The following is a 72,089-nucleotide window of genomic DNA, read 5'->3' on the forward strand; positions in this document are numbered from 1 at the left end:
ACACAAGATGACTATGATGACCTCAAGTCTAAGGATACTTGTACAACTATCACTAAGCGAACAACTGCTGACACGTGAGTGAACTCCATCAGTTGTTCAGCTGGGCGAGTCATGTTCAGTGAACTTATTCTATAATAAGCACCTACATACTAGCTATAGTGTCACCACACAAATGTCTATGAGAACAGACATCCTTCATAATGAAGCAAGCATAGTATGTACCGATCTTTGCGGATTATTAATTACCAGTTAGTAATCCTACAACCAGGAACTATTTAAGTTTAGAGTTATCATCTTTTTAGGTCTCACTATTATGATCTCATCATAATCCATAAAAAGCTTTACTCTAAACTATGGTATATCTTATTTAAACACTTAAATAGATAGAGCCCGTAATAAAAACAAAACAAGTCTTTTATTAAAATCAATGAAATCAAAACAGATTATATAAAAAGTTATTCCTAAATCCTAATACATGATTGGACTTAGGACATATTCCTTTCAATGAAAACCTTTGCTGTCATCTCCAAAGATTATTGACGGAATAGCTTTTGTTGATCACATTTTATTGTAAGCCTCTTTCTTTGATCATATGTCCTTGAGTATCAATTACCAAGAATACATATGAATCAATTAACATGTTATGTCCTACACTCACAAATGGATTAACAGTTCTTGGTACCCAACTTATCAGTTTGGGTCTAGTTGGATTAGAGATATTATTATAAACAGAGATAACAACAGCTGCAACCTTATCATGCTAATTCTTATCTTTGACTGCTCATTTTCTCCATATTGATACCCTTGAAAAAATTGTCTCTAAGCTAGGAGAAAAATGATTCCAACCTTACATAAGGAGGACTAGCAGTCTTTTCCCTATTGTAATTCTAAATATGCTTTTCTACAATTAATGCAAGTACTAAGAGATGCATTCATGACATAGAAATAAGCAAGTATTGCATTAAGAATACATGGCATTCATTCAGAAATATTACGCATAAGAATTAAGCAAGATAGGCATGATATGGAACAAACAGAATTAACAAGTAACTCACTAATTCTATTTAGTCCAATCCTGTTGAAGAATTTCATCTAGTTGTCTCAATCCAATTATAAACTAACACATCTTAACAAACAATTCAGATCAAATGAATAAATCACATTGTATTAGGATGCTAGAAATAAACATAAACAAAGGTCTTAAGTGCTGGGAAATATATATCTCATTAAAGCAATTAATCATGTTCAACAAATATTCAAACACATATTTAAGATCATCTAAAGTAACATGCACAAGTTAAACATCAATCCCGGTTACAAGAAAAATAATCTAGTGAACTAATTCAACATTATCTATGTGTGATGCTGTCATGCTTGTGTGAGGGTCAAACATTTAAACACTAAGACCTTATTATGCATTGAATATTGAAAACATAATATTGCAGTTGTTCAAGAATTTGAAACCTGAGATATATGAGTTGAATCATCTTCAAAGATTGCTATGAAAGCAAGATATTCATGATTCTCGTCATCTGATCCATCCCAACTCTTTCCCGTACACTATAAGTTTTGACTGGCTGCTTCCCTAAGAAAACATTCCACCTTTGTCTCAATTCTTCAACTCCCTACTCATCCTTGTTTGTCAAGCTTCTTGTTCTGTTGTAGACACATATTTTTTATCAAACCTGTAGCTATCAAATCTTGTTTATGTCCCAATCTTTGTCTTGTAATCACCTCTTGAACTGAATCTGTAAAAGTCTCTGCTTCGGAATAGATAGGCCTGATCCTTGGATATAGCTTAAGTACTCCCAATGAATCTGATGTGACTAGACTTCCCTGACAAGTAAAACACTGCCCTGACGTCCAGACCCTCAAGTACTTCTACCTGAGCTTCCTCTGATTCAACTATCAGTAACTCTTACATTCTGTCCCGAGGTTCCAACTATGTAACTGAGATGTTTGTATGTCCCCACTATTCTCTCTTACCTCTACAATTCCTGCCTATATGATCTCTGTGATTCCCGGATATATGTAATATTGGTACAAACCACTGTGTGATTGTATAATCTGGAATCATTAGAGTTGTCTTAAAATCTTCGAGAAAAAATTGTACCCGTAAAAATTTCATTCCTTTTCTGCGTCTGAAAACCCAATGGTATCCTATGGAGTAAGCCTTTGAGGAAGTTCCACAATTTTCGTCTATAGGTCTTGAAATCAATTTCGTTGGAATAAAAAAACCATTATCTTCAATATCCGTATTCCAGGAATTTTTCGTCTGAATAGCACATGGTCTTCGTTTTCTTTGAAAGATTAAAATCATCTTTAAAAGCCCGGAGAAATCTCGAGTCTACCAATATCTTCATTACCCTTAAATTAATATTTAAGAAAAATTTAAATTTTTCAAAATTTTTAAATTTCTTAGAAAATAAATTAATCAAAAATAAATATTTACGAAAAAATTATTTTTCAAGAATTTTCAATTTTCTTAAAATTAAAATAAAACGTAAATTATTATTTAAGAAAAATTTAAATTTAAAATTTTAAAATTTCTGAAAAAAGAAATAAATTAAAAAATAAAAAATAGGAGTAGCAGAAATTGAACAAGGGCTAACTTGCGACCTCATTTTATTAACTTGCGACCTTCTGTGTGATAGAAACGTCGTAACTCAGCAGTTAGCGAGTACCAGTATCCAGATGTCACAAGGTTAAAAAGTATATTGCGCACACAGTATAGCCATTCAATCCTTGACGTCGCCAGTTGCTTGCGCATGTACAGGCGCGTGCGTCGCGAAAAAAATTCGCGCGTGACTCTGTGGGTGGCTTGTCAGGCTCATGTACAAGTCCACATATGTACTCCTTTATTTTTGTTTCCTTTTCGCAAGCATGAAGTACACATTTGCTGCCAAACAAATGGAGCTTCCAAAACTAACCAAGTCAAACCAAGTCATTTCCTGAATCACCCAAGTAAAAAAATGGCAGCTATTTATTCAAAACATATATGGAAGCCATTCAACAAAATAAAAAGATAACCGAAAAATAAATTTAAGTTAAAAAATTTATTTTACTAAATTTTTTTAAAAAAATATTTAATTCAAATCTATATAATAAATTTATTTAAAATAAATTCATAAAATAAACTTATTCAAGTTTAAATGATGAACTCATTTAAATTAAATTTATAAAATAAATTTGCTAAATCAAATTTATAAAATAAATTTATGTAAATTTAAGTCTCTCGATAATTGGAGTTCCAACAGCTTCTACACACCGAGCTGTACCGGGCCAAGGATCCTGATTTTTGTATCAATAAGTCAGCTCTGATACCAATTGTTAGGTCCCGAATTATCGTAGAAGGGGGGTTGAATATGATAATCCCTAAATTAAAAATTATTTCGAATCTTTTGCGGATATAAAATTTAGTGTTCGGTCAGTGGTTTCGTGTTCTTGAGAGGAATAGTGTTTGGGAATATAAAACGAGGAACACAAGATATTCGGGGAAATATATATTCATATATAAATCCGTGAGGGGTGTTGCTACACTCCGGTAAATAAATCAACCAGCTACAATCTAAGAATAACAAAGTTCCTAACTTCTACAAAGATTTACAAATCAAATCTTATACAATGATCTAGTTTTTGTTTGTACTAGGATTTAATTACCGGGTACGTTTATAATGCCCCTATGAATATACAAGAGTTAAATTGGGCATTATAACGTTACTCTGGTGAGAAGTTAAACGGATAAACCAAAAGTTTGAGCTACTCTGTAAATTCTTTGCTGCAATCTTCAGCTATTTGTGAGAGAAGAAGATGAACATAACTACTCAAAAATTGTTGAATGCTTCTGTTGCTGTGTAGACTTGTATATCAATAATGTGTAACTGAGGAGAGAGCTGACCAGGGAATATTCTTTTGTAACCTGCGACCTTTTATTTGCAACCTTCGGCTAGTGAATTAACACTAACTGGTGAATAGAGGAGGCTAACCTGCGACTATAAACAAAACAAAAAAACAATCAACCTGCGACCATCAATTGGTAGTCGGGTTAATTATTTATATATATATGCTCAACCTGCGACCATGTAAATGGTTGCATGGTTGTTTGTTTTATTTTTCTTTTTTTCTTTCTTTTTTTTTTGTTTTTTCTTTTTTATTTTCTTTTTCTTTTAATTTTTCTATTCTTTTGTTTTCTATTTTTTTATTTTCTTTTTCTCTTTTCTTTCCTCTTTTCTTCTCTTTTTCCTATTTTTTTCTTTTTTTTTTTATTTTTCTTTTCTTTTTATTTAAGTTTAAATTGTAACTATATTAACTTATAAATATAAACTTAAATATAACTTATATAAATAAACTAATTTAGATTTATAAAATAAACCTATTTAAAGTTTATAAAATAAATTATTTTAAGTTTATTAAATAAATTATATTAATGTCCACTAAATAAATTTATTTAATTCAACAATTAAACTTTGAGTTTCGCAAATCCCTTGAGCCGCTTAGTTGTATACATACCATGCGCACCTCTTCTCGTACTTTAACAGATAAACGTTCAATCCAAGTACGTTCCTCAACTTAACAATTCTTTTAAAAATAATACTCAGATTCCTTTCACGAGCTGTTGACGCCTAGTGCAACTGGTCTGGTTCACAAATGACTAACCCCTGATTCAGGTCTTCGTATTATAGACTTGATTAAATTGTTAAGCCTGCAACAACTTTATTGTTTCGAACGCTGACTGTCAATAAATAAATGTACTTTCACTGGAATCCTTTCTGGTACTTTAGACAACATCTTCATTGCTACTACAATCTTGAATTCTTGAATCACTGCTCTTCACCGACGCTTGAACATATAAATGAACTCCTTTCAGTGAGTATAACTTCAAGATTGCAGTTGTCTTCTTTAACCTCTGTATATACCCTGTCTTCAATTCTTCAGATTCCTATGCTTCATACAATGTCTATCTTCAACCAATGCCAATACACTGAAATCTTCTGGTAGCAGTAACACTTATACACTGAATCTTCAACATTTCTGAAACCTTGAAAGTCTTTAACCTTTATTCTTCACTGAGGCATGAACATATTAATGAGCTTTTTTCAGTGACCTGTAAACAGACTTCAAGATTTCTTCTAATCTTTTGATTCTTTGTATTTTCCTTGTCTTCATTTCTTCCTGATTTCTTGTGTAGACGTAATATTATTAACCTGTCCTGTTCTAGTGTTGTTCTCATGTTGAGTTATCACGTAACTATTCATACAAGCTACATAGTCTCACCAACATAAGTGTATGATTGTTATTAGCAAATCTTGCGATATATTGAAGCATGTTGATATATATATATATAGATAGATATATAGATATATAGATATATATGCATGCCTATTTCAGAATCTTGATATCTCATTGTCGATTCAATTATTTATAAACTACATAATACATATGCTAGAGATAGTTATACTTTGCGTATACCCTTAGTCTAGGGCTTATGAGCTGAACTTTTATTTTCAAACTAGGAGACGATGTTCCCAAGTATGTTATATAGTTTTCAAAATTATTGATCAGATGATAATTATTCAATAGTTTCAAAATTATAAATGAATATTATTTTTGAATATTCATTTAAGATCTTATTTATGATCAAATATTATTAATAGATATTACTTTGATTATTGGATTAAAGTACTGACTTATAGATATTTTATTATTTATTAAATAAATATTATTTTTGAATATTCATTTAAGGATTTGTATTAAATATTTATTTTATTATATCTTTAATCAATGATTATTTGAGGAATATTATTTGAATATTCTTTTTATATTTTCAAATGAGTTTGATAAACGATTTAATTTATATAAATCATTCATTTCCTAAAACGGTTTTTGAAAAATGTTTTCAAACTGTGCCAAATGATTTCGAAAGTGTAGAGTGAATCTCAAACCCGTTTTCAAATTTAAATCCTTCATTTTGTGGGGGACCTAAATACTCGCTCAAAATATAAGGGATCCAGCTCAGTGTCGTATTTTATTTTCGCAACACGGGTGCAGAATTGATAAAAAAAGTTTTGATACTTGCCCATATTCGAGAAGTAGTTGATTATATAATATGGTACAACGAGTTATTATACGCTCGGGGAATGTCGATTAATTTTGAATTCCAATTATAAGAATAGGATTCTTCAGGGAACTGGAATGGTCTGGCAGCTTGTGTGCCAGAGTGAGTGTAAGAGGCTGTGGAGCAGTCCATCAAAGCATAGGAGGCTGTGGGACAGTCCAGCATATCGCCATCATGTGGCCAGGGTGATGACCCACCGAAATCTGTCCTTCTACTAGTAGAATATTATAGAGAGTGGTACATTGTCTGATCAACAAAGGTGTCACATTATTCCATTGGTTTCCTTCTAAATGTATTTGAACAAAACCTTGTGTCTACTTTCACAAAGGGATTCGAAAGAGTTTATTTTTAAACAAATGAGTTTTTATACAACTCTTTCCTTATATCTTCATTGATATATAATGAACTGTTGAAACTGATTTTTCTTGAACAATAGTGGTTTTTAAGTGATTTTTATGAGATAATATATATGAGTATTTTGGAATATCTTGTAACTTCATCTATTAAACTTATATATAATATATGATCAGCTTATGCATGATAGATCTTCAGAAAGTTATCTATTAATATACTTTGTTGTATCAAACACTAGCTATAATGATAACTCTTGCTTCATTTCTTCATCACACAATAACAGTTAAGAAGGATGACTAGACTAAAGCAGACCCAACGCAAGAGCGTGGGAAGCGTCCCGCATCTTCCCGTTGATATCAAAGCTGCTATTGCTGTAGAGGTAGATCTATATGTAGATCAGGCATTCTACTTTTGGGAATCAAATTATGTATAATTATAACTTGTGCTTGATAATGACAACTGTTACGGATATGTTGTGAACTTGATGATTTCATTAACAAAACACCTTAGTAGATTTTACTTAGTGAAAAATGTAGCACTCAACGGATAAGGAATATAGTCCCGACGGATGATAATTTATTATCCATCGAGTGAGTAGCTTGTGTAATAATGAGTCTGTAGCACATTTCTGCATACTGCTTGTTTAGATTCTGTAGTAGCACTCAAGTCATGTTGACTTTAATTAGATATGCAGAATAGGTTGATTAATTGTACATAGATGATGTCTTGTAATTCTGCATAAATGAAATGAAGTCAAGTGCCAGATAGCTACCCGACGGATAAACAACAATGCCACTCGACGGATGATCAATAAGGCAACCCGACGGATGATCATGTACCCAACAAATAATCAATTCAAACATCTGTTGACAGTGACAACACAGTCACATGCATCGAGTGTATACAAAAGGAATGTGAAAGCCTATTCAACTGGGTTTTAGAGAACAAAGAAGCATTGCCATTTCCATGCTATTATGAAGATATTCAAAGATGCTGGAATAGAGTAATGAAGCAGCATATTATTAGACTTGATAGGTTTTGTTTTATTATCTTGTCTTATTACTTTGTAATCTTGGTGATATATAAACCAAGAAGTAGCAAATAGAGAAAAAAAGAACAAGACTAAGAACATTATCTCAGCGAAAAAATTGTAAGCTGCATCCTTAGCATTTCTCTGTAAACTTAGTTGTTCATATTTGTAAGCAGCTGTGAGCTAATCTTGCTACACAGAGTTCTCTTGATATAATATATATCTCTGGTGGATACATTCAAATCCACCAGAAAGTTTTTAAAGACTTGTGTTTTAATTACTTGTGTTTTGATTTTACTAACTTCTTATTCCGCACTTTGCAAATCAAACACTTATATATTATTAAGATAGAACATTTTATATTTTTTGAAAAAGGTTCAAGAATTCCATTCAACCCCCCTTCTGTAATTCTTGTTGCATTGTTAGGGACTAACAATTGGTATCAGAGCAAGTGCTTGAAGAACAAAGAGTTTAAAGATCACAACAAACAGCAAGATGAACAAGAAGGATGTAGGAGTCGAGATTCCTTTTCTGGACAAAGATAATTACCATCACTGGAAGGTAAAAATGCATCTTCACTTACTTTCTCAAGATGAGGCTTATGTAGATTGCATAGAGAGAGGCCCTCATGTACTAATGAGAGCTGCAAATGGAAATGAGCCATCAGTTCCCAAGCCAAGGCATGAATGGTCAGATCCTGATATTGAACAAGTCAGGAAGGATAAGAAGGCCATGAATATTCTGTTCAATGGAGTTGATGGTGACATGTTTGACAACATCATCAATTGCAAAACTGCCAAGGAAGTTTGGGATACAATACAAATTATCTGTGATGGCACTGAACAAGTCAGGGAAAATAAGATGCAGCTGCTAATTCAACAATATGAGCACTTTCATAGTGAAGATAGTGAGTCTCTCACTGACATTTTTAGTAGATTTCAAAAACTACTAAATGCTCTGAAGTTGCATGGAAGGGTCTATCAGACAAAAGACTCCAATCTTAAGTTCCTTAGATCTCTTCCAAAGGAATGGAAACCTATGTCAGTCTCATTGAGAAACTCTCAAGATTACAAGGAGTTTATTTTGGAGAGACTGTATGGCATCCTGAAAACTTATGAGCTTGAAATAGAGCAAGATGAGAGGATGGAGAGAGGAAAGAAGAAAGGATGATCCATTGCACTAGTTGCTGAGTTAGAGAAAGAGAAGGAGATGAAGATGGAAGCTGTTGAATCAACTTCAAAGGTCTGTGAAAACAAGGGCAAGGGGCTGGTAGCATAAAATGAAGATTCTTTGAGCCAAGATGATATGGAGGATATTGATGAATATCTTGTATTTCTTTCCAGAAGATTTTCCAAGCTCAAGTTCAAGAAGAACTTTGGAGCAGCTAAGCCAAATAGAAACATGGTGGATAAATCAAAATTCAAATGTTTCAAATGTGGCTTAGAAGGGCACTTTGCCAGTGAGTGTAGAAAGTCAGATTCCAGCAAAAAAAAGTTTGAGCTTATGGATTATAAATAGAAATACTTTGAGTTGCTCAAATAAAAGGAAAGGGCTTTCATTACACAAGAAAATGACTGGGCAGCAGATGGTCTGGATGAGGATGAGGATGTCAGCTATGTTAATCAAGCCCTAATGGCCAAGTATGATGAAACAGAGACAAGTTCTTCAAGTAATCAGGGAAACAGAAAGAATATATGGTACTTGGATAGTGGTTGTTCATGACACATGACTGGTGATTCTACCCTTCTCACAGAGTTCAAGGAGAGAGCTGTCCCAAGTATTACTTTTAGAGATGACAGCAAGGGTTATACTGTGGGATATGGCTTGATTTCAAAAGACAATGTCATCATTGAGGAGGTTGCCTTAGTGGATGGTCTCAAGCATAATTTGTTGAGTATCATCCAACTATGTGATAAAGGCAATTCAGTAAACTTCAACTCTGAAGCCTGTGTTGTGACAAACAAAAGGAGAAACAAAGTGGTTCTCACCGGAGTAAGAAAAGGAAATGTGTACCTAGCTGACTTCAACTCATCAAATGCAGAATTTGTTACTTGTCTTCTCAATAAAGCAAGTCAGGATGAAAGTTGGTTATGGTACAAGAAGCTATCCCATTTAAACTTCAAGACCATGAATGAACTTGTAAAGAAAGAACTGGTTAGAGGTATTCCTCAAGTGGAGTTTTCTAAGGATGGATTGTGTGATGCCTGCCAAAAAGGAAAGCAGATCAAAGCATCATTCAGAAAGAAGCTTGATTTAATAACTGAAGAACCTTTACAACTGCTATACATGGATTTGTTTGGACCCGTCAATGTGTTGTCCATCTCAAGGAAAAGATTTTTCCTAGTAATTGTAGATGATTTCTCAAAGTTTTCTTGGACATATTTCCTAAAGTCTAAAGATGATGCTAGTGAAATCGTCATCAATCACATAAGGTAAGTCAATAATCATCCTGATTTCAAAGTTAGAAGAATCAGGAGTGACAATGGAACTGAGTTCAAGAATTCTGTCATGAGAGCATTTTAGGAAGAAAATGGGATTTTGCATGAGTTTTCAGCAACAAGAACTCCACAACAAAATGGAGTAGTAGAAAGGAAGAACAGATCACTTATTGAAGCTGCAAGGACAATGCTTGAAGAGTCTAAGTTACCAACATATTTCTGGGCTGAAGCTGTAAATACTGCATGCTACACTCAGAATATTTCTCTGATTAATCAAGCAAAATGCATGACTCCCTATCAATTATTTAAGAACAAGAAGCCAACTCTAAATTTTATTCATGTCTTTGGCTGCAAATGTTATATCTTGAGAAATCAAACTGATCAGAATGGGAAGTTTGATGTTAAAGCAGATGAAGGAATTTTTGTTTGATATGCTGTTGGTAAAGCATATAGAGTCTACAATCTAAGGACCAACTATTGTTGTGAAACCAATACATGTTGTGTTTGATGATAAAAAGATTGAAGGACTACAAGATGGAGATTACCATGAGAGCCTCAAATTTGACAATGTGGAGATGGTTAGTGATGACAGTGATGGTGAAAGTGATCAAGAAACAGTATCAAAGGATAATGTAGAAAAATCCACTACCAATAAAGCACAAAATTCAACATCTGTCGAGTTGCATAATGCTTCATCCGTCGGGAGACAATCTGCTTTATCCATCGGGAGACAACCAACTTCATCCGTCGATACCCAAAATTCACCATCCGTCGGGTCATCAAAAGAAGCTGGAGGTCAGAATAGATCACTTACAGAAAGTTCCCCATTTCTCAAATCAAAGATCCATTAACTAAGGGGGAGTTTCTAATAATCTAAACTCAATCACACATCAAGACAACAATGATGCCTCTTCAACTAGAGCTAATCTACCTCAACAAAGGAAATGGACAAAGGATCATCCCTTTGAGCTTATCATTGGTGATGTATCTTCTAAAGTTCAAACAAGGAGAGCAACTCAAGAAGAATGTCTATACAACAGCTTTCTTTCTAAGGAAAAACCAAAGAAGGTAGAAGAAGCTTTGTTGGATTCTGATTGGATTTTAGCTATGCAGGAGGAGCTAAACCAATTTGAGAGGAATAAGGTATGGAAGCTGGTGCCCAAACCTAAAGGAAAGAATCCAATAGACACCAAATAGGTATTCAGAAACAAGATGGATGAAAATGGCATAGTAGTCAGGAACAAAGCTATATTAGTTTCTAAGGGCTATTATCAATAAGAAGGAATAGATTTTGATGAAATATTTTCTCCTGTTGCAAGACTTGAAGCCATCAGAATCTTCTTAGCCTATGCAGCCCATGCCAATTTCAAAGTCTATCAAATGGATGTCAAAAGTGCCTTTCTGAATGGAGATTTGGAGGAGGAAGTCTATGTCAGTCAGCCTCCTGGTTTTGAAGATCCAAATTTTCCAGAATATGTTTACTATCTTTTGAAAGCACTTTATGGACTGAAGCAAGCACCTAGAGCCTGGTATGACACTTTGTCAAAGTTTTTTTTAGAGAATCACTTCACTAGAGGTACTATAGCCAAGACTCTTTTCTTTAGAAATGTTAATGGCTCTAGTATACTTGTTCCAAATTTATGTAGATGACATTATTTTCGGCTCTACAGATGAAAAACTTTGTAAAAAGTTTACCAAATTGATGCAAAGTAAGTATGAAATGAGTATGATGGGAGAACTAACTTACTTTCTTAGTTTGCAAGTTAAGCAAGTTAGGGATGGAATATTCATTAGTCAAACTAAATATATTTATGATCTTATAAAGAAGTTTGATCTAATGGATTGCACATCTACAAAAACTCCCATGGCCACTGCAACTAAGCTTGAATTAAACACTACTGAAAAGTCTGTGGATATTTCAAGTTATAGGGGCATGGTTGGCTCACTTTTGTACTTAATAGCTAGTAGGCCAGATATAATAGTTTGCTACATATTTGTGTGCTAGATTTCAGGCTGATTCTAGAGAATCTTACTTAGTAGCTATTAAGAGAATTTTCAGATATCTCGAGGGAACACCAAAACTTGGCATTTGGTACCCTAGAGATTCTGGTTTTGATCTAACTGGTTATTTAGATGCAGATCATGCAGGTTGTAGAATTGATAGAAAAAGTACAACAGGAACCTGTCAATTTCTATGATACAAGCTTGTGTCTTGGTTCAGTAAAAAGCAAAATTCAGTTTCTACTTCTACAGCTGAAGATGAATATATTGCTGCTGGCAGTTGCTGGGCACAAATTTTGTGGATGAAAAACCAATTGCTAGACTATGGTTTGCAAGTTGAAAGGATTCCCATTTTCTGTGATAACACAAGTGCAATTGCCATCACTGAAAATCCAGTATAGCATTCAAGGACAAAGCACATAGACATCAAGTACCACTTCATAAGGGAACATGTAATGAATGGTTCCGTGGAACTACATTTTGTTCCAAGTGAAAAGCAGCTTATAGATATATTTACCAAGCCACTGGATGAATCCACCTTTTCAAGGTTGGTAAATGAGTTAGCTATGCTAAATTAATTTGAATCTTTATAGATTGTTTACAAGTTGTAATGCAGCAAGAAATTTAATTAATTTTTTAGTCATGGATAAACTTTTGGTTAAGTCAAAATTTACATCTCGACGGATGATCACTATCCATCGAGTTTGATCATCCGTCGGTATACTATTTGTTAATTAAATCAATTACTTTTCAGGAATATTTTATGACTCGACGGATAACTGATTTATCCTCATCCGTCGAATTGTCTTATTCTTAGCCGTTGATTCTCTGAACATTATCCATCGAGTATACTTACAGTTTGTAAGCATAACACGACGGATAATTGATGGAATTTTTACAGTTTATTTTTTTTAAACGGCTACTTTATTATTTTTGACAGTTATTTTTGAAATAGTATAAAAGCTTAATTCATTTTCATTACTTTTCTTTTATCATTCTCAAATCATCTGCTCTAATTTCTTTCTTTCTCAAAAGCACTTACTCTCTCTCTCTGCAAGTTTTTACTCTCTAACAATGGCACCTGTTGTCAAGATAATGTCTCAAACTGGATTTATTTATGAGAAGAACAACTTCACTGCTCTTGTGAACAAGGGGATTCAACAGTCTGGTGACTACCACAAGATGATGGATTTTGTGAAGAACTGCAAACTTAACTATGTCATGTTGGAATCACCCACCATCTACTGTGAGGTTGTTGAAGAGATGTGGACAACTGCTACATACAACTCAGCTGATAAGACTATCACTTTTATTATTAAAGGTAAGGAATTTTGTGTTAATAGTGATATTGTTAAAGCATATTTCAAGATTCCTGATAATACTTTAACTTCACCACACACAGACACTGACATTATTAACATATTTAACTCCATGAACTATGCACTCTCTACTTCTAAATTAAGTGAAATTAGGAGGTTGGGTCTTAGAAAAGAATGGAGTTATATGTGTGATGTAGTTATCAAGGTCTTTTCTGGTAAAATCAGTAATTTTGATTCTGTCAATATCTCTATGCTTAACATGTTTTACATGCTTGTTACTGATAAAATTTTCAACTTTAATGATTTTATTATAATTGAGTAGGGGTTTAAGTTAGGGGAGTTAAATAAGAGGGGTAAAAATGTTTATTATGCTAGATTTTTAATGATGATTGCTAACCACCTCTCTGAGGGAGGATATTGTGCTTGAGAACCCAACCAACAAATTAGATTGTTGGGTTCAAGAGAGAAGGATTATTACAGATTTGAAAAGGGAAAACCATCACAAAGAGGTGCCACTCTTCTATTTTCCCGAGGTACCTCGAATAAGTGAAGTAAGTTCAGCTGTCCCTACTCTTCCAGCCTCGCAAATTTCTTTGCCTTATAGTGTAGCTCTGGAAACTGTGTCAATGACCCAACAGTTGCCTACCCAAGCTACCAAACCATCAAAAATTTCTAAATCCAAGTCAAAGAAAGCACCCTCTGGTATCTCTCAAAAGATGTCAGTTGCAAAATCCACCAAACCAAAAGAGGTGAGTGTGAAGGTGGGTAAGAAAGGTGAGGGACATGGTGAATATCAAAGAAACCCTAAGGATAAAGTTAGAGAGGTGAGTGTTTCCCAGCCTAGCCACACTGCAGTTTCCCAACAAACTGCAGTGCTTAATAAGGACATAAGCTCATTCTAGTTGCATCCTCCCAAAAGGATGTGACTATTGAACAAAGCTCTCAACCAAGAGCACATGCCAAAAGGGTAAGGGACACAAGCTCACACAAACCTATACTAGAAAGAAGAAACCAAAAACCCTTGGGGATGCACAGGGTTCACACACTGTGCAAACTGGTGCTGAAGACACAGTCATTGCACATTTTCAAAGTCAGTTTGATGTGGCTCCAATAATGTGGAGTCACAGCCAAAATCTTTAGTTATAGAAGCAGCCTCAAACACCAAATTCTCCCATAAACTCTATAGATGTGGATATGATCAACACATCAATTCTCGATTCCCCTTCTTTAACTCTGTTGGAGAAGCCAATTCTAGTGCAAGTGAGCATCATCTTTTGGATGATTTGTTGGCTCACTTGCCAATTCTTTCAGGAACTGTTGAGACATCTGTGCCAAAATTCTCATCAATCTGCACAGAGTCCACAATAGTTTCCACTCCAAACACATTTATTTCTACTCACTCAATGGATACTGCTCATCCGTCGAGTAGTGATTGTATCCCGACGGATAAGCTTAACAGCAGTTATCCGTCGGATAGTCAAACTGCTAACCCGATGGATATCCCTTATCTGTCGAGTGTCTTTGCACAGCTTCAAATTTCATCAATTATCTCAAGTGCAGAAGACTTAGTGGTAGTACAATCACTCCTAGTATTGAGGGAAGGGAGTGAACTGAGTGAGAGTCTGGGTTGCTCCCAGGAAAAAGGAGAGGAAAAGAGTAAAAATATGCAATCCAGTTCTTCAAGATTGGCAAAAGAGAGTGTGAGGAGTCCCACCTTAGATGGTGAAGGTGAGGGTGTGAGGGTGGTGAGTCAAGGTGAGACCTTGATGCAAGAAAAGAGAGAAAATGAGAGAAAAGCAGGTACTGAAGATATAAGGGTGGATGTTATTGTAAGTGAGTTAATGAATGTCCAGGATGCAGACAGGGAGGGACTATCTCAGCAAACTCAAGTTATTACAGATTCCACCTTCTTAGATGCTGAGACATTTACTCACCCTGTTCCAGCCTACCAACTTCTAGCTGGACAGGGCAATGACAATGCAGAAATGATGCTAAACTTGGTGCACACCACACACTCCATGCAAAGAGCTAAGGATGCCATCACAGCTTTGCCTTCTACAGCTTGTGATGTTGATTATGAGACTGGTGGTTCAGAAGAATTCTTTGGAGTTGAAGGTGGAGATAGTGAAGAATAGCCATTGGACATAGGGGAGAAGTAGGCTCTAGTTCAAGATCAGGCATGCCATCTTGGGCATTTTCAAAGCAATATGATGAACACTACTTCAAGACAACCCTGATTCAACTCATAAATCAGACAAATTCTGCTCTTCAAACCACCACAAATGCCATCACCAAAAAGCTCCTTCAAGCACATCTTGCTTCTCTGCAACTACAAAAAATCCAAGGTTTTCAACATGCTCAAGATGTCAACATTATCAAAGGTGATATTGCTGAGATGAAAGAGGCCATTTCTGACAAGATGGACTCTAAACTTCCAGAAGCTACAATGCTTGATATTAAGAGACAACTCAGGAAAAATTATGATCTTGCCATAAAGATAGATGCCTTGGATACAAGAATGACAGCAATGGAAGCATCTCTTACAACAATTCATCTACACCAAGCTCAACAAATAGACTTGCTTCAGAAACTGGTGGCTGCACAAACCTCCTCCTCTACTCAGCTTGATGATAACAAAAAGGGGGAGAAAGAGAGTTCTAGGAGTGAGGGGGAGCAAAAAGTGCTCAACATTCAAGTTAGCAAAGTAATTGTGCCTACAATTACTATCTCAAAGCCACCAGCTAAGGACAGTATTGATCTTATAAAGGAAGCAACAACTACTTTGAAAGCAGCTGAAAAGGAGCAGTTGAATCCAATCAACTGGGAGAAAATTGATGAGGATATTTAAAAGAAGTTTGGGCTAGCAAAGAAGCCAGAAAAGTCAGCCATTTATCACTCTCAAGCCAGGCAAATTTCTATGAATGAAATAAGCATGAACTATCTGGAAAGAGGACAGCCATCCTGCATCAAATCTCCAAAGGCTGAAGTACTTTTGAAGCCAAGGGTGAACTATCCAAAATCATCACTAAAGAACCCTTTGGATACAGTGTATGAGACACCAAAGCCTGATGAGAAGAAACTGTTGTCAAGATCCATTGCCTTCTACAAGGATCCAGCTGATTCAGCTTTGAAAAGGAGAATTGCTAAAGTTTTCAGGAATGGTAAAGAAATTTGTGTGGTAGATGGACATCCTCAATTTGCTGAAGCAAAGAGAGAAGAAAAGGCAAGATTGAAGTAAGAAAAGAAGCAAGCTGCTCTAGATGCTAAAAAGGTTAAACAAAAGAAGAGCAAGCTGCTATCTTGGCCAAGCTACAAGCTGTGAAACTAACATAACAAATTCCTGCTCAACCATGTGAAATCACTGAATCTCAAGATCCAAAGAAGCAAGTTGAACCACAACAGAAGAAATCTCACAGATACAAGGAATTGGCCAAAAGAACCAAAAGGAAATTGAACTTTGTTGGTAAGGAATTGGAGGATCAGTTTCCCAAGGAATCCATTCTAACTACAACTCAAGCATCAAAACCCTCAATGGTATTTGAAGACATTAAGGTGGTGGATCCTTACAAGAATATTCATAGGTGAACCTATTGTGCCTAAGGATGAACCAATAGACTGGGAAAGTCTACCAATTCCAGGACTTCAATTTGCCAATCCTTAACAAGCCAAATAGAACAAAGTCAAGGGCAGTCAAGAAAATGAAGTTGTCACCTCTCAAATCCAAATCTCTAACCAAAGCTCAATCCAAAGTCAACAAGGGAGATTACATGTACTTATGTGACATCAAGGAATTCTCTGATCTAAACTGTAATAACACCAATTTTTGGAAATTTTTGAAACCCTTATGAATAGTGATTTTGCAGATTATGCTGAATAAGAAAACTTTTCATGCCACGCTATGTAGGGGTTCTGTTATTGATATTCTGAGAATTTATTAGTACTCTATATGGTATATAAGTGTATGTAAAGATCGTCAGAATCCAATTCCGAACACTTTGATTTTTCCCGAAAATCCACCAGATACCGAAAGAATTGAGTATAAGGTAACATGATTAAAAGGATTTAAATTCAAGGATTATGAGAGAGGATCATAAAAGGAATATAATGTATTGAGAAAGGTTAAGGGAACCCAAGTAATAAGATCCCTGGTATGATCCCTCAAACGATAAACGAAAACTGAAAGTTAAGCGAACCGTATAACAGATCAGCTGGTCATTAGCCAAATAATTAAAAGCTAATCAAAGAGATTAGTGGGGATGATGTCATCAAACCAATGAGAAGAGGACAAAGGAGGGAGGGTGACATCACATGGTGACATAAGCATGACCAAGCAAGTGTGTTGTTGGATGATTGTGAGCCTCACAATATTTACCATGGTAACAACCTAATTAACAAGCAAAACAAACACAAAAATCAAAAGCAACCAAAACAAAAACATTTTCTTCTTCCCCTACTCTATGCTATCGGCTTTTCCATGAAAAGTAAAGGAGAAAATTTCAAAAATCAAGCTACACACCTTCATAATTCAAGAGGTTTGTTTCTTTAGCTTCCATAATTCATAACTAAGATGAGCCATAAGTTTAAGCTCAATATTCCATGTTTAACATAGCTAATCAATTCATCTAAGTTCTTGGTGAATAGTGTTTTCAAGAAACTAACTTTGTGTTTTCTTATGTTTTCTTCAAGATCCAAGCTTAGGAAAGATAGTTAGTGGTTATTTAAGGCTTCCTAAGTGATTCTCCACTCTCCAAGGAAGGTATAACCCCTCCAAACCGTAACTTTACTTTGAGTATTAGGTTTGGTTTTGTTTGTTATAGTTCATGAGAGCATGATTCTTGTATCTTTAGAGTTTGGATGGAATTATAATGATTTTGGGTTATAAATCTTGGTTGTTGGTTGATGAACCTTAAGTATAATTAGTAGCTCTTGTTTGAGATTGAATAAGTTGGAAAAAATCATGAGGTTATGGACTGAGTTAGTAAGGTTTTGATGAAGTTTGGTGGTATTGGTGGTTATGGGTTGATTTGTGGTTGATTGTGGTTGATTGGAGTAGTTTAAAATTTGGTAATCGCGTAAACATAGATGTCGTAATGTCCGATTTACTTTAGACTGTTTTTGCTCTTAACATTAGGACCCGTGACTCACTTCTAGGTTTTGACCATTTCCATGATTAGATAGTTCATGTTACGAGCTTCGTTTTGATATGTGGTTCGTTTGATTCCGATGTACGGATTAGGAGAAACGACCGTTTTAAGTAACGGCGTTTCGCGAACGAACCATTACCCCTCGCCTTACTTTGAAACATAGGTTAAAGACCTTAAAGGACTAATTGGAGTATGAAACATTTATGTAAAGTGTATTAGGCAGTTGGTAAAGCACTCGCGAAAGAATTGCCTTAAAACCCTTAATGGTTAATTTATTAAAAATGGTGGAGCCGAGGGTACTCGAGCGACTTAAGTGAATCGTTAAGCGCAAAAGCGAACGTTAGGGTCTAATTGGTTAAAGTATAGATTCATAAGCGACTTTGGTTTAATTCCAACTTATATGTTGTTTATAGGTTACCAGACTCGTCCCAAGCCATATGTAGCCTCCAGTCACTCAGGCAAGTTTTCTAACCCGTTATACTGTTGTTGTGATAGTAAATATATGTATATGCATTATCTTGTGATAAGTGCATGATTGTTATTAGCAAATTTTGCGATATATTGGAGCATGCTGATATGGTATATATGCATGTCTGTTTCGTAATCTGGTTATCTATCTGTTGATTTCAATGCTTATTAGTTGCATAATACTTATGCTAGAGATAAGCAGTAGTTGCGTATACCCTTAGTATAGGGGACCCAAAGGCGAACATATTTCTAAACCGGGAGTCGATATTCCCGAGTATATTATATATATATATATTTATATATATATAGAGATATAGTTTTCAAAACTATTGATCGAATAAGGTTTATTCGATAACTTTATTTTATTTAATGAATATTATTTGAATATTCATTCGAGGACTTATGACTCTGTTTATTCTATTTAATGATTATTATTTGAATATTCATTTGAGGATGTATGACTCCGTTTATTTTATTTAATGAATATTATTTATAATATTCATTCGAGGTATTATGACTCCGCTTATTATTTAATAATATTCTTTATTTTATTAAAGAATAATGTTTCGATAATCAAACTTATTTTCGATTATTCAAATAAAGATCGTACTTTCGTATAAGTATATCTTTGGTTAATTATTATTCATTTCAAGTATAAGTTTTAAAACTTCTACTTCGATTATTTTTATAAGGATTATCTTTATGAGAATATTATTTAAATAATAATATTCAGATATTTCTAATATATCAGGACTGCTTTATTTTAATAAATCAGCAGTACTCCAAACATTCTTAAAAATATTTTCGAGTCTTCAAAATGATTTCTAAAAGTTAGGGCGGATCCCAAAACTCATTCTTTTATATTTAAGATCCTCCTTTCGAAGGGGATTTAAATACTCGCTCAAAACCTGGGGGATCGGGCTCTGTGGTGTATTTTACATTCGCAACGTGGTTGCTATTTTGAGAAAACAATTTGATTACTTGTCCAACGTTCGGGAAGTAAGTCTCTCTAATTGAGTCGGCATAAGCGACAGGCCGGGGTACGGTCTATCAAAGTGTAAGTGGCTGGGTGGCAGTCCATCAACGCGTAAGAGGCTGGGTGGCGGTCCAGCACAAGGTCCTTATGTGGCTAGGGTGATGACCGGTGGGGGATTCATCCATCTACTAGTAGAAAAGGTTACTTATTGGTATCTTTGCCTGATCAGCAAGATATCGGGTTTATGCCAAAATTCTTTTCCTTTTCAAATTCATTGGATATTGCAACTCTGTTTATAATTTTCATAACAGAGGTTTTCAAGGAGTGTATGAAATGTATATATATATAGGTGTATATATATATCGGAACTTAATGAAGTATCTCGTAACTTCATTATTTATAACGATATTCAAAGATTGAATCTATTCAAATCTTGTCTTGTAGTCTAATATATGTGATGAACTTTTGAAACTAATTATAACTTGAACGGTGGTAGTTCAAGTAGTATTCGAAAAAGATATAAGCATATTGAAGTATCTTGTAGCTTCATCTTTTCAACTTATATCTGGTTAATGATTATCTTATGCATGACAAAGATTTTCACAAAAATGTTGAGACAAGGTTAGATATATGAGATCACCTTGCAACGATAGTTTTATACAGTTATAAACTGGAACTCTGTGTATATTATACATGGCAGAGGATTTCAAAGATTTTGAAAAGTATATATGTATATATACTGAATATTTTGCGACTTCGTCGCGTTAATCATTATATCAGCTTGGTTCATTTCTTCTTGACCAAGACTTTCATGAGTACTATGAGAATGCTCATATATAGTTAATCATTATACATATTATTTTGGTGGGCTTATTGCTCACCCTTGCTTTCTTCTTTCATCACACAACATCAGATAGACAAGATGAACAGGACCAAGCTCTCAATTCGCGAGCGGATAGGAAACGTTCCGCAATTTCCTATAGGCGTTGATGTCGCTGTAGCTGAGGTAGGAACTACCAATAGGCTAGACTTTCAACTTTTGATGTACCAGACTTATGTATCTTTATCAATTGTAATAATGGCAAAGAAATTTAAATTTATTCAGAAACCCTTTTTAGGTGTATTGGCATATAATTTTGGAATAAAATGACTCGTGTTATTTTTGGATATTCATCTCTGAGACTATAACTTGTGGTGTGTGTGTTTATTGTGGGGTCACAGTACAGAGTAGTTGATTGTTTATTAAGATTGGGTGTTATTAAGGGAAATGGAACTCGTGACAACCCGGATCCCCGACCTCGGATTTGGGGGTGTTACATAAACCTCTATCTAGATGAACTGGAAGAAGTTAGAGGGATTGATGCCTACAGGAATGTACCTGAAAGGTTAGTTTTCAAGTACAAGGGAGGAAAGGAGATTTAATGGCCACTTCACAGGATCCTTCAAGAAAGCCAATTTGTGCTGATAAAGGTTTATTCATCATTCAAGAAGAACTTTGGATTCAATGTAACTGCAAGAAGACTTGTTCTAAAGAAGATTGAAGAACTGAGGAGTATTAGAGCTAAAGATACACTCCCAAAGACTCTAACTATTCCTTACACAGGGAGTAGAGTGCATCTAAGGCCCTACTGGCTGATGGAGTTCATGGATGACAAAGGAGTTAGAAAATTTTTCAGATTAGAAGACCAATTGAGCATCTCTAGCAATGAGACTCTTTTGGAAATGCAAGAAAAGCTAAATCTCTCAGAATCTGATGAACTGGAATTCCACAGACAGCTCCAAAATCAGATAGAAGAAAACAACAGAAAGCTTGGAAAGAGATCTAGATCTTCAAGGAATTAGATTAATCTGCTCAGGCTAGAGGAGCACCTTGAAAATGACTGTGAGCTCATCTTTGTGCATTTTGTTATTTGAAGCACTTTACAGTTTTATCTACTTACTTTTAAAGTTATATGTAGCCATAAATTGGGGGAGATTATTGTGGATATGTTGTGAACTTGATGATTTTATTAACAAAACACCTTAGTATATTTTACTTAGTGAAAAATGTAGCACTCGACGGATAAGGAATATAGTCCCGACGGATGACTCAATATAGTCCCGACGGATGATGATTTATTATCCATCGAGTGAGTAGCTTATGTAATAATGAGTCTGTAGCACAATTCTGCATACACCTTGGTTAGATTCTGTAGTAGCACTCAAGTCATGTTGACTTTAATTAGATATGCATAATATGTTGATTAATTGTACATAGATGATGTCTTGTAATTCTGAATAAATGAAATGAAGTCAAGTGCCAGATAGCTACCTGACGGATATACAACAATGCCACTCGACGGATGATCAACAAGGCAACCCGACAGATGATCATGTACTCGACGGATAATCAATTCAAACATCTGTTGACAGTGACAACACAGTCACATACGTCGAGTGTATGCAAAAGGAATATAGAAGCCTATTCAACTGGGTTTTAGAGAACAAAGAAGCATTGCCATTTACATGCTATTATGAAGATATTCAAAGATGCTGGAATAGAGTAATGAAGCAACATAGTATTAGACTTGATAGGTTTTATTTTATTATCTTGTCTTATTAGTTTGTAATCTTGGTGATATATAAACCAAGAAGTAGCAAAGAGAAAAAAAAAGAACAAGACTAAGAACATTATCTTAGAGAAATAATTGTAAGCTACATCCTTAGCATTTCTTTGTAAACTTAGTTGTTCATATTTATAAGCAATTATGAGCTCATCTTGCTATACAGAGTTCTCTTGATATTATATATATCTCTGGTGGATACATTCAAATCCACCAGAAAGTTTTTAAAGACTTGTGTTTTTAATTACTTGTGTTTTGATTTTACTAACTTCTTATTCCGCACTTTGCAAATCAAACACTTATATATTATTAAGATAGAACATTTTATATTTTTTTGAAAAAGATTCAAGAATTCCATTCAACCCCCCTTCTGTAATTCTTGTTGCATTATTATGGACTAATAATAACAAACCGTAAACTTATTAAGTAATCATCTTGGGTTTGTAATACTCTTAACTTATGGATTTCAACGACTTTACTTTCAATTTCATCTCTGAGACTATAACGTGTTGTGGGGTGTGTGTGTGTTATTGTGGGGTCACAACATGCAGTTATTTATTTTAATTTAAGTTAAGTGATATTAATTAAAATAAAGAATGTGACAACCTGGATCCCCGACCCCGGATCTGGGGGTGTTAGAAGGCACTTCACTGAAATTTCGAGAACAAAATTATTGTAAGGAGGGAAGAATATATTATCTCATATTTTATTTGTATATTATTTGGTGCAATAATGTAGTAAATATTTTATTAATAGAATTTACAATTCAAAATTATGAAAAATGTTTTATATAGATAATTGGCTTTTAAAAATTTGAATTTGTAAGCTATCTTTTAGTTGTTCAAAATTTGAATATGAGTCAAACCATTAAGTACGTGATAAGAGAAAAACAGATATGGGATTTTAAAAAAACTAAAGAAGAATGTAGAGAAAATTATGGACAATAGTTTCATAGTTTGTTGAGGCTACTTATTATATACACAAAGTCACCCTGTTAGTGCTTTCACACAAAACTCATCTCACAGGGGCAACTAAATAATGGAAAAATAGTAGTATTATTTAACTTATGAGTGAGATAGAAGAGTTGGTGGATAAGAAAGGAAGCTTTGGACCTACATGTGCAAGAAGGTCAGAGAAGAGCTAACTGGAGTGAAGTTGTTAAATATTGGGTTATTAAAGATTAAGAAGAGGAGAAAGAGATTTTTGGGTTATTAAAGATTAAGAGGAGGAGAAAGAGAATTACACACATAATTGTACATTTAGTTAAAATTTAATCACTACCTAATTTAAGATGATTATTATTTATATTGTATACTAATATTAGTCATTTTATTTTCAGATTTATACCTATTTGTACACATTTTTACATACTTATATCAGGCTCTAAATTCAGGTAAGTGTTATCAAATTATTATACTATTTGTTTATGTATTGTGTTAGGTACTGTTTAATACCTGTTTAATTGATTAATTAATTGTTATTTATACTGACTAGAAGGTATGGCTAACTAGTCATGTTCACTGTTGTTTTCTTTTTAATTTTTATGCCATTAAGTTGGTTTAAGAAATTTTATGATTCTGGAGTTTTTATATTTTACTAATTGGATGATATGGTACATTTCAATATTTTTAGTGTCTGACTAGTTTTTTTAATTATTACTTACTAGTTATGTGTGTAAGTTGTTCACAATAATTATCATGTTATATCATGCTAGTTTATTAATATGTAAAACAATTTGTAAAATAAAATCTATTTTCACAAGATTTAGTTTATTGATGTTTATTGAAATTGACAAAATATGTATTTGTGGGACTAATGATATTTATAGTATTTTATTTTACAGGACTTATGTAGTCAAAGTATTTTGTCATTTAAGTTAAGTAATTAACAATTGGTTGTTTGTTTATCTAAAATTATAAATTATTTACATTTGTTAATCATATTATGTTTTCCTCATGCATAACATATTTGTTACTTTAGTCTCATTATTTTTTTATAATCAATATGTTATTAGTTATAGTATCTAATGCTTGGCCATAATAATTTAATTTTGTAAGTACTGTTGTAGTATTAATGTGCGAGAGGTGGATTTGATAAATCTATAAAAGGGCATACATGCTATATTTATTTTTATCATTTTATTAAATTTTTATTATAATTTAATATGTTAAATGAATGTCTAATTTAGGTTTGTCTACTTTTATAAAGCTATATACTTAAAGATTTCTACAATACTTTTATAAATTAATAAAATATCTTTTATATTTTCTAAACCAGCTTGTATATTATTCATAGTTATATATTTATATTACTCTAATATGAGATAGTGATCATCCGTGTTAGTTGTGGTAGCTATATAAAATATTATAATTTTGTTAGCTTACTTTTTAGTGGTTTTAGGGTTTTAGAGTTTGGCGTTTATAAGTTATATTTATGTTGATATTATTGAATATTTTAGACTCTGGAATTCCATGTACGAGTATCTTTCATTCTCTGTTCATTTAAAATATATTTTTCTTTCTTTTTACTTATTTTTTTATCATATTTTGTGCTTTGTACCTGTTATCTTATCCTATTTTATTTTGTTAAGTTGTACATCTTCTATATGTACACTCTTAATTTTTACTTAGCCATCTTTGATCCCTATTGTTGCTTAACCACTTTTGATCCATGTTGCCTATCAGTATACTTGATTTGTCCCATACAGATTTTATTTTCAGTACTATTGACAACACTTTGTAACCATTTATTATGGGCTCTTAAACTTATCTGTGTGGGTAAATCACACGAGACATATGGAGTTTTTTCAATCTTTGGTGCTATCGGCACTAACTCGTATCAGTGCTGTGAGTATACAAGCATGTCTCTGGGGTATGATGCATGTTTAAGATCATGATCATTTTGTTTGTTTGTGAAAATGTTTTATACATTTCATTTTATCCTCCTTGTGGATAACCGAAGAAGGAACTGTTTGTACTATGCTTTGCTTGGTGTTTACTAGCGAGCAGAGGTTTTATAAGATGTCCTTACTACCCACCTTACTTGTTCTCAGCCATTTCTTTGATTTTTTTGGAGTAGTTTGTTTTCTTGACTCTAAATATTTACTGTCATATTACTCATCTTCTTGGCTAATTATTAATATCAAATGTATTCATTTATTTTACAATTTAATGATATATTCGTACTGGGCATTTGCCTCACTCATATTTATTTATTTCCACATGTAATCAGGGGTAAAGCGGGGGTGTGATGATTGCCACCCAAATTTTACCTTGTTTATCTAGTTTAAAATAAAGTCAATGACATGTTTTATTCCATATTATTTTGGAGGTTGTTAGAGAACTCTATTTTGAAGATTTTGAACTTTTGTTAGTTAAATAAATTATGTTTAGCTTATTTTTGCTTCCATTAATAAACAAGGCTTAACTTGTATAACATCTACTTGTTTAAGTGAGGTGTATACAAGGAAGAAGGAAAATCAGTACTCAAAGGGAAGAAAGTTTGACAAGAAAAAAGTGACATGTTAAAACTGTAATAAAAGAGGAGACCTTGCTACTGAATGTCCCAAGCAACTGGAAATGCACTTATCACTTCAAATAAAGACTGGATGGGCTCATCAGGACCTGACAGTGATGGTGAATCCTATGCTCTAATGGAAAATTCATGGAGATGATGTATTTTCTGCTAACAAGGTATCAATGACTGTTTTCGCATAAATACTGACAACATATCTGAGTTAAAAACTTTCTTGAAATCTTTGCATGTTAATTTCAAAAATAAATCTCTTAAAAATGAAGGTCTAGTCCTTGAGAACAGAGAACTTAAAAGGAAAAAAGATCATCTAGAAGCTGAACTAATTTGTATGCATGAAACTGAAGCTGCATGTAATAGAGCTAAGCATAATGAAACTTTGATGAATATTAAATATGCCATGCAAGAAGAGGTTCTTGAAAAGGAGAGACAAGTTTTTAAAATTTGGATGAGTTCAGGAAGAAAGGTCTACAGTATGATCATAGATAAAAATCAGAAATAATGTCTAGGTTATAATGAAGAAAGTTACAAAAATATTGATAAGAACATCACTAATACAACACCAGTTAAATTTGTCAGTATTATAGAAGATGAACTTAAGTCAGTCTATAAAAAAAGATCTACCCCAAGAAATCCAAATCAGAGGAAAATTAAGATGAAAGTTGTTAAAAAGAAAGGTAAAAACGTAGGTTTTCTCTCTAAAGGACATTGCAAAAGAAAATAAGTGAGAGAAACAGGGTTCCAAAAGAGGTAGAAATGGAAAAATAGGAAATTAATAAAGCAAACAATTATAAATATATCCCTGATGCTCGTAGAAAAGTTTGTTTTAAGTGTGATAATTCTAATCATATTGTTATTGATTGCGTGAAGATTAAAAAGAAAGCTATTGTTATTTTTGATTCTGATGTTAGGGGTAGATTAATATTTTATAAACTACTGAATCCTTGTTTTCACTGTGATAGTGTTTGGCATTCAATTTATAGTTATAATGAGTATCATAGTCTGTAATCACAATTGTTATGATCCTTTTCCCAAGTTGAATAAAATTGCAAATTCTGCTAGCAATACTAACTTGAATAGACATGCATCTTATAGAGTTAAAACTGATAGGACAAATCCTAATGGTGCAAATCCTAATGGTCCAAATCCTATCAGGAAGTCTTCTGCTGCACAAATACATAAGATGTAAAAAAGAACCCAACAAGTGTGGGTTCTCAAAAATGCTAATTAATCTTTTCATTTATGATTGCAGGGAAAAAAATGTGCTAGTGGTGGATAGTGGTTGTTCTATACATATGACTGGAAATAAATTCTTGTTATCAGAATATGAGAGGAAAGTTGGACCAATGGTTTCTATGGCAATGGCATTTAGGAAAAAACTGTGATATGGCAATATTATTATTGGAAATGTCATCATTCAAGATGTAGCTCTAGTAGATGGACTGAAGCACAATCTCCTGAGCATCAGTCAAATTCCTGACAGAGGATACCATGTTATATTTTATGATACTTAATGTGAAGTGATTCATAAAATAACAAAGAAATTTGTTTTAATTGGATACAGACATGGGAACATATATGAAGCCAACTTCATGCAAATATAGATGGACCTGAGACTTTCCTGATAAACAAAGCATCAATAGATGAAAGTTGGAACTGGCACAAAAAGCTTTCTCATCTAAATTTCAATAATCTCAATGAACTGGTGAAGAAAGGTTTGGTAAGAGGATTACCAAACATGTACTATTCTCCTGATGGTCTATGTGATTCATGTCAACAAGCCAAGTAGAATAGGACCTCCTTTAAAAGCAAGTCAGAATCATCCATTAAAAAGCCATATGAAATGCTAAATGTGGATCTCTTTGGTCCCGTGAACATCATGTCTATCAACAAAAAAAGGTACACCCTAGTTGTTATTGATGAATTTACCAGATTTATACGGGTATTTTTCTTGCACAGGAAAGATGAGACTTCAGATATTCTTATGGATCATATGAGGTTAATTGAAAATGGCTCAAACTACAAAGTGCAAATATTCAAATGTGATAATGGCACAAAATTGAAAAATTCCAAGATGGATGAACTATGCAGATACAAAAGGATCTCTCAACAATTCTCAACTTCAGGTACTCATCAACAAAATGGAGTAGTGGAAGGGAAAAAACAGAACATTGATTGAAGCAGGAAGAACAATGCTTGTGGAAGCAAATCTCCCAACTTATTTTTGGGCTGAAGCTGTCAATACTTCTTGTTATACTCATAATCTAACTCTCATAAACATGCATGTATTAAATTCTTATCAAATGATCAAATAAAAGAAACCAAGCTTGAATAATCTTTACATCTTTGGATTTGGACGCTTTATACTAAGAACACATCCTGAAATGCTTGGAAAATTTGACAAAAAAACAGATGAGGGCATTTTCGTTGGATATCTATCTCTAAAGCTTACAAAGTTTTCAATCTAAGAAAAAGAACTATTGTTGAATCTATTCATATGTTTTTCGATGACAAAAAAATTCCTGGTTTTGAAGAAGAATCACATGAAGAACCGGTGTTTGCAAATGAGAAGGAAAAATCAAGAATTAACTCAAATCCTGATGATCCAGCAAATACTGATGACATGTTAAATCCTGACAATGGTGATGTTGATCTAGAATTAGTTGTTGAGAATGCATATGTTGAGGGGAAGCAACATCAACACTCAACCAGTAACACCTCTAGTGAATCAGATCTTGATGATACAACAGGAGAATAAGACGGGTCAGGAAATACTAAGTCAAATGGGAATTCTTCAGGTTATACAAATTCAATAAATGATAGTTTATCAGGTGGAGATTATTCAACTGAGCATCATGATCAATTTGGTGAACAATCTACAAATGGAAGCTCTACACAGTCAGGAACTGAGAGAAATGACATAGGGCGAGCTTCACATAATAATGACTTCAATGACGCATCAAATTTAAGGGGAGCATCAGGAAGTAGGACTGAACTTCCAAGAACAATTAAATGGACAAAAGATCATACTCCTGATCTCATAATTGGAGATCCTGATATTGGTGTTCAAACTAGGAGTGCAACTGAACATGAATGTTTGTATGCCAATTTTCTTTCTAAGCAGGAGCCAAAGAAAGTAGAAGATGCACCCAAAAATGCTGACTGGATTACAGCTATGCAAGAAAAGTTGAAATAATTTTAAAGAAATAAAGTATGGAAGCTAGTATCTAGACCAAAGAACAAGTCAGTAGTTGGTATAAAATGGGTTTTTAAGAACAAGAAAAATTTAGATGGCACCATAATCAGGAACAAAGCTAGGCTTGTTACAAAAGGATATTCTCAACAAGAGGGCATTTACTATGATGAAACCTTTGCTTATATGGAAAGATAGAAGCTATCAAAATCTTCTTAGCTTATGTCAGCTCATAAGAAATTCAAAGTATTTCAGATGGATGTCAAGGGTGCTTTTCTAAATGGAGAACTGGAAGAAGAAGTATATGTTGAGCAACCACCAGAATTCATTGATCCAAAATTCCCTAATTATGTCTACAGACTTGACAAAGCACTTTATGGACTCAAACAAGCACCAAGAGCCGGTATGAAATACTTGCCGAAATTTCTGATTAAAAGTGGTTTCAAAAGAGGTACAATTGATAAAACCCTATTTTATATTAATGAGGGTAAAGATCTGTGTTAGATATTGAGTGCAGTGAAATATAACACATGGGGTGAATGTGTTTCTTTGGATTTTAATTAACTTTGAAAATATTTGGCTTAAATTGAACAAAGCAGAAATGAATTTATAGGGATAAATTGTTTGACAGTAAGCACACAAAATAAGATATCAAAAACTCACTTGATTGTATTAATCAAATTTATTTTGCTATAAATCTGTGTTCTTAGAAATAAGAACTCATCTACAAATCTTGAGAGAGAATACAAGATATTTTCCAGATCTATTTTCTTACACCTAAACTAAGGACCCGTGCATGCTTTATATACCAACAACACGGGTTCACAAAACTTGCACCAAAATGCACTAACAAACTTTCTAAAGCTATCTTATCTAGTTCCATTTCCGGTGGTAGTAAATCTGTACAGAATCTTGTAGGTCCGTGACCATCCTCTGTCCAGTGAATCTTGGCCCTTCATCTTGTATTCTTCAAGCTGCTTTTGTAGTCTATCCAATTCAGTGAATGAATTGTTTGTTGACTGATAATTTTGAATCTTGAACTTGTCTGTATTCTGAATTCGAGATGGTTTGTCGAGATCTCTTTTGTTCTGTAGAGATGTCACATATCGATAAGTATAATGACTTATCGATATCTCCAGTTCTCTACATGCAGAATAGATTGTCGACTTCTCCAGTTCTCTACATAGGTTTTTGACATATCGACATCGCTAGTTCTCTACATTAAGAATTGACTTGTCGAGATCTCGAGTTCTCTACATGAAGAAATGACTTATTGATATCTAGAGTTCTCTACATAGGCTTTTTGAATTATTGATATCTAAGATCTCTACATGCATTTTGACTTATCGATATCTCTTGAGACTTCTCGAGAAGTCATTTTGGAATTCTCAACAGACTTCTTGATATCCCTTGATCTGTAACTTGTCGATATCTGACCTAGAACATTTTTCCTAGAACAGAATTATTCAAATCCAAGCTACTATACTTCTCCCTGATGCATGATCATGAATTGATCTTCGTCCTGAGTTTATTCCTTAGCTTGAAGGTTGTTCACAGAAAAATCATCCAGTCCAATCTACTTAACTATTTTTACAGACTCAAGGAATACAGTTACAAAATACAGAATTAGATTATTGTTATTCCCTAACAATCTAACAACAGAATTACAAAAGGGGGAGGGTTAAATAGAATTCTGGTTTCTTTTGAAAATTTAGAGAAACTCTTTTAAATATATATAACCGTGAATGAATATGCAGTAGTGCAGATTAAAATAATTCAAGTATTCAAACACAAAGTAAATAAATAGGATTGTTTAAAAACTTTCTGGTGGATTAAACTTTCCACCAGAGATATATATTAAGATAAAAGAACTCTGTGATGCAAGAGCTAAATTTTCAATGATGATATTTTTCAAGTTTGATTTTACCATATCCTAAAGTCTTTTCTAAATTGCCATCTACATAAGAAACACTTGGGCCAGCCTCCTCCTTAAACTCTGATAGCAGGGATTTATTTCAGTCATGTATCCTGAACATCCACTGTCCAAGATAAAAGAATTTTTCTTGTTACTTTGCAATCAAATAAATGATTAATTAGTGTTTCTAAGGACCCGAACTTGCTTGGACCCTTTGGCCTTTTTAAGTTTGATAACATTTGTGACAGAAGACTTTAAATCAGAGTTTATGCTAACATTCTTAATATCAGATTTTACACATGCAGTGCAGGAACAACTTTTTATGTATTTAAAGAGGGTTTCAGTTCATAATAATCATAATACAAAATGTGATACTCTTTATATGTGTAAATTGAATGCTAAACAGTACCACAATGAAAACATGGATTCCATGGTTTGTATCAAACTATTCTATTCCTAAACTCTGACTTAGGAGGAACAGTGTTTATCCCTTTATTCTTCCTGTAATAAACAACAAGATGACTAGTACTATCATAGTTTAAACATGCATTTCTAGGTGCATTAGGATTGGGTTTGTATTTGTTCACCTTATTAACATCTACCTTTCCATTTATGTTCTTTCTAGGCTGTTCCTTCTTTTTTTTATTTTGACTTCCTTCATCTTTTACTTAAGCTGTTTCTGAGTCATTAAACCAACATTTACTGACTTGGTGTGAACTTGTTCACACTTATAATTTTTTAGGTAAAAGAAATGCCTATTATTTTGGTAAAATTAGCTTCCAATAGAACCTTAAATATATAATTTGAACCAAAGTTTGAGTTTTTAACATCTTATTATGGAATATAATATTTAACGATATCACCAACACAATGTATACTATTATATTAAAGATGAGACATTGAAAGTTTGGTTGGTAGTCCTCTGGTCAGTCAATTTAGAGTCATTAGATGTTTAAAATCCAGTTGATAAGAACTGTTAGATGTAATCCTAAAAGAAATTGTATAAATTGATTTAAGGTTCGAATCTCACCAACAACATATTAAATTTATAATATATTACTATAAAATTTTATATAAGGGGGTGCAAGGTTCGAATCTCATCACCAACATATAAAAATTATAATTTACAATATATAATGATAAATACAACCATGCCTCGCACGGGTTATATATAATTTTTTTAATTACAATATACTCACAATATTTTTTAATGTTAACATGCTTTTCACGTAATAATAGTTGTCAATTCCAAGAAAATATATGATTATTTCTATATCATGTTTACCTGTAAGTTGACTAATTTCTATAATTTTTAATCCAACCAACCACGTCTCTTAAATAAATTGTAACATAAAAAAATTGTTAGTAGGTACATGCTCGTAATTAATTTTACATCTCTAGATGAATGTAGACCGGATTTTGATCCATATTATGTAGAGAATGAAATTAATGTATGAACATAATCGATAAACAATTTTGGTTACAGATATAGAAATGAATGTGTTGTAGATATATTTAGAAAATTACATATTAGTACAAATAATAAAGAATAATGAAAGGAAAAAAAAGTATTTTGCTATATAGATAGTAGCTGGTAAGTAATAGACCAGTGTCATTAATATAGGCAAGTCTACTTTTACTAAACCAAACCCCCAATATATACAATAGAAGTCCACAATATTTACAATATATTATAAATTCTCACACCAAAAAAGGACACACAAACACACAGAGACCCTTTAAATTACTCCTTATAAAACATGGCAGGAGAGCAAATAAAGTTTACCCTGGACCTGAACACCCCCAGTGAGCAGGTAAAAAGGAGGAGGCATGGAAGGCCACGAAGGTCTGAAGCGGCTGGAAATATGGTGGTGTCTCGAGGAATGGATGATACTTCACTTTCCATGGCCAGTGTTGTATCTTCACCCCCGATGATGAATGCATTTGCATCAATGCCAATGAGAGGTGATGTTGTTTCACCGCCACTGATTAGTGCTGTTGTTTCACCTTCGGTGCCGAGGATTGTTTCGCAAACACCTCATGCATTCAACTTGTCTCCTTCAGCTGAAAATTCTGTCCCAGGTTCTAAAAATTATAATTGAGTCGATCGGTTACAGTTTTTTATTAGTTAGCATTTAATTTCGATAAATCATCACCTTTTAGAACAAAGGATTTTTGTTAATTTTCTTTTTATAATTTTAAAAAAGGAATTAGAGGTTTTTGGTAACAATTTCTGAGAATATATATACTACTTCATTTTAAATTACTTATTTACTTTTAATTTTATGCGCATATTTTAAAATGATTTAAATACATTTTGGTAGAATAACATATTTTTTAATTATATTTTGCAATTAAATTTTAATAATTAACGGAAGTTTATGCTTACTACACGTATACGTGTGTATGTGTATGTTTGTTTTCTGATATAGGTGATAATGAGTGATGACCAAATGAGATCTAATTTTCACTGTTGGTTATGAGAATGAGAGTTTGTTTTCTCCTGAGTTATTATTACTGTAACTAAAAGCACTTTGCCTTTTCATTTGTCAAGGTGAGATTCTGGCAGACACTACTGTTGCAGGCTTCACAGTGCATGTGGTTCAAATAAATTCTGGAGAGGTATATATACTATTTCTATTTTTTCTTTTCTTATATTAGTTCTCAGTAAATGGTTTTTCTATAGTGTGTAAACGTGTACATTCTAAGAGTTATATCGTATTGTTTTGTTCAGGATCTGATTCGAAGGATTATGTCCCTTGTTGAGAATGGGCCTAGAGGAATATGCATAATTTCCGCCAATGGAACTGTTCGTAATGCCATGATTTCGCATGCCTGTTCTTCTGGTGCCACAATCGTCTACGAGGTTCGAATCATATCTTCATTATTTTGGTACTATAAATTAAACTCCAATTTATTGGTTGTATGCATACTAAGTTTATATATACCATATATTGCAGGGTCAATTTCAAATTTTATCTTTGACTGGCTCTTTTACGGTGGCGGAAACTGGAGTAGGCAGATGCAGGATGGGTGGCTTAAGTGTTTCACTTTCATGCCCAGATGGCCGTGTCATAGGAGGCGAGGTGGCTGGTGCGCTAGTTGCAGCTAGCGCAATGCAAGTAAGATATTTTCTTAATTTTTACATAGTAATTTGTGTGCTAGTTTTTCTTTAAAACAATTTGAACTGTTTACCATTCACTTTATTCTCAGACTGTGGTTGGGAGCTTTATCCTAAATACTTATAGACGAATGCAATGAGATGCGGACCCCGGACATTAACATAAATGTGGCTGATAAAAGGCATGGACTGAGTGGCTGCCATTTAAATTTTTTTATGTTTATCTCAATATTGTGACAATGTGGAAAACTTGTAATGTTGAATTTTATATTTCCTGAAAAGTTTCTTCTTACATAATGTTTCCCCATTCCTAATCTTTCATCGTTATAATAACAATTTTTACCGTATTTATAACTATTTGGTATGAAATAACACCACCCTGATATAAAACTAAAAATACGTTCAAGTAATTTCTGCTCAAGGACTTAAAACTTCTTCATCCTTTTTATATGTTCAAAAATTTGAGTAATAATTGTTAAAATATTTTATGCTATTATATGCATGCAACATAAACTTCCAATAATGGGCTATTTTTCGAATATTAATTACCAACATGAGTTTCATTTTCCGGTAATTTTTCTAGTATTATATATAACTACAACACATCTGCCCTTTTTTGACCAGCAATCTTTTGACTGATTATATATAAGCAAGAGCTTGTGACGGAATTCTAATTTTGGACCTCTAACTTTTGACGAACAGTAAATTCAGTCTAAACATTTTTATTTTATTATTATTATTTGGTGCTCACCTGTTTATTATTATTATTTTTTGGCGCCAAATTTTTTGGAGGACTTACATTTTGACAGATGTAGTAATCAGTCAAAAGTTCATATATTTAATAATTATAATCTAATTTTTAAATTAAAAAATTAATGTTAGTAATAAGATATAAAATTAAAAATTATAATTATAAAATTTTTACTACCATTCATTTTGACGGAATGGTATTATCCGTCTAAAGGACTGAATCACTTTATTTGGGAAAGTAACTTTACTCAGACTTTTACTCACCGACTTCCTATTCTCCTGCTTCTCAAAATTTCTTCCTAACTTCTGTATCTTTTCTTCGCTCCTGCTTTTCTTTTCTTCACTACTACTCTTGAAGATACTGTATCTTTCATCAATGTAAGCATTCTTGTAAGCATTCTTTTGCAATCTAATTTTTTCAGTATTCTGCAATTTTATGCCAATTTAAATATTTATATTTCTTGAATCATGTGTGTTTATATATATGCACAAATCTGAACACATACTCACACATCAATGCTTGTGACTATAACCATTTCAATTTTATATTCTTATTACGAAATGATGTGGTTGATTTATAAGTTTGTTATGTAAGTGTATATTTTTAAAGTAAAAAATCTGATTTTTATAGATACTCTTTCTTTTATGTTATATTGTAGATGTCTAATGATCGTAGTTGGATAAATCGAAGAACTAATCCCACCGGATATGGTTGGACGAAAGAATATTGTGAAGGTGTGAAATATTTTTTAAAATTTGCAGAAAGAAATTGCGAGCAATTGAATGGGGAAATTAGTTGTCCATGTAATACGTGTAAAAATAGATACTTCAAAAGTATTGCAGATGTCGAGTTTGACTTGTTTGCTACTGGATTTCTTGAGAGTTACACTGTGTGGTATTATCATGGTGAAGGTAGACGGTCAAGTAATGAACATATGAATATAGAACATGAAGATGTGTTCGATCAATATGAAATGTTAAGGGCTGCTTTTGGTGAACATTATTATACTAATCCTGAAGATTTTGGTGACCAAGATCATACTCCTGAGGAGCCGAACTTTGAAGCAAGTAGATTTTACACTAATCTGCACAATCTTGATGCCCCTATATATCCGGGAAATACCAAGTTCACCAAGCTCACGTTTGTCATGAGATTAGTGCACTTCAAAAGTCAAAATAATTGCAGTGACACGAGTTTTGATGAGTTGCTTAGTCTGATTGCTGATGTATTGCCTGAAGAGCACACACTTCCATCGAAGTACTGATATATTAAGAAAATGGTCAAGAAAATTAATTTGGGCTATGAAAAAATACACGCGTGTGAGAATGACTGTATGTTATTTTATGGTGATGATAAGGATAATTCTTGTTGCAGATATTGCGGAATAAGTCGATATAAAGATGCCAAAGAAGGTGGGAGCAATACCATCCCGAGAAAGGTTTTGAGATATTTTCCTCTCACAACACGTCTACAACGATTGTATATGTCCGCCCGCACTGCTGAACATATGAAATGGTACAAGAACCGAGTTGTCACTGAAGGGGTTCTTACCCACCCTGCGGACGGAGAGGAATGGAAAGAATTTGATAAAAATTATCCAGATTTTTCACAGGATATTCGCAATGTCAGACTTGGGCTTGCAACAGATGGATTTCCTCCCTATAGCAATGGCACTTCAGGATTCTACTCGGTCTGGCCTGTTGTAATTTTTGTGTATAATCTTCCTCCTTCAATGTGCATGAAGGATCCATACATGTTCATGACTTTACTAGTACCTGGGCCTAATGATCCTGGAAAAAATTTAAATGTTTATCTCTAACCTTTAATTGATGAGTTGATTCAGTTGTGGCAGTGTGGTGTGGAGACGTATGATGCTTCTACAAAGACTAATTTTATATTGAGGGCGGCTTTGTTATGGACTATTAGTGACTACCCGGGTTTAGCAATGGTTAGCGGGTGGTCAACAAAGGGTAAGCTATGTTGTCATGTTTGCATGGGAGAAGTCAAGGCCAAACAGTTGCCGCACAGCAGGAAGAGTAGTTTTTATGGATTGCATAAAGGGTTCTTGAATAAACGTCCACGGCGTCCAACAGGTTTCACAGTGCGCAGGAAGTTTGCGAGAATAGATTTTCCGCTACCTGGGAAGCTGCACAGTAAAGAAAGGGCTGATGGATATGGGGTTTCACATAATTGGACACACGTCACCAGTTTCTTTGATCTGCCATACTGGGATACATTAAAATATTATTATATGTTAAGTTTTTTACTTACTATATTTACTTAAAAAATATTATTATAAGATTTGGAATATTTTAAAAAGTAAAACATTTTATCAATATTGTAATCATTTCAAGAATATATTTTAATATATATGTATATATATATATATAAATATATAAAGTTTACATTAATATATGATCATTGGTATAACACCCTCCAAATCCGGGGTATAAATTTGGGGCATTATTAACAACAACTACAACTAAATCTGCACAAGCGGAATATAAATATAATAATTACCCCGAACTAATACTACTCAGGATCTTTTAAGGTTGAGTTGAAAACAAGAACCACATACTACACTTTATTACAAGCCCAAATAAATAAAACCTGTCTCAAGAACTCTCTTTGTTACAAAACTTTATTCTACCTACCATCTCACCACACAACTTTTATTCAAACTACACAAAACTTTTATTCAACCCAACATTGCTACTTATCCTGTTACACCTGATCTAGCAATTCAAAGCTCTCTTCGGGAATGGGAAGGAACACTCTTGGTATAAGAGGGTCCCGCTGCTTGACTCGCTTCTTGACTATGCGGGTCCTGATGGGTTTCATTCTCTACCTTAACTGTAAAACAATAGGAATAACAATAAAAGGGGATGAGCCAAAATTGCTCAACAAGCCTGCAACAATATATGTATTATAAAGAGAGAGAAATAAGTGAATCAATAAGCTGTTGGTTGGAACAACCATCTGAATCTGTATAGGATAGTAATTTGCCAATGCTAGCGAGTACCAAGTGAACAAGACTGGAAACAAGAACTAACATATGCACTATAACCCGCTGATCAGTCAGGATATAGTATGGATCTATACCCAACTGTATAGACCCAACCAACATAAAGAGTACTCAGGCAACTATGGCCTATTAAATAATGGTCTGGGTAAAACCCAGCCCGTATAGTAACCATCCAGTCCAAGGCTTAGCATCCGGAACAATCGGAATGCTTTCGATTTATCCCAACACCAGGATATACCAGAGTATATGTAACAAGGGTAAAAAGGATTGAAATATGAATAGGGAATTCAATAAATTGGGAGAAATCAAGAATCGAAATGAAATTGAAACAAACATTAATAAATGGGTAACAGTGTATATGAACAATGATTATCAAAGGTAACTGATATGATAAAAGGAAATATAATTCACTATTCTGAATTTAGAATAGGGGAAAAACTTGTCTTGCGCGTACTTAACCTGGTTCAACTCACCGCCTTCTGTCCCTAGCTTGCTCTGCCTTGCTAATACTGAACCAATCATGGAAAGATAGTCGTTTAGATAACTTACTATATACGTGTATCTTGAATTGATATCACACAACCTTATCAGTCTATCCATGCGTTTCTATCTGACTCGCATATATACACATTATATAGCACATAGATTCACATAATCACGTAAAGCACATAGCACATAAAGCATATAATCAATTTTTAGACTTATAATTATTTTTAGAATTGATTCTAGACTCATACCTGCATTAGCTAGTCTTATCTGATTTTATTATAATTTTTGGAATTTATTCGGCTCAATTATACCCCTATTAAGACCTACGAACTATCAATTATCACCAACCCACTCTCTTTCGGAAGAAATTATAACTTACACTATTTTTATCGGATTCGTCTCATTTTTCTGAGTCTAGGGGTCTTCGTTTCGCTCAAATCGGACTAACGGTTGAATTATTATGAATTAAAAAAGATTTAATTAATTAATAATTAATTATAAATAATTAATTATAATTAAACAATCCTTAATTATATTTTTAAATAATTAATTAATAATTATTGTATTTTAAAATAATTAATCCCTAAATATTAGGAATTATTACTATTTATTACAAATTATTATTACTTATTCGATCAGATCGATTATTTACAAATAATCAATCGATTTAATTAACTGATACACTATTTATCGAATAACTACGAATTACTCGAATTATAAACCAACTTAACGATTAATCACTCGTATATCTACGAGCTACTCGCAATTCTCGCATAATTATCGAACTATTGTATTATTATTGAAACTCATACGATTCGCTAATTAATTAGATACTGATATCTAATTATACGATACGAATAATTACTGCAATATTATTCGAATAACTAACGCTCGAATAATAATTCTAATTAGTGAATCACTATTCGCATTATTAACTAATTATTAGATTATTAATCATATCACTTAATTATTTATAATTCTTATTTATTATTAATTACCTAATTATTAATTAATTACCCAATTATTAATTAATTATATAATTAATAAATAATTAGATAAATAATTAATTAAATAATTAAATTCGAATTTATAATTTAATAAAATAATTTAGAAATTAATAATACTAATTTTTAGAATTCAAAACTAATTTTTAATTAATTTTTAGAATTATTAAAAACTGATTTTAATTACTAAAATATAAATAAATAATTAATTAATCAAAAAACACAAAAACAGAAACAGGGGTTGGGTTTTTAGGATCAAACCCGGGTCGTTTCCGGGTTGCAAACCGGGTCGACCTCGGGTTATCGGGTCACGAAGAACAGCCGTCACCGTCCCAGAATCCGGCAACGGCGACGGGTTCCGGCAAGGCAAAAAACGAGCCTCCTGATCATCGTTTCTCCTCCTTTTTGACTCCGTTCGATTCCCTAGAGTTTCAGCCGTCGCCCCACAGCGTCACCACCATCAGAGAATCCCCCCTCCGCCATCTCCGTCCACAAGTCGAAGTTCTCCGATGAACTTCATCGGAAAACCGAGTTCCTCCAAACGTTAACCAAATTTGACGAAACTGGTGTCAATCGACTCCAAAATCAACGATCTAAACGACTCTAACAACCAAAACATCAAACAACACACAGAAAATCAAACCCGAATTCGCGATTAAAACCCGAAAATAACAACTTTCAATTCGATCAATCAAACGTTAAAAACAATCACATAATTGAAAACTACAGATCATAAGCTTCAAAACGAGTACTCACACTGACTAATTTGGACTCCGGGATCACGATGAAATCCGACTTTGATCCTCCTGCTCTGTTCTTCACAAACCCTAACCCTAATTCCCTTTCTAATTTTCTTTTTATTTTTCTGATTTTTAATTATAATTAACTGAAAAATTAATAGTAAATCAGGTTTTTATATTTATGAAAATAATACCCCTAAGTAAAATTAAGGGTCTAATTATACTCCTAATAAAAATATTTGACCCCAATTTTTATAATTTTTGGGTATTAATATTGAATTTTTAAATATCCAATAAATACTAAATAAATGCTAAAAATTCTCAAAAATTGTGAATATTACAAAAATACAAAGAAAAATGATATATGATAATTTCATGATCATATAAAAATAAAAATGTAATTTTTGTGGGGTTTTTGGTACCCGAAGGGGTCCGGAAAAGTCGTTTTTCGCGAAAAAGGTCAATTTGTAAAACGTCTAGGGGTTCAGAATAGCGATATGGTATAGGGCATTTTTAATAAAATAGGGCCAATGATTTTGTTTGAAATACGGGCTTTTAAAACATAGTTTTGAGTTGTACGGGTTTTGCTATAAAATATATAACTGACGATAAAACGCTCAATAAATATCCAAAACACGTTTGGATCAAAACAGCCAACACATAACACATAACAGTTAGGATTTAATGACTTAACACATTTAATCACATAATAATACACATAATTTATCATTATTATAATATAATACAAGCGTAATTTCTCGGTCGTTACATTCTCCCCCCCTCAACAGGATTCTGTCCTCAGAATCATACTATGCAAATAACTGAGGATACTTTTCTAACATTTCACTCTCAAGCTCCCAGGTTGTTTCTTCAACCACTGGGTTTCTCCACAAGACTCTCACTAATGACACAGACTTATTTCTTAATACCCTCTCTTGCCTATCTAGAATTCTTATCGGTTGCTCTACATACGACAAATCTGCCTGAAGTTCTACTGGTTCATACTCTATCACATGCCTTGTATCAGGATTGTACTTCTTAAGCATAGATACATGAAATACGTTGTGAATGTGCTGCATATGGGGTGGTAAAGCTAACTCGTATGCAACCTTCCCAATTTTCTTCCAAATTTCAAATGGTCCAACGTATCATGGCTTCAATTTCCCTTTATTGCCAAATCTGGTCAATCCTTTCCATGGCGATATTTTAAGAAATACGTGTTCTCCTTCCTGATAGTCCATATCCTTCCTTGCTTGGTCTGCATATTTGCTTTTCCTGTTTTGCGCTGCCTCGATTCATTTTCGAATAAGTTCAATCTTTTCTTTCATCTGCCGGATTAATTCTGGACCCAAAATCTTGCGTTCTCCAACTTCATCCCAATGCACTGGTGATCTGCATTTTCTCCCATATAGTGCTTCATACGGTGGCATTCCAACTACTGGCGTGATAGCTGTTATTATAAGAAAATTCCACTAGGGGTAGATGTTCATCCCAACTGCCTTCAAAATCGATCGCACAAACTCGTAGCATGTCTTCAATCATTTGAATTGTCCTTTCAGCTTTGACCATTGATTTGTGGATGATAGGCTTGTACTCATGTTCAACTTCGTTCCTAGACATTCTTGGAATTGTCTCCAAAATCTTGAATTGAAATGAGGATCTCGATCCGATACAATCGATACTGGTACTCCATGACGCATCACAATTTCTTTAAGATATAACTGCACTAACTTGTCCGGTGAAAATCTTTCGTTAATCGGAAGAAAATATGATGATTTCGTCAATCGATCAACAATAACCCAAATTGCATCGTGATTTGCTTTCGTCCTTGGAAGTCCCACTACGAAATCCATCGCCAGATGTTCCCATTTCCATTCTGGAATGTCTAACGGTTGCAATAATCCGCTCGGACGTTGATGTTCTGCTTTAACTCGCTGGCATGAGTAGCATTTACTTACACATTCTGCTATTTCCTTCTTCATATTCGGCCACCAAAAGCTTTCCTTTAAATCACGATACATTTTTGTGCTTCCTGGATGAATGGAATACTTCGAATTGTGCGCATCTTGCATTATTTCTTCTTTTAATTCTGCCATGTTAGGGATCCAGATTCTCGATGCAAAGCGTAAAATTCCTTCATTATCTTTCTGAGTTGTAATCTCTTCTCCCTTTAAGTCGTCATCTTGACTCATCACTTCATCTTGACAACGGCGAATCTTTTCTAGCAACCCTGGTTGGAAAGTCATAGCGTAGATAGTTCCTGCAGATTCATTGGGAATACGAATCTCGATTTCTAATTTGTCGAATTCCTTGACCAATTCTTCACATGAAGTTAACCGATTCAATCTTTCTTTTCTGCTCAATGCATCCGCTACAACATTTGCTATTCCTGGATGATAACTGATTGTAACATCATAATCTTTAATCAATTCCAGGCCATCGATGTTGTCGCATGTTCAGTTCCTTTTACGTGAAGATATACTTCAGACTTTTATGATCCGTGTAGATTTCGCATTTTTCACCGTACAGATAATGTCTCCAAAGCTTCAATGCAAATACGATTGCTGCCAATTCCAAATCATGCATAGGATAATTATGCTCATGAGGTTTAAGTTATCTCGAAGCATATGCAATGACGTTACCGTGTTGCATCAATACACATCCTAGCCCGCGATACGAAGCATCACTGTATATGACAAAATTTCCTTGCTTGTCTGGTAGTACTAATACTGGTGCGGTCACCAACCGATTCTTCAACTCTTGAAAACTTTCTTCACACTTACCATCCCATACGAACTTTTCACTTTTTCGAGTTAACTTGGTCAGCGGTGTTGCTATCTTCGCAAAATCTTTGACAAATCTTCGATAATATCCTGCCAATCCTAAGAAACTTCGAACTTCTATCGGCGTCTTTGGTCTTTCCCAATTTAACACAGCTTCAATCTTTGTTGGATCAACTTGAATGCCTTCTCTACTGATGATATGCCCCTAGAAACTGCACTTTCTTTAACCAAAATTCACATTTTGAAAATTTTGCATAAAGTTGCTCCTTTCATAATATCTCCAATGTTGTTCTAAAATGCGCTGCATGTTCTTCTTCCGTCTTTGAGTAGATCAAGATGTCATCAATAAATACAATGATAAACTTAATCCAGATATTTCTTGAATACTAGATTCATCAAATCCATAAACGCTGCAGGTGCATTCGTCAATCCAAAAGCCATCACAAGAAATTCATAGTGTTCGTACCTCGTTCTGAACGCTGTCTTTGGAATATATTCGGCTTTGATCTTTAACTGATGATAGCCTGATCGTAAGTCAATTTTCTAAAACCATGCTGCTCCTTTTAGTTGATCAAATAAATCATCGATGCGAGGTAAAGGATATTTATTCTTGATAGTTAACTTGTTCAGCTCACGATAATCAATACACAGTCGCATACTACCATCCTTCTTTTTCACGAACAATACTGGTGCGCCCCATAGGGATACACTTGGCCTTATGATTCCTTTGTCGAGAAGTTCTTGCAACTGCTTTGCTAATTCCCTTCATTTCAATAGCTGCCATTCGATATGGAGCTTTCGAAATTGGTTCAGTTCCTGGCGTCAAGTCAATAGTGAACTTGATTTCTCGATCTGGTGGAAGTCCTGGTAGTTCGTTTGGAAAAACATCAAGAAACTCACAAACTATAGGAATATCTTCAATCTTCGGATTACCCTTGTCAGTATCCCGTACATAGGCTAAGTAAGCTTGACATCCTTGGCGTAGCAATCTTCTCGTCTGCATTATTGTCAAGAATTTCTGCTTTTGCTTCTCACCTTTAAATATTACCGTTTCATTTTCTTCAGTTTGTAATTTCACTTTCTTATTCGCACAATCTATCTGAGCATTATTACTAGATAGCCAATCCATTCCTAAAATAACATCAAACTCCCCTAGCCTAAAAGGTATTAAATCAACTGAAAAATGACATTTCCCTATCTCAATATCACAACTCGGGCATACTCGATCTACTGCAACCTGATCATCATTTGCTAATTTTATGACTAACACTTAATCTAACCACTGAACCTCACAATCTATCTTAGAGATAAAATCTTCAGAAATAAAAGATCTAGTAGCTCCTGAATCAATCAATACTAGAGCATTTACGGAATTTACAGGGAGTTTACCTGCAACCACATTCGATTCTGTATCGCTTCCTTCATTGACATGTTGAAAGTCCTTGCTCTGGGTTGATTTTGTTGTGGTAGTGGAGGTGGAGGTAATGCTAAAACTCTTGGAATACTAGCGGCCATTGCAACTCCTCTGCAGTCTCCGGCAATATGTCCTTTTCTCCCACATTGGAAATAAGTAACTTCTGCTTTCCCCATCGGACATTCTCCAGAATAGTGTCCCATTTGCTTGCACTTGAAACACGTGACATTTGGCTTGTTGCAAATTCCCGTATGCTTTTTACCACACGTTCTGCAATCAGGTATAGGCGGTCGAATAAGCCTTTGCTGAGTTGGGGCAGGAAGTCGATTACCCATCCTCTGGTTATTTTGTTCTGGTCTCCTAAAGTTTACTTTTCCCCGAGCTTGAAATCCTAGCCTTTTGTTGAAATGATTCTGAAAATTTTCGGGTCTTTTCTCTTTCTGAGCTGCTTCACTTTCACCTTCAATAATCATAGCCTTCTGAACAACAGCCGTATAAGTTGTCAGTTCAAACACAGCTACTCTACTACAAATCCATAGTTTCAGCCCTTGCTGGAATCTCTTGGCCCGCTTCTCATCCGTATCCACTTGCTCTGGAACAAATCTAGCCAATTCAGTGAACTTGGTCTCGGAATCAGCCACTGATAAGTTGTCTTGCTTCAGTTCCAGGAACTTGATCTCCATCTGGTTCTTCATAAAGTGAGGAAAATATTTCTCCAAGAAAAGATCAGGGACTCTATCCCAGGTCACCACACCTTCTCCTTCCAAAGCTTTCTTCGATTCCCACCAGTAATTGGCTTCGCCTTTTAGAAAGTAGCTAGTAAAATCCGTTTTCTGTTCTTCCTCAACTTTCACCAACGAAAATGCCTTTTCCATCTCCTTCAGCCAAGCTCTCGCCTTTGTAGGATCCGTGGAGCCCATAAATTCTGGAGGCTTTACCGACTGAAATTGCTTGAAAGTGACCGTAGGTGCTGCTGGTGGTACTTGATGTCCTGGATGAGCGGCTTGCTGTAACATCTGTTGCTGGAAATGCTGATGTTACTGTTGCATTTGTTGTTGTATCATCAACATCTGATGTTGCATGAGATTAAATATCTGATCCATCTGGTTATTATTATTTTGGCCCTCGGTGTTTTCATTTGATGAGTCGGGTTGTGCTATTCCTTTAGGTGCCATCTTTCTGGTAAGTAAACAATGGGTCTTCTTTAATAACAGTATATTAAACATATATTAAAACAGTTGATTTGGGAAAATAAAACAGCTTATTAAATAGCTAAATAAATAAAAAACAGTATGATGTGTAAATAATTTTTTTTTTAAATACTGTATAAATCTTTTTGAAAATATAAGGGTACAACATGATCGTAAATAAAACAACATTTGTAATTATGCAATGGTAATGAAATAAATATAAATACTTAAATAACTGGAAATAAAATAAAGAAAATGTGCAAAAGACCATCTCATATATGTATAGATAGAACACCAGCTGCAGGTGTCAGTCCTTGATACAAAAACCTATGATATAACAGTCGTACTGCTACTACTATCAGTCAAAGTCAGTAACTACACTCATACAAACTAGTCATACAGTACTATGCTGCCTCTATCTACAAAATGTACATGATACAACACTCCTCTATCGGCTAGTCTCAAAATCCCGGCGGCACATGGCTCAACTCCTCCTGCAATGCCTCTAGCACTGCCTCGGTAAGTCCCAATGCTCTCCGATATGCTGTCTCCGTACTAAGATCCTGCTGTCTCAAATCCATAAGCTGCTGAGAACTAATCCGGTAAATCTGACGTAGCCTCTCCCTCAGTATATAATCTGATCGTAATGCTCTGACAGGACCATCTGCCTGTGTCTCATACAATCCAAGGATCTCTCTAGCACTGGTTCTGCCATCAAATCCTCTCCTCTCTCTCCGCCTGAAAGCGCTGATAAGTCACTGTATCATGCTCACGAAGATCCGTGCTAGAACCTCGAGAAGGTAACGACCCATCTACCACTATCTCATCCATGAACTCTGGCTGAGGAAACTGATAAACTCCAGGAACAGGGGCATAAATGGCTAATGGGGCAGGAATAAGACAGGCTGCTCCATAGGTGCATACACTGGCGGCTCTGCCTCTGGCTCCATCTGTGGCATCTCTGGAATCTCGACTGGTGGCATAGAAATCTGGGGCTCTAAATCCTCCCACTGCGGAAGATCAACCATGTCAGGTATATCGAACATCGGAAACTCTAGTGGTGCAAAATCTGGTATCTCTGGCTCACAATATGAAAAATAATCTGCAAAACCTGGTACCTCTGGGGAAAGTGGTATCTCTGGTGCTGGTCCAGGTGGCAATGGTGGAAGTGGTGGCAATGGAGGTAAGATCTGCTCTGACAGTGGAGCTAATACCGGTGCAACCATTGGATCTGTCTCGGTCCGCTTCGTAGACGATGATAAAGAAGCCATCTAATATACATAACAATAATAATACAAAAACAGTCAAATCACAATCCTAAAACTCATAACTTCTAATCACATAAACAGACAATCCTAACACTCTTACTTTTATCCTATCTCATTTTCCTATCTTATCTTAATCCTAACGTTCTTGTTTTCAAAGGTCAATCCTAAGCTCTGATGCCAACTATAACACCCTCCAAATCCGGGGTATAGATTTGGGACATTATTAACAACAACTACAACTAAATCTGCACAAGCGGAATATAAATATAATAATTACCCCAAACTAATACTACTCAGGATCTTTTAAGGGTTGAGTTGAAAATAAGAACCACATACTACACTTTATTACAAGCCCAAATAAATAAAACCTGTCTCAAGAACTCTCTTTGTTACAAAACTTTATTCTACCTACCATCTCACCACAAAACTTTTATTCAAACTACACAAAACTTTTATTCAACCCAACATTGCTACTTATCCTGTTACACCTGATCTGGCAATTCAAAGCTCTCTTCGGGAATGGGAAGGAACACTCTTGGTATAAGAGGGTCCCGCAGCTTGACTCGCTTCTTGACTATGCGGGTCCTGATGGGTTTCATTCTCTATCTTAACTGTAAAACAATAGGAATAACAATAAAAGGGGATGAGCCAAAATTGCTCAACAAGCCTGCAACAATATATATATTATAAAGAGAGAGAAATAAGTGAACCAATAAGCTGCTGGTTGGAACAACCATCTGAATCTGTATAGGATAGTAATTTGCCAATGCTGGCGAGTACCAAGTGAACAAGACTGGAAACAAGAACTAACATATGCACTATAACCCGCTGATCAGTCAGGATATAGTGCGGATCTATACCCAACTGTATAGACCCAACCAACATAAAGAGTACTCAGGCAACTATGGCCTATTAAATAATGGTCTGGGTAAAACCCATCCCGTATAGTAACCATCCAGTCCAAGGCTTAGCATCCGGAACAATCGGAATGCTTTCGATTTATCCCAACACCAGGATATACCAGAGTATATGTAATAAGGGTAAAAAGGATTGAAATATGAATAGGGAATTCAATAAATTGGGAGAAATCAAGAATCGAAAATGAAATTGAAACAAACATTAATAAATGGATAACAGTGTATATGAACAATGATTATCAAAGGTAACTGATATGATAAAAGGAAATATAATTACACTATTCTAAATTTAGAATAGGGGAAAAACTTGCCTTGCGCGTACTTAACCTGGTTCAACTCACCGCCTTCTGTCCCTAGCTTGCTCTGCCTTGCTAACACTGAACCAATCATGGAAAGATAGTCGTTTAGATAACTTACTATATACGTGTATCTTGAATTGATATCACGCAACCTTATCAGTCTACCCATGCGTTTCTATCTAACTCGCATATATACACATTATATAGCACATAGATTCACATAATCACGTAAAGCACATAGCACATAAAGCACATAATCAATTTTTATACTTATAATTATTTTTAGAATTGATTCTAGACTCATACCTGCATTAGCTAGTCTTATCTGATTTTATTATAATTTTTTCGAAATTTATTCGGCTCAATTATACCCCTATTAAGACCTACGAACTATCAATTATCACCAACCACTCTCTTTCGGAAGAAATTATAACTTACAACTATTTTTATCGGATTCGTCTCATTTTTCTGAGTCTAGGGGTCTTCGTTTCGCTCAAATCGGACTAACGGTTGAATTATTATGAATTAAACAAGATTTAATTAATTAATAATTAATTATAATTAAACAATCCTTAATTATATTTTTAAATAATTAATTAATAATTATTGTATTTTAAAATAATTAATCCCTAAATATTAGGAATTATTACTATTTATTACAAATTATTATTACTTATTCGATCAGATCGATTATTTACAAATAATCAATCGATTTAATTAACTGATACGCTATTTATCGAATAACTATGAATTACTCGAATTATAAACCAACTTAACGATTAATCACTCGTATATCTACGAGCTACTCGCAATTCTCGCATAATTATCGAACTATTGTATTATTATTGAAACTCATACGATTCGCTCATTAATTAGATACTGATATCTAATTATAAGATACGAATAATTACCGTAATATTATTCGAATAACTAACGCTCGAATAATAATTCTAATTAGTGAATCACTATTCGCATTATTAACTAATTATTAGATTATTAATCATATCACTTAATTATTTCTAATTCTTATTTATTAATTAATTACCAAATTATTAATTAATTACCCAATTATTAATTAATTAGATAATTAATAAATAATTAGATAAATAATTAATTAAATAATTAAATTTGAATTTATAATTTAATAAAATAATTTAGAAATTAATAATACTAATTTTCAGAATTCAAAACTAATTTTTAATTAATTTTTAGAATTATTAAAAACTGATTTTAATTACTAAAATATAAATAAATAATTAATTTAATCAAAAACACAAAAACATAAACAGGGGTTGGGTTTTTAGGATCAAACCCAGGTCGTTTCCGGGTTGCAAACCGGGTCGACCTCGGGTTATCGGGTCATGAAGAACAGCCGTCACCGTTCCAGAATCCGGCGACGGCGACGGGTTCTGGCGAGGCGAAAAACGAGCCTCCTGATCATCGTTTCTCCTCCTTTTTGACTCCGTTCGATTCCCTAGAGTTTCAGCCATCGCCCCACAGTGTCACCACCATCAGAGAATCCCCCCTCCGCCATCTCCGTCCACAAGTCGAAGTTCTCCGATGAACTTCATCGGAAAACCGAGTTCCTCCAAACGTTAACCAAATTTGACGAAACTGGTGTCAATCGACTCCAAAATCAACGATCTAAACGACTCTAACAACCAAAACATCAAACAACACACAGAAAATCAAACCCGAATTCGTGATTAAAACCCGAAAATAACAACTTTCAATTCGATCAATCAAACGTTAAAAACAATCACATAATTGAAAACTACAGATCATAAGCTTCAAAACGAGTACTCACATGACTGATTTGGACTCCGGAATCACGATAAAATCCGACTTTGATCCTCCTGCTCTGTTCTTCACAAACCCTAACCCTAATTCCCTTTCTAATTTTTTTTTATTTTTCTGATTTTTAATTATAATTAACTGAAAAATTAATAGTAAATCAGGTTTTTATATTTTTGAAAATAATACCCTTAAGTAAAATTGAGGGTCTAATTATACTCCTAATAAAAATATTTGACCCCAATTTTTATAATTTTTGGGTATTAATATTAAATTTTTAAATATCCAATAAATACTAAATAAATGCTAAAAAAATCCCAAAAATTGTGAATATTACAAAAATACAAAGAAAAATGATATATGATAATTTCATGATCATATAAAAATAAAAATGTAATTTTTGTGGGGTTTTTGGTACCCGAAGGGGTCCGGAAAAGTCGTTTTTCGCGAAAAAGGTCAATTTGTAAAACGTCTAGGGGTTCAGAATAGCGATATGGTATAGGGCATTTTTAATAAAATAGGGCCAATGATTTTGTTTGAAATACGGGTTTTTAAAACATAGTTTTGAGCTGTACGGGTTTTGCTATAAAATATATAACTGACGATAAAACGCTCAATAAATATCCAAAACACGTTTGGATCAAAACAGCCAACACATAACACATAGCAGTTAGGGTTTAATGACTTAACACATTTAATCATATAATAATACACATAATTTATCATTATTGTAATATAATACAAGCGTAATTTCTCGGTCGTTACAATTGGAGTTGAATATAATTGAAAGTAAATAATGTACAAGGGAGATATTTGGGTATGTGTGTGAGGAGTTGAGATAAAGTTGCAAGCAAAAAGGAGGACCTAAGGCTATAGCCGAACCGAGCCCGAAAATTGTCAGGCCCGACTTGAACTTGATTAGAAAGTTCGAGCTCGAGTTCAATCGAAATTTAATTTTAAATCTCGAAGTTTAGCTCGTGAAAAGTTCAATAAGCTCGAATTTGGTTTGAAAACTCAAATGATTTCACCAAATATAAACAAAAACTCAAAATATGATCTGTTCGGCTCGAGTTCGATTCGATTAAATCTATAAAATATAAATATAATATTGAATATTAATATAAAAATTATTTCTAATAAAAATTAAAAATAATATAGGCTCGACAAGACTTGCAAACCTTACGAGCCTAGTAATTTTGAGCTCGCCCAAACAATTCGAATCGCTCGACTTGAGCTTGATTATTATCGAGCCTAATTCAAATAATTTTCGAGTCGATCTCGTATATATCATGAAGAATTTGACTTAATTACCCCTTATGTTAGGCCTTTAGGTATACCGTAGAGGGGGTGGATACAATATTTAACAATCAAATCCTTTTAAGAACTCAAATGCAAAGAATAGTTTATATATTAATAATAAAAAAATCTTACTAAACTCTCTCAAAGTATGAACAAATATCTTTAACAGCTGCGAGGTTATACGAATGATATATCAAAAATCGACAACGATAATATAAACCTATTATGTGCTTACATACCGCATAGTACACAATCAGTCCAAGATATATCAAATATGGAAATATAGAGCATACCTTATAATTGATTGTTAGAAATACTAAAGTCCTACACACACATATTTCTACAAATATTAACTCTCTGTAACAATATAAATGTGTTAGAAGAAATTGATGATATCAGTATTTAGCTATCAGAGTTTTCCATCAGTATTTGATATCAGAGTTTGACAGAGATAAAGTCATTAGCATTACCATCAGTGTTTGTTGATCAGTATTTGTCATCAGTATTTATGCACATCAGTATTTATCAAGCTGGAAATCAGAAGATATCAAAGGAGGATATATTTGCAGAGATATGCCGGTGTAGGACTTTACTTATTATTGCAATCAATAGATGGATATGTGTAATATCCCATATTTTCAAATATTATTATTATAATTATTTGGAATTATTTATGTGAATTTTATGTGAATTTTGGTGAATTATCTGATAAGTGGAATTGATGTTTGAATGTTTAGATGTGATATTATTTGAGTATTTTAATTTTTATATGTCCAGAATAAAATATAGGTAATTGTGATATTTTTCTGGTAATTTTTGGACTGTTAGATGATTTTATAGTAATTTATGAATTATTAATTATTTTCTGAATAATTACCAAAATTATTTTATAAAGCCGGGAATCGTCCGACTTCAACCGTTTTTGTGTTTTTATAACCCGAAACTCTTCCGAAAACTCCTTTCTAACCTAATCTGGTAATTCCGGACATTTTCCGTGTTTTGACTTTTTCAATCCGGATTACGGTTTGACCCGTGCGCGGCCCGGCGCAAGATTTTCGATACGATAGTTATTTCGGTAATCAATAAAACCCGTATTCTCGAGAGACGGGATATTTTTACGTTATTTTCGTATATAGTGTTTTATAAAAAGCTCGGTTTTGATAATTATCCAATTCTGGTATTGAATTGTATCGTTTTTATAGTTACTTAGCGGCTAAGCAACTAAGTTAATGATCTAAAACGATCCAAAACGATCCAGAACGATCCAATATTCCATAAATATAAATAGCCTATTTCTTATTTCGTTTATTCCGTTTATTCATTTGCAACCAGTTAAAACACCGTAAATACAGAGAAAAACCCGAGAAAACCGATACGTTCCCGAGAATCAAACACACGAACGAAGGCGTTATCGAACTCCGATTCGGGCGTGCAGCATATCAAAACGAAGCTCTCGAAATCTCCTTTCTGAATCAATCATCAGTTTCTGTCCAGAAATCATGGTAATTTTCTTATTTAATTTTTTATATTCGAATTATTTGATAATTAAATGATGAATTTTTGTTCTTGATGTTGTTGATGTGATTTGATGCTTCTATGTTGTACAACATGTTTTTCCGGTCGATTTGGTATATTATACTTCAGAAATAGAGCTCAGTATCATGTAGAAATTAAGGTTTGATTCTCTGAAAATTCTTTGAATATGTGTTCTTGGTGTTCTTGAAGAATTCTGAAAATCAAACCCAAATTTGAGGGTGATGCAGATTTTAGAATTTGAAGTATGAGTAACCAAAACGTTCAGATTTCTATGGTCTTTCTGTTTATGCCATCAAATCATTCAAACGATTAGTAATTTGTAAATTTGTAATTTTAGGGTTCATGGGTCGAATTGGGAATTTTTGATTCAGGGGTTATCTGATTATTTTGATGATTGTAATAGCTTCCTGTAGTAATTTGCAATTGATTCATATACTTAATGGCCTCAAACAATCACGAGAGGGTATAGATCGAGTTCTTGAATTTTGGCGAATTTTATTTAAGTTGTTCTTAGTTAATTGTTAGTTGTTTGTTAATATTGATTGCTGGGTTAGATTTTAAATGAAACCAGCTTCGATTTGCCATGTAAATCGCGGATTATGGTTGAGTTTTGGGGACAGTTGAGTTGTGGCCGGAATTTCGCCGGTTTTTCATCGGTTGTTGACCGGAATCGACGAACAGTCGATTGTTTGTGTTAAACGCTGCTTGGATTGTGTTATGGAGTGGATTTTGAGTGAAGTACAACTGAAAAATGGCAGGTTCGGTGCTGTTATGGGTGGCCGGAAAAGCTCGGCTCCGCCGACTTTAATGGCGGTCGCCGGCCGCTGCAATTTCCGGCAGCCTGGTGCTCTTCCAGATCCGGTTTCGACCCGGTTGTCGACCCGGGTTTAATCCCCAAAACCCTAATTCCTAAAACCAGTTTCTGTTTCTGCATTTCTGATTTAAAAATAATTCAAAAATCCTATTTTAATTTCTAAAAATTCATTTTATTTTGAAAATTCATGATTTTAATTCTGAAAATTTATTTTAATTCAAAAATAAATCCAAATTATCTAGTTAAATAATTTTAGTTGATAATTAATTATTTAATTAGTCAATTAATTTAAATATTAATTGATTAATTAATTTAATTAGTTATTAATTAATTTTAATTGATTATTTAATTAGATTTAATTATTTATTCTTGATTTAAAAATTTCCGAAAAATAGTTTCGAGCTTTAAAATATTATTTTAAATTATTTTACAGGCTCGATAATTTTTATAAAATTATTTTCGAGGGTTCGAGCCCTATTATTTAATTATTAAATGATTCGGAGATCGTTTTTATTCCGAAAAATGTTCAAAAATTCATAATAAATCAACCGTTTATCCGTTTAATACGAAACGAACGCGTACAGACTCAGAAAAATATTCCGCTTTCATTAAAAATACTTTCGAGACCCAAATTCTTTTGTTTCGAAAGGTCGCTTGTTTTACGAATCATTTTGAGTCGATTTTTGATCGATAAACTATGTTTTTGACCCGATTTTAGTTTTAAGCGTACCGAGTCGAACCTTTTGACGAACTGAGTTATATGTGATGTGAATTATGTGATACGTGGATTATGTGATTACGTGCTATGTGAATTATGTGCGTGCGTGGGTCAAGATTCCTGTATTTGTCTGTCATAATTATGTGTGGGCTATCGTATGGGTAGACGATAGGATTTTGACGCGCAGTTCGTCGAGTGATTATCGTTTAGACAATTAAAGTTATATCTTTTAATTATAGATGCGGATCTCTCGAGCTGATCGGGACAAGACGTTGAATAAGGAATGAGATGGAATGGTATTGGGTATCTGGCTTCTAGCAATCGCAGGAGCAGCATATCAGTAAGGTGTTGAAAAGCAGGACGGAGATGTCTTGAGACAGAATGTCAGAATAGATGCGTCATTGCAGGTGTGACTAACTGCTAAAACCCAAAGGCAAGCACCCTAACCTCACTTATTATTCAAGTGACATTTATTTTGATTCATATTATGCAAGTACCTCTAACTTCACTTATTGTTCAAGTGATATTTATTTTAAAATTTATCATGCAAGTATTGCTTTCCCTATTCAGTTCGGAATAGATAAATGTTTTACATATCGCTGAATTAAATGATTCTGTTTATGCAAGTACTCTTCTGCTGTTCTATGTTCAGAATAGCTAAGTGATTTTACTTATCAAATTACTGGATTTACAAATGTTTTGGGTTTTGAGAAAATGAGTTGATTTTGCGAGTATTCCTGCCCAAGTAAATGGGGGAATAAAAGTTTTTAAGGGTGTCGAGTATTATGACCCCTTTCAATAAAATGTTTTTAAGATTGGATGGTTGCGTAAGAGGCCGTGACGGCGGTCCAGTGTGAGCTATGTGTTATACAGGATATAACACCTTGCTAGGCCGATATGTGCCTTGGGTGCCCCTTTGTTTAGTTGGATATGCTTCGGCATACCGGTGTTGCTCCGCGGCTGATCACCGGCGGCAACACACCGTCGTTCGAGGATTCCAATCTAAATTATGATATTGTTTTGATATTCATAGAATAAATGATTTATCAACTGATTCTGTTTTGGATTAAAAGTACTGATTCTGTTTTGGATTAAAAATACTGATTCTGTTTTGGATTAAAGTGAATTGTGGTTTTGATTCAGTTTCTTATTTTTTTTGCTGATACTTACGTTGTTGTTAAATATCAAAGGTGGTATTAGTATAGATGATTGATGTTGACTTCAGTATGGAATATTGTGAGCATCAAAGTTCGTATTTATATCTAATTTGATATGACAGCAAAATAAGTATTAATTTCAAGAGTTCGATTTTGAATAAAGTTATGATTCAATCCATAATCATTGGTTCTTGTTATTGTGGTTTACGATATTTCCGTAAACACTGTTTTACGAGTTTTATTCTCGTCAAGATTCAAAGTATTGCTGAAGCCTTTCGCTCAAAAGTATCAAAATGGTTTTGAATATAATTAAGGAATCAATTCTGGGATTCCTCAACTATAAAATTTTATGATTCAGCAATTATGATTTTTTTTTATGTTCTGCGCTGATGTAGATGTCGGTTTTATATCAAAACGACCCTATATATGTTATAATTAACTTGCTGAGCATTTCTTTCGCTCATACTTGCCTATTTTTAAATTTAACCTCCAGTGAGGATTAGCTTGCGCTGTTTAGCTGCGTAATTCGAGGAAGCAAAGAAGAAGCTTTTGGAAGATGGTTGGTCCAGGGTTTGCGGACTAGTGTAAGTCTTATTGTATAAAGTTGTTTATATTATATTATATTATAGTTGTATATTTTATTTGGGCCTAGTATACTTCATTTCGAAGTTATACTAGTGGGTTTAGTTTTGAGTTGGAATTTATTGAAAAGAGTTTAAAAAGAAAGTGAAAAATTTATTTGTGGAATTTGGATTTCTTGTTTCTAGAACTGTAACCTTAAAAGATCTTGGATTAGTTGGGGTCATTTTTGATAAATATCTTCCGCTGGCATATAATTATTGATTAAACAGGTTAATTTGGATTGACGTTTCATAGTGACGACCAAATCCCCTGACCCCGGATTTGGGGGCGTTACAGGTTGGTATCAGAGCTGAGGTTATAGTAAACTAGAAACGAGAGTGTGTAGGAGTGTGTATAGCTATGTGAGGACGTTTGAGCTCATATCGAGTTCCTGTTGGACTATTGGACATAGTACCAACGAATAAGTTAAGATAGGCGCATTCGTTTGAGATGGTTGTGCTGAGCTGGATGGAACTCCTGGCAGTTGCAAAACTTCTATTGTGGAATCTTTCGAGACTACGATTTGACGACGATGAAGATTATCGATATCCTTAAAACATGAAGAAGTGTCTAGAATCGGACGACGAGTCAACAGGATAGTTCAAATTGAAGATAAATATTAAGACTTTGGCAATACCTTCTCTTTCTATAATTTCTTTTGGCTTCTCTCAGAAAGGGATATCTGTTAGAGGATATATTCCCTAACACTCATTTTCAATCATAATTGTGTTTTAAATGTGCCAGAGGTTATCATGAAGCCTATTGTTCAGGTTTTGATAGCTCTGTCAAGTTGTGATATTGAACTTCCACTTTTCTTATCTGGTGGATAGTTTCTTGGTGATGTGACACCACTTGCTCATTTGGTGTCAAAATTTTTGTTCTATGGATTTCATTTTCTTCAGAAATATCAGCTTTGAAATCTTTCCACTTTTATTCATTTGATTTTGGATTCTTTTGATAATCTTTTATTTTGACTGAGATGAACAACTCTAACTATAGGGGACACAAGGTATACCTGTCTGTGTGATAGGAGTTGGATGGGACGCCATCACTTGTGTGTATTGTGAATACATGAAGGTTAACAACCTTTAGTAGTGTCTTAATTTGGACACGCAGTACCAAGTTCGTTTGATCATATTGATCTCTCAGTACTTTTTCTCAAATTCAGATTTTGGTTCCGTCATGGTGTCAAAGTCTCTTCTTTTTGAAATTCTATGATTTTATCATTCCAAATATTCGAAGGTATGCCAATCAAGTTAAGTTGAGTATCCTGTTCAAGTCAAAGTAAGGCGATGCGATGAAATTACGAAGGACGACAGTGGACTGCAATGCGATTAAAATATGAGTGGCATATACCGAAGTCAATCTGTTTCTTTATTTCTCTCTTTATCTATCTTTATTTTCTTCTCTCTATCTTTCTCTCTATTTTTCTTTCTCGCGATCAGTAAAAAGTGATTCTATTGAAGAATTGGTCAAAGGATGTAGACGGAACAGTGGTACACAGTGAAGCTCCTATAAAAGTTTTATCATACAAAGAATACAAGATTTATTTGAGATTATGGAAAACTGGAATTATTTGGGAATGGAAAGTTGGTTAGAAAACCCTTAGTGCTTTCTTCTGCTGATTCCGAGGACGGAATCCTTATAAGGTGGGTAGATTGTAATATCCCATATTTTCAAATATTATTATTATAATTATTTGGAATTATTTATGTGAATTTTATGTGAATTTTGGTGAATTATCTGATAAGTGGAATTGATGTTTGAATGTTTAGATGTGATATTATTTGAGTATTTTAATTTTTATATGTCCAGAATAAAATATAGGTAATTGTGATATTTTTCTGGTAATTTTTGGACTGTTAGATGATTTTATAGTAATTTATGAATTATTAATTATTTTCTGAATAATTACCAAAATTATTTTATAAAGCCGGGAATCGTCCGACTTCAACCGTTTTTGTGTTTTTATAACCCGAAACTCTTCCGAAAACTCCTTTCTAACCTAATCTGGTAATTCCGGACATTTTCCGTGTTTTGACTTTTTCAATCCGGATTACGGTTTGACCCGTGCGCGGCCCGGCGCAAGATTTTCGATACGATAGTTATTTCGGTAATCAATAAAACCCGTATTCTCGAGAGACGGGATATTTTTACGTTATTTTCGTATATAGTGTTTTATAAAAAGCTCGGTTTTGATAATTATCCAATTCTGGTATTGAATTGTATCGTTTTTATAGTTACTTAGCGGCTAAGCAACTAAGTTAATGATCTAAAACGATCCAAAACGATCCAGAACGATCCAATATTCCATAAATATAAATAGCCTATTTCTTATTTCGTTTATTCCGTTTATTCATTTGCAACCAGTTAAAACACCGTAAATACAGAGAAAAACCCGAGAAAACCGATACGTTCCCGAGAATCAAACACACGAACGAAGGCGTTATCGAACTCCGATTCGGGCGTGCAGCATATCAAAACGAAGCTCTCGAAATCTCCTTTCTGAATCAATCATCAGTTTCTGTCCAGAAATCATGGTAATTTTCTTATTTAATTATTTATATTCGAATTATTTGATAATTAAATGATGAATTTTTGTTCTTGATGTTGTTGATGTGATTTGATGCTTCTATGTTGTACAACATGTTTTTCCGGTCGATTTGGTATATTATACTTCAGAAATAGAGCTCAGTATCATGTAGAAATTAAGGTTTGATTCTCTGAAAATTCTTTGAATATGTGTTCTTGGTGTTCTTGAAGAATTCTGAAAATCAAACCCAAATTTGAGGGTGATGCAGATTTTAGAATTTGAAGTATGAGTAACCAAAACGTTCAGATTTCTATGGTCTTTCTGTTTATGCCATCAAATCATTCAAACGATTAGTAATTTGTAAATTTGTAATTTTAGGGTTCATGGGTCGAATTGGGAATTTTTGATTCAGGGGTTATCTGATTATTTTGATGATTGTAATAGCTTCCTGTAGTAATTTGCAATTGATTCATATACTTAATGGCCTCAAACAATCACGAGAGGGTATAGATCGAGTTCTTGAATTTCGGCGAATTTTATTTAAGTTGTTCTTAGTTAATTGTTAGTTGTTTGTTAATATTGATTGCTGGGTTAGATTTTAAATGAAACCAGCTTCGATTTGCCATGTAAATCGCGGATTATGGTTGAGTTTTGGGGACAGTTGAGTTGTGGCCGGAATTTCGCCGGTTTTTCATCGGTTGTTGACCGGAATCGACGAACAGTCGATTGTTTGTGTTAAACGCTGCTTGGATTGTGTTATGGAGTGGATTTTGAGTGAAGTACAACTGAAAAATGGCAGGTTCGGTGCTGTTATGGGTGGCCGGAAAAGCTCGGCTCCGCCGACTTTAATGGCGGTCGCCGGCCGCTGCAATTTCCGGCAGCCTGGTGCTCTTCCAGATCCGGTTTCGACCCGGTTGTCGACCCGGGTTTAATCCCCAAAACCCTAATTCCTAAAACCAGTTTCTGTTTCTGCATTTCTGATTTAAAAATAATTCAAAAATCCTATTTTAATTTCTAAAAATTCATTTTATTTTGAAAATTCATGATTTTAATTCTGAAAATTTATTTTAATTCAAAAATAAATCCAAATTATCTAGTTAAATAATTTTAGTTGATAATTAATTATTTAATTAGTCAATTAATTTAAATATTAATTGATTAATTAATTTAATTAGTTATTAATTAATTTTAATTGATTATTTAATTAGATTTAATTATTTATTCTTGATTTAAAAATTTCCGAAAAATAGTTTCGAGCTTTAAAATATTATTTTAAATTATTTTACAGGCTCGATAATTTTTATAAAATTATTTTCGAGGGTTCGAGCCCTATTATTTAATTATTAAATGATTCGGAGATCGTTTTTATTCCGAAAAATGTTCAAAAATTCATAATAAATCAACCGTTTATCCGTTTAATACGAAACGAACGCGTACAGACTCAGAAAAATATTCCGCTTTCATTAAAAATACTTTCGAGACCCAAATTCTTTTGTTTCGAAAGGTCGCTTGTTTTACGAATCATTTTGAGTCGATTTTTGATCGATAAACTATGTTTTTGACCCGATTTTAGTTTTAAGCGTACCGAGTCGAACCTTTTGACGAACTGAGTTATATGTGATGTGAATTATGTGATACGTGGATTATGTGATTACGTGCTATGTGAATTATGTGCGTGCGTGGGTCAAGATTCCTGTATTTGTCTGTCATAATTATGTGTGGGCTATCGTATGGGTAGACGATAGGATTTTGACGCGCAGTTCGTCGAGTGATTATCGTTTAGACAATTAAAGTTATATCTTTTAATTATAGATGCGGATCTCTCGAGCTGATCGGGACAAGACGTTGAATAAGGAATGAGATGGAATGGTATTGGGTATCTGGCTTCTAGCAATCGCAGGAGCAGCATATCAGTAAGGTGTTGAAAAGCAGGACGGAGATGTCTTGAGACAGAATGTCAGAATAGATGCGTCATTGCAGGTGTGACTAACTGCTAAAACCCAAAGGCAAGCACCCTAACCTCACTTATTATTCAAGTGACATTTATTTTGATTCATATTATGCAAGTACCTCTAACTTCACTTATTGTTCAAGTGATATTTATTTTAAAATTTATCATGCAAGTATTGCTTTCCCTATTCAGTTCGGAATAGATAAATGTTTTACATATCGCTGAATTAAATGATTCTGTTTATGCAAGTACTCTTCTGCTGTTCTATGTTCAGAATAGCTAAGTGATTTTACTTATCAAATTACTGGATTTACAAATGTTTTGGGTTTTGAGAAAATGAGTTGATTTTGCGAGTATTCCTGCCCAAGTAAATGGGGGAATAAAAGTTTTTAAGGGTGTCGAGTATTATGACCCCTTTCAATAAAATGTTTTTAAGATTGGATGGTTGCGTAAGAGGCCGTGACGGCGGTCCAGTGTGAGCTATGTGTTATACAGGATATAACACCTTGCTAGGCCGATATGTGCCTTGGGTGCCCCTTTGTTTAGTTGGATATGCTTCGGCATACCGGTGTTGCTCCGCGGCTGATCACCGGCGGCAACACACCGTCGTTCGAGGATTCCAATCTAAATTATGATATTGTTTTGATATTCATAGAATAAATGATTTATCAACTGATTCTGTTTTGGATTAAAAGTACTGATTCTGTTTTGGATTAAAAATACTGATTCTGTTTTGGATTAAAGTGAATTGTGGTTTTGATTCAGTTTCTTATTTTTTTTGCTGATACTTACGTTGTTGTTAAATATCAAAGGTGGTATTAGTATAGATGATTGATGTTGACTTCAGTATGGAATATTGTGAGCATCAAAGTTCGTATTTATATCTAATTTGATATGACAGCAAAATAAGTATTAATTTCAAGAGTTCGATTTTGAATAAAGTTATGATTCAATCCATAATCATTGGTTCTTGTTATTGTGGTTTACGATATTTCCGTAAACACTGTTTTACGAGTTTTATTCTCGTCAAGATTCAAAGTATTGCTGAAGCCTTTCGCTCAAAAGTATCAAAATGGTTTTGAATATAATTAAGGAATCAATTCTGGGATTCCTCAACTATAAAATTTTATGATTCAGCAATTATGATTTTTTTTTATGTTCTGCGCTGATGCAGATGTCGGTTTTATATCAAAACGACCCTATATATGTTATAATTAACTTGCTGAGCATTTCTTTCGCTCATACTTGCCTATTTTTAAATTTAACCTCCAGTGAGGATTAGCTTGCGCTGTTTAGCTGCGTAATTCGAGGAAGCAAAGAAGAAGCTTTTGGAAGATGGTTGGTCCAGGGTTTGCGGACTAGTGTAAGTCTTATTGTATAAAGTTGTTTATATTATATTATATTATAGTTGTATATTTTATTTGGGCCTAGTATACTTCATTTCGAAGTTATACTAGTGGGTTTAGTTTTGAGTTGGAATTTATTGAAAAGAGTTTAAAAAGAAAGTGAAAAATTTATTTGTGGAATTTGGATTTCTTGTTTCTAGAACTGTAACCTTAAAAGATCTTGGATTAGTTGGGGTCATTTTTGATAAATATCTTCCGCTGGCATATAATTATTGATTAAACAGGTTAATTTGGATTGACGTTTCATAGTGACGACCAAATCCCCTGACCCCGGATTTGGGGGCGTTACAATATGTATTAGGATTCCTTATTCAATTGTAACATATCTTCTAGATTGATTGTGTAGTTGTGCAGTATATAAACACATGTTAGATTTACACTATATGTGTCAGTTCAAATTGATATACAATTTATATAATATAGAATCTCTCAAGGATATATGTTCATCCTTTGAGAGAGTATTGTTATAAGTTTTTATCCATTAATATAAAAATTATTCTTTCTGTTGAGTTTGTTAATTCAATTTGATTGTTTAAACTGTATTCACCCCCATCTACAGTTGATTTAAGGCCTAACAATTGGTATTAGAGCTTGATGTTGATACATAAACAGTTTAAGATCTACAAAATAATCATTAATGGCAGACAAAGAAACTCAAAAAAATCCCCCACCTTCATCAGCCACAAATCAAATCAGCCATAACACGAGTATATATAAGACTATTAAGGTTCCAATTCTAAAGGTTAATGAATATCCAATCTGGAAAGTGAAGATGGCCATATATCTAGAAGCAACATATCATGAATATCTAAACATGATTTATGATGGTCCTCACAGGCCTATGAAGCTGGTTGTTGTTGTTCCTGATCAAGAAGAAAATATGGTAGACAATGAAAAGGACTATTCTCCTGAGAATCTTTCATCTATTATGAAAGATGCAAAAGTTAGACATCTTTTACATAGCAGTCTTGATAGTTTTATGTCCAATAGGGTGATTAGATGCAAAACTGCCAAGGAAATTTGGGACACTTTGAAGGTCAAATGTTAAGGCACCACTGCTATCAAGAAGAACAGAAGGAAAATACTCACTTAGGAGTATGAACACTTTGACTCAAAGGCTGATGAGTCCTTGACTGAAATCTATGACAGGTTTCAAAAGACGATGAATGACTTGTCACTGATTGATAAAGAATATGATCCAGAATAATCTAACTTGAAGTTTCTTCTTGCACTCCCTGAAAAGTGGGACTTGAAAGTCACATCAATAAGGGACAACTATGATCTTGTTGAAACATCTCTAGATGAAATTTATGGTATGTTGAAGACTCATGAATTGGAGATGTAGCAGAAAAGCAAGAGGAAATGACCTAGAACAAGACATGTCGCACTCAAGGTTGAAGATAAACTAAGGGAGAAATTTATGAAAAAAACCATTCTAAAGGCAAGATGATTGCAAATTCTGATACTTAGTCATCAAACTCTGATTATGACTCAAACACTGATAATGACTCATACATTGAAAGTGATCATGGTAATGATGAAGAGATTCTACAGATGGCTGCTCTATTGGTAAAAAGCTTCAAGAGGATGGCCTACAAATACTTCTAGAAGGAAAAGGTTTTCCTTAAAGGATCTATTTCCTCAAACTCTGATCAAAGGAACTATAGAAGAAAATCTGATGAGAATGAGTCAAAGTCTAGAATAATTGATAAGTAAAAGATAAAGTATTACAATTGTGATGGAGTTCGACTTTACAGCTGACTGCAGGAAGCCAAAGGATGAGAAGAAATAAGCCTTGATTACAAAGAAGAAGAACTGGGATGATATATCAGAATCTGATGAGGATGTCGAATATGCTCTCATGATAAATGCTGAAACTTAGATTGAGACTACTGAGATGAAGGTACCTCAAACTACTCTTGCTTTTGATACTGATGATATCTGTGAATTAAAGCTATTTCTTAAAACAGTGCATGTTAGTTATAATGATCAAACACTTGAAAATGCTAGGATCGGAACTAAAAATTCTGACTTAAAGAAAAGGAATGATCACCTAGAAGTTGAGTTGACTTTCATGTTAGAAAATTAAAAAAAAGAGATGATGCTTTGTATATTAAAGAATTACTGTTAGAAAAGCATGCATACCTTGAAAAAGAATTAGCTAAGAAAGGGAAGTTATTAAGCTTTGGACTAATTCAGGTAAAATAACTCAGAGTTTAATAGAATATGGTTATTGGGGATGAGGATAAGGTTATGCTAATAAACCTTATTCTGATAAGTTGAATGAAAAAAGGAACTGAGAAAATTAAACCAATAAATACTGATTAAAAGGTAAAGTTGAATAAGTCTCAGCTAAGACCTATCAAGTTTAATTTAAGTACTGATGTTGTTAAGTCAATAAATGAAAAAAGATCAACATCAGCATCTAAGTCAAACTTAAAAATGGATAAGTGTGAACAAGTTCACACAAAGTCAGTAAATGTTGTTTTAATGACTCAGAAACAGCTTAAGCAAAAGCTGAAGGAAGTCAAAATGAAAAATAAGGAGAAACAATCTAAAAAGAATGGAAATGGAAAGGTAGGTGTCAATAAGGAAAACAAGTACAAGCTAATTCCTAATGCACCTAGAAATGCACGTTTTAACCGTGGTAAAACTAATCATCTTGTTGTTGCTTGCAGGAAGAATAAAGAAATAAACATTGTTCCTCCTAAATCAGGGTTTAGGAATAAAAATTAGATATAAACCATAAAATCCATATTTTCATTGTGGTAGTGTTTGGCATTCAATTTACACATGTCAAGAGTATCACAGTTTGTATTTTGATTATTATGAACTGAAACCATCTTTAAATAAAGAAAAAGTTTTTTTTGCATGTGTAAACTCTGATATTAAAAATGTTAGCATAAACTCTGAGTTAAAGTCTTCTGCTGCAAATGTTAGCAAACTTAAAAAGGCCAAAGGATCCAAGCAAGTCTGGGCCCCTAAAAACACTAATTAATTGTTTATCTGATTGCAGGGTAACGGGAAAAATTCTCTAATTTTGGACAGTGGATGTTCAGGACACATGACTGGAAATAAATCCATGCTATCAAAGTTTAAGGAGGAAGCTGACCCAAGTATTTCTTATGGAGCTGGCAACTTAGGAAAAACTCTAGGATATGGAAAAATCAAACTTGGAAATGTCATCATTGATAATGTAGCTCTAGTTGTAGGACTCAAGCATAATCTGATCAGTGTGAGTCAAATCTGTGACAGAGGTTACCATGTGACTTTTTAATAAGAATATTGTGAAATTGTCAGTACTCATATGGCACTGTTGCAATGATTGGCTAAAGACATGGTAACTTATATGAAGTCAGAGTCTCCACAAATTATGATAGTTCTGAAATATGTCTACTAAGTAGAGCAACTGTGGAAGAGAGCTGGAACTGGCATAAAATACTTCCTCATCTCAACTTCAACAACATCAATGAACTTGTAAAGAAAGATCTTGTTAGAGGATTGCCCAATATATTTTTTACTCTTGATGGCTTATGTGACCCATGTTAGAAAGCTAAATTAAGGAAATCATCTTTCAACGGTAAAACTGAATCCTCAATTCTTGAACCATATCATTTACTTCATATTGATCTTTTTGGTCCAGTAATTGTTATGTCTATTAAAGAAGAGGTATGCACTTGTGATTGGTGAGGAATATACAAGATACACATGGATGTATTTTCTGCATATCAAGGATGAGACTCCATCCATTCTTTTTGATCATGTAAGGGAATTGGAAATATGATCAACCCACAAAGTAAAGATCATTAGAAGTGACAATGGAAATGCATTCAAGAATAGCACTATGGAAGAATTCTGTAAATACAAGGGGATCAAACAAGAATTTTATGCCCCTGGAACTTCACAGAAAAATGCACTTGTTGAAAGAAAGAACAGAACTCTTATAGAAGTTGTAAGGACCATGCTTAAAGAAGCAAAATTTCCAACCTATTTCTGGGCTGAGGCTGTGCAAACCGCATTCTTCACACAAAATGCAACACCGATAAACAAGCATGGAAAAATACCATTTGAGATGGTAAAGGGAAAGAAGCTAAAATTGAAGTACTTTCACATCTTTGGCTGTAAATGTTTTGTTCTCAAAACTCATCCTGAACGACTTACGAAATTTGATCTAAAAGCTGATAAAGGCATTTTTGTTGGATATCCACTGTCAACAAAAGCTTTCAGAGTCTATAATCTGAGAACAAGAGTGGTTATGGAATCTATTAATGTATCTTTTGATGACAAGAAGATTATATGTCTGGAAGATGTAGATGATCATGAAATATTGAGATTTGAAAATGAAGTACCATATGTTGAACAGTTGAATCCTGATGATCTGACAAACTTTGAAAATGCAAATCCTAACATCACTTTAAACTCTGATGAGCCACATGTCAGTGGCAATACTATAAATACTGAAGCACATGTTGAGGGGGGAGTAGCATGATTCACATCAAGGGTCAAGTTAAAGTGATTCAAGTCAGGAAACATCAGTAGATACTCCATCAGACTCTAATTCCTCAAATACTGATGAAGCAAACATTAATAATAGAAAAACTGATTCAGGGAGAACTTCAGGAAATAATGATGGTGCACACCAAAGTGAGACTAGAGACTTCATGAATCAAGGGGAATGGTCTACTTCAAGAAGTCAACTGTAATAACTCGAATTTTTGAGACATTGTAAAATGTTTGATGAATAGTAACCCTCACAATCAGGGAAAACTTTTTATCCCACACTATTTTATGTATGGGAAATTTAGTTTCTGAGTCGATATCGTGATTATACGTACCAAATGAATGTATGTAAGCGCTATTAGTTTTTGAGGAAAACGAACTTTGTAAAATAACCATATTTACAAACCATCGAGGAATACGAGAATCACAGTACAATTACGAATCTAAAATCCTACAAATTAAAACCCAAGTACAAGGTTTCAAAGCATAAAGGACGTATAAAAAAGGATTTACCCCGCGAACCACTTACAAAGATTTATTACGAAAATGAATAAGTGACTAAGCGAACACGTAAGTGAATAAATAAAATGTATCAAGCCATGAAAATTATGCAAACTAACTAAGTAATAAAGTAACCAAGGTTAGCAATCAAATAGTAACCTACCTAGTGAGCATAGTAACCTAGCTAGCAAATAGTGTCATGAATAGTAATGGTAGTATTAAGCTAGCAATATAGCTTGGAAAATAGCCTAGCTTGGAAAATAGCCTAGCTAGGAAGATATTACAAGATTTGCAAATCCTAGGATTATATACTAAAAGATTGTATCATAATTACAAGAAGCAACCAAGGCAAGCAACAAAATCTCTCTTTTATCTCTCATCTATATTCCATTCGGCAATTTCAAGAAGAAAAGAAATCAAAATTCAAAACTCAACTTCAAGCCATGGATATATCCTCAAATTAATTTATAAGCTTTCTACATATCAAACTACAACAAGATAAATTTTTGAGAGCATTTTATTAAGGTTTGGATAGGCAAATAATTCCATGAAAGTGATGATGAATAGTGTCAAATAGTAACACTTCTTGATTTCTTAATTTTCATGGCATGATTTAGGATCATTAAGCACACCCAAGCCTCCCCAAGACCCATCCATCAAGAAAAATACATTCCAAGATTTCAAGAAAGGTATAAATCCTTACCCAAACTTTGTTTAAGGTTTAATTTTCAAGAAGAATATGGATCTTAGTTGTAAACCTAGTTTTGATGGTTGATTTGTTATTTTTATGATGTTTAGTTAGTTAGTTACTAAGGTTATTGTTGTGGACTCAAAAACATGATGTTATTGAGAGGATTAAGTGTTAAGATGATGGTATGGTGATTGTTGGTTAATGATTTAGAGCAAAAACAAAATACGAGTCGCAAGCGTAATATCGATAAAATGAGCAAAATGTAACCATAAGTTTTCTGCAGAATTAAAGAATGCATAAACTGTTATTTCTTGTAACGTAAGACTTAAAAATGATAGATATTATTGTAAGGATCGTTTAGGCTCTTGAATCGCTTGATTTCAATTTACGGTTCAAGAGTTAGGTCCGTTTTAGTGAAAACAATTTACGCGATAAAAACTGCTACGAATTACGAACTTGAGAGTCAACCTGGGAGCTAGAAAGCGATATGCGAGAAAAGTACCCTCAATTGTTTACTTAGGAGATTCTGAGGACAGAATCCTTTTAAGGGGGGGAGGATGTAATATCCGGGACATAACGTGTAATTGTTTTTATCAATAAATGATTATTATGTGATTATTATATAAATTTTGGTGAATTATTGATGAGTGGTGTTGATATGTGGATGTTTATATGTGGTAAAGTCTATGTATGTTAATTTTATTATGTACAGAATAAAATATAGATAATTAAGGTAGTTTTTGGTAATTTTTGGAGTGTTATATGATTTTACATTAATTTATGAATTTATTAATTCTTTTCTGATTAATTACAAAACTATTTTATAAAGCTGAGAATCGTCCAACCTCAACCGTTTTTACGTTTTTACAACCCGAAACTCTTCGAAAAACTCCTTCCTAACCTAATCTGATAATTCCAGACATTTTTCGTATTTTGATTTTTTCGATCCGGATTACGGTTTGACCCGAGCGCGGCCCGGCACAAAATTTTCGATATAATAACCCTTTTCGATAACATTATCTTCGTATAAAGTATTTTATAAAAAGCCCTGTCTTTATAGTTATCCAAAACTTTTTATGCTTATCCAAAACAGGATGATGTTTATCCAAAACGTTATCCGATCGGATCATTTTTGTAGTTACTTAGCGGCTAAGCAACGTATTTTTTGATCCAAAGCGATCCACCACGTACTAATATTCCATAAATTTAAATAGCCCTTTTTTATTTCATTTTATTCGTATAATCATAATCAGACAGTATAATCCAGTAAAATACATAAAAAAAACCCTAATTAAACGTCTCGTTCTTCATAATCAAACGATGATTCGAAGGCATTATCGAACTCCGATTCGAGCGTGTCATATATCAAATCGAAACTCTCGAAAAGTTCTTTCTGAATCAATCAACCATTTTAGTGCAGAAATCAAGGTGATTTTCTTATTTATTTATTTTAATTCGAATTATTTAAGAATTAAAATATGAATTTTTGTTCTTGATGTTGTTTGTGTGATTTGATGCTTGAATCATGTAGATCTTTTCTTCCTGATCATTTTGGTATATTATATGATGAATTTGGAGTTCAATAACATGTTCAAATTATTGTTTGATTCTTGAATTGAAAATTTTAGGTTTTATGTGTTTGAATGTTCTTAATTGAAAAAATAGGTGTTTCTTTGTTAGGGGTTATTAGATGAAATTGATTACATAGTTGTGTAGATCGTATAAAAACAAATCGATTGGTATATTTGGAATTAACAGACGATTCCTGGATTGTCTTAATCGACTTCACTGGATTCTGGGGAACTCTCGCCGCCGGCGAGTGTTCTTTACAATTTTTTGGTCGTTTCAGGCATAGTTTGATGATTTTGTTTGTAGAATAATGATCTTCTCGTTCTGTACTATAAATCTGCACATTTTGAGACTGTTCTGGACTCGATTGCAGTTTCCCGGCGAGCTTGGAATCGCCGGCAATGGCGGTCGCCGGCGAGGCTCGACGGGGACGACGATAAACTTGCCGTTTGACCCTCCTGTTTTTGCAAAATTTACAGTTTCAGTCCCTGTGCTTTCAGAAAATAATAAAAATCATATTTATGTTTACTAATTTTTAAAAATTATATTTTTTTATTATTTTCAAAAAATTGTTTATAATTATTTTGAAAATTCAAAAATTCATTAATTCTTTTCTGAAAATTATTTTTAATTCAAAAATAAATCTTAATTAATTAATTAATTAATTTTAGTTGATAATTAATTATTTAATTAATCAATTAATTTAAATATTAATTGATTAATTAATTTAATTAGTTATTAATTAATTTTAATTGATTATTTAATTATATTTAATTATTTATTTGGATTTAAAAATTCTGAAAAATAGTTTTGAACTTTAAAATATTATTTTAAATTATTTTCAAGGCTCGATAATTACTATAAAATTATTTTAAAGTCAGATTCGGGTGTTCGAACCTATTATTTAATTATAAAATGATTCGGTGACCCATTTTAATTCCGAAAAATGTTCAAAATTCGTATTAAATACCTGGAAAATCATTTTAACCCTGAATCTTCTTTGAAAAATTTTGATTGAATATCTTACATGCTATGTGCTATATGTGATTCGATTGCTGTATAATATGACTGTACGTGCATTGCTTGACTGTTTTTGCTGTAACTTTTAATCCGTACATCGGATTCGGGTGAAACAAAGGGTAGATAGAAGCTTGTAACGAATAGAATAAGATGAGAAGAAGTATTGATAAGTACATGTGATGTATAACAGAGGAAGCGAGACGTAGAAAGGGAAAGCAAGTGGTTGGTAAGTGGGAACCAATTGACAAGTGTTAGTAAAGTAAAAGTGAATTGATAAGGCAAGTGTCCCTGAACTTTCTTCTAGTATAATCGCAAGTGCTTCTGAACTTTCCTGTAATATATTGCAAGTACTTTTGAATTCTCTTCATTATGTTATAATTATTCCAAATAGTTCTTGTTCTATATTGTAAGTACTTTGAAGTACTTAACCCTAAACCCTGATTCTTATTGATCTTGAGTTGCAAGCCTGATTTCTTGTAAACCATTGATTGTTGAACTCTTGGATATGAACCATACCTATACGATAGTACTCCACAAATACATATCTACCACATATTGATTCTTGATATGAGATTGCTTAACATACGAACCTTTATGCCTTGTATAACAGAAGACCATTCCTTATAACCATTAAACCCTGGTCTTCTACATTCTGATTCTTTCCCTGAATTGAAAGTCAATCTTTCTGTTTACCTTATTATATCTTCATGGTATTGTGAATCACCCTATGCATCAAGATAAATGTTGTTTATGATTCAGTTTATCGATTTACATTGTTTATCATGTTATTATTATATAATTGGATTGTTTTAAATATGGACCAGATTCGTGGTCGGACCAGATTCGTGGTCATAATAGGCCAATGTGTGCCTTGGATCCAGTATATAGAGCAAAGCTGGGAGCCTTGCTCGGGGTTAGTGCGTGACTAATCAGCAGCCTAACCTTAGTTTAAAAATAAAAGTGAATATTAATTTATAATCATTACTTATCAGGAAACTTGATTCCTTATATTATTTTAATAGATCGTTAATAATCTCAGTGATTGTTATTATGACTTGCTGAGCTAGTTAGCTCACTCTTGCGAATCTGTTTATGTTCTTTTCCAGTTAAAAAGGAAACTAGCGGTGGCGAGGATCCCCAATCGACTGCGCAAGCTAGGTTTTCAGGTTGAAATGGAATAAGGTAGCGGAAGTTGTGTGGCTTAGTGTGTGTTAAAAGTTTTCAATAAAGCTTTACTCCAGTTGTAAGATAAATAAAATTTGGGATTTGGTACATTTGTAATAATAAGATTGTGGCTTGTGGACATACTTTAAACTGTTGCGATACGTGGTTATGGTAAGTGTTAGGGCTAAAACACACGTTAAAATTCACGCAAGTATACGCGATCGCAAGTAATATAGAATAAATTCTAGTTCGTTCCCACAGGGATTGGTTTAGGTTAATTTTAATCAATGTATCTATGTAATACTAGTATGGTTATTATATAATGCTAAGACGAATAACAAATTGAGGTTGTTATAACTACAATTAACTAAGAGATTATACTAAAGAACATAACTAAGAAATTAAAGGGATTGAATAATATGTGACACAAATATGGGATTCTAACTTCATTAAATACTTCATTCAATAACCTTTTCATTCTTTAACCTTAGCATGCAATAGTGATGACACTAATCAGATAACACGAAACTGATAAATGCCAACTTTCGTTGTACGAATACCATACCACCAGACATCCAAAAAAGAGATAGAAGCTGAATAGACACCAATTATATTGAGACCCTATATGTCTATGGAATTTGACAATATAACGGTTTAACGCACAAGTTATCTATCGTGATTACATAAGGCAGGTAAGATGGTTAAAATTACCTACGAATCATGCATA

General features: G+C 33.6%; 2 protein-coding genes across 2 annotated transcripts; both read left to right on the forward strand.

Moving 5' to 3' along the window:
• The first annotated feature begins 32,797 nt into the window (after positions 1 to 32,797).
• LOC141711065 (AT-hook motif nuclear-localized protein 10-like) lies at positions 32,798 to 34,522 on the forward strand. The gene is made up of 5 exons (XM_074513511.1): positions 32,798 to 33,169; positions 33,642 to 33,709; positions 33,822 to 33,953; positions 34,048 to 34,209; positions 34,301 to 34,522. The coding sequence occupies exons 1-5, from the start codon at positions 32,848 to 32,850 to the stop codon at positions 34,346 to 34,348; spliced, it is 732 nt and encodes a 243-aa protein (XP_074369612.1). The 5' UTR covers positions 32,798 to 32,847; the 3' UTR covers positions 34,349 to 34,522.
• Positions 34,523 to 35,617: 1,095 nt separating this feature from the next.
• LOC141715028 (uncharacterized) lies at positions 35,618 to 37,243 on the forward strand. The gene is made up of 3 exons (XM_074518516.1): positions 35,618 to 36,216; positions 36,334 to 36,730; positions 36,812 to 37,243. The coding sequence occupies exons 1-3, from the start codon at positions 35,618 to 35,620 to the stop codon at positions 37,241 to 37,243; spliced, it is 1,428 nt and encodes a 475-aa protein (XP_074374617.1).
• Positions 37,244 to 72,089: the final 34,846 nt, after the last annotated feature.

The sequence above is a fragment of the Apium graveolens genome, chromosome 3 (assembly GCF_009905375.1).
Source record: "Apium graveolens cultivar Ventura chromosome 3, ASM990537v1, whole genome shotgun sequence".
In the NCBI taxonomy this organism is placed as follows: domain Eukaryota; kingdom Viridiplantae; phylum Streptophyta; class Magnoliopsida; order Apiales; family Apiaceae; genus Apium; species Apium graveolens.

What these genes read in the sequence shown, in the direction of transcription:
- LOC141711065 (XM_074513511.1), top strand. Translation starts at nt 32,848, where the DNA reads ATGGCAGGAGAGCAAATAAAGTTTACCCTGGACCTGAACACCCCCAGT. An exon ending in TTCAAATAAATTCTGGAGAG is followed by an intron (nt 33,710 to 33,821) that starts GTATATATACTA and finishes TGTTTTGTTCAG; the next exon opens with GATCTGATTCGAAGGATTAT. An exon ending in GTGCCACAATCGTCTACGAG is followed by an intron (nt 33,954 to 34,047) that starts GTTCGAATCATA and finishes CATATATTGCAG; the next exon opens with GGTCAATTTCAAATTTTATC.
- LOC141715028 (XM_074518516.1), top strand. Translation starts at nt 35,618, where the DNA reads ATGTCTAATGATCGTAGTTGGATAAATCGAAGAACTAATCCCACCGGA. An exon ending in GAGCACACACTTCCATCGAA is followed by an intron (nt 36,217 to 36,333) that starts GTACTGATATAT and finishes TTCTTGTTGCAG; the next exon opens with ATATTGCGGAATAAGTCGAT. An exon ending in ACATGTTCATGACTTTACTA is followed by an intron (nt 36,731 to 36,811) that starts GTACCTGGGCCT and finishes CAGTTGTGGCAG; the next exon opens with TGTGGTGTGGAGACGTATGA.